Source organism: Papio anubis, chromosome 7, assembly GCF_008728515.1.
Source record: "Papio anubis isolate 15944 chromosome 7, Panubis1.0, whole genome shotgun sequence".
NCBI classification, from domain to species: Eukaryota; Metazoa; Chordata; class Mammalia; order Primates; family Cercopithecidae; genus Papio; species Papio anubis.
The window spans coordinates 62,732,861-62,804,949 of NC_044982.1; positions in this window are offsets into that span (position 1 = coordinate 62,732,861).

A 72,089-nucleotide genomic window follows, 5' to 3' on the forward strand; every position below is an offset into this window, starting at 1 on the left:
TTAAGACATGTCTATTCATGCCTTTTATTCACTTTTGATTGCACTATTTATATTTTCTTGCTGATTTGATTGAATTCCTTATAGATTCTGGATACTACTCCTTCATCATAGGCACAGTTTGTAAATATTTTCTACCATTCTATAGGTTGTCTGTTTACTCTGCTGATTATTTCTTTTGCTGTGCAGAAGCATTTTAGTTTAATTAGGTCCCCTTTATTTATTTTGTTTTTGTTGCATTTGCTTTTGGGTTCTTAATAATTATTTGATCTATCTGAGGTGATTTTTGTACAAAGTGAGAGATAGGGATCCAGTTTCATTCTTGTACATGTGGCTTGCCAGTTTTCCTAGCAGCATTTATTGAATAGGGTGTCTTTTCCCTAGTGTGTGTTTTTGTGTGCTTTGTTGAAGATCAGTTGGCTGTAAGCATTTGGCTTTATTTCTGGGATCTCTATTCTGTTCCATTGGTCTACATGACTATTTATTTTTTTCCATTTGAAAACACAGATTATTTCTTACTATGAAAGTACTATGATTACTTTCATAGTAATAATAGATGACACAAACAAATAGAAATAAATGTGTAGTTTTCCTTGCAGAGATCTTTTACCTCCTTGGTTAAGCATATTTCTAGGTAATTAATTTTTTTTTTTTTTTGCAGCTATTGTAAAGGGGATTGAGTTCTTGATTTGATTCTCAGCTTAGTTGTTGTTGACGTATAGCAGTGCTACTGATTTCTGTACATTCATTTTGTAAACTGGGACTTTACTGAATTAATTTATCAGATCTAGAAGCTCTTTGGATGAGTCTTTAGGGTTTTCCAGGTATACAATTGTATCATCAGTGAACAGCAGTAGTTTGACTTCCTCTTTTCCAATTTGAATGCCCTTTATTTTTTGCTCTTGAATGATTGCTCTGTCTAGGACTTCCAGTACTATGTTGAATAAATGTGGTGAAAGTAGACATCCTTGTCTTGTTCCAGTTATCATGGGGAATGCTTTCAAGTTCTCTCCAATCAGTATGATGGCTGTGTGTTTGTCATATATGGTTTTTATTATTTTGAAGTAAATCCCTTCTATGTCTAGTTTGTTGAGGGTTTTCATTATAAAGGGATTCTGGATTTAATCAAATGTTTTTTCTGCACCTAATTGAGATAATCATATATTTTTTAAAAATTATGGTTTATGTGATGTGTCACATTTACTGACCTGTGTATGTTAAATCATCCCAGCATCCCTGGGGTGAAACCCACTTGATAATGATGCATTATCCTTTTGATATGCTATTGGATTTGGTTAGGTAGTATTTTATTGAAGATTTTTGAATCTATGTTCATCAAGGTTATTGGTCTGTAGTTTCCTTTTTCTATTATGTCTTTTCCTGGTTTTGGTGTTAAGCTAATATTGGTTTCACAGGATAATTCAGAGAGGATTCCTTGTTTATATTTTGGAATAGTTTCAGTAGAATTGCTACCAATTCTTCTTTGAATGTCTGGTAGATTTCAGCTGTATATCCATCTGGCCCTGTACTTGTGTTTTGTAGGCATTTTAAAATTACTAATTCAATATTACTCTTTTTCACTGGTCTGTTTGGGGTTTCTATGTCTTCCTGATTTAATCTTGTAGAGTTGTATTTTTCCAGGAATTTATCCATTTCCTGTGGATTTTTCTAGATTCTGTGACCAGAGATACTCATAGTAGTCTCAAATAATCTTTTGTATTTCTGTGGAATTGGTTGTAATGTTTCCAGTTTTATTTCTAATTGAGCTTATTTGGCTCTTCTCTCTTCTTTCCTTGGTTAATATCACTAATGATCTGTAAATTTTGTTCATCTTTTCAAAGAACCAGATTTTTGTTTTATTTATCTTTTGTATTATTTTTGTTTCAATTATATTTAATTCTTTGATATTCATTTGCATTTTCTTCTGCTGGCTTTAGGTTTGGTTTGTTATTGTTTCTCCAGTTCTTTGAAGTATAACATCAGGTTGTCAATTTGTGCTCTTTCAGACTTCTTAATGTAGACATTTAACACTATGAACTTTCCTCTTAGCATTACTTTTTCTGTTTTCCACAGGTCTTGATAACTTGTGAAACTATTATCATTAATTTAAAAGTAGTTTTACATTTCCACCTTGATTTCATTGTTAACCCCAAAATTGTTCAACACCAGATAATTTAATTTTTATTTATTTGTGTAGTTTTGAGGGGTTCGCTTGAATTGATAACCAGTTTTATTCAGTTGTTGTCTGAAAGGTACTTGATATAATTTCAATTTTCTTAAATTTATTGAAACTTGTTTTGTGGCCTTTCATATTATCTATCTTGGAGACTGTTCCATGTGCTGATGAAATAAATGCATATTCTGCAGATGTTCTGTAAATATTCTGTAAATATCTGTTAAGTCCATTTGTTGTAGGGTATAGTTTAAGTCATTGTTTCTTTGTTGACTTTCTGTCTTGATGACCTGTTTCGTGCTGTCAGTAGACTATTATTTTATTGCTCTCTATTTCATTTCTTTGGTCTAGTAGAAATTGTTCTGTAAATCTAGGAGGTCAAGTGTTTGGTGCATATAATTTTAGGATTGTAATATCTTCTCGTTGGATTGATCCTTTTATCATTATATAATAGCCTTCTCTTTCTTTTTTTACTGTTGTTGCTTTAAAGTCTGTTTTGTCTGATGTAAGAATAGCTACTCCTGCTTGCTTTTGGTTTCCCTTCGTGCGCCTTTTTTCACCACTTTACCCAAGTTTATATGAATTCTTTGGTGAATTTCTTAAAGACAGAAGATATTCGGTTGGTGGTTTCATTAATTCCACCATTCTGTATCTCTTAAATGGAACATTTAGGCCATTTACATTCAATGTTAATATTGAGATGTGAGGTATATCATAATAGTTGTTACATAGATATTTTGTCTTTTTCATTATGTTATTGTTTTAGAGGTCCTTGTGCTTTCAAGAAGTTCTATTTTGTGCACTTCGACCTTTTGTTTCAAGATTTAGAACTCCTATTTGCATTTCTTGTAGTGCTGGTTTGATAGTGGCAAATTTCCTCAGTATTTGTTATTCTGAAATAGAACTTATTTCTCCTTCATTCATGAAGGATACATAGTTAGCTTTGTGAATACAAAATTTTTGACTGCCAGGTATTCTGTTTAAGGAGGCTAAAGATAGGGCCCCAATCTCTTCTAGCTTGTAATGTTTCTTCTGAGAAGTATGCTGTTAGTTTGATAGGAGCTTTTTTTATATAGATTACCTGATGCTTTTGTCTTACAGCTCTTAGAATTATTTCCTTCATGTTAACTTTAGGTAGCCTGATGTCTAGATGCCTTGGTGATAATATTTTTGCAATGAATTTTCCAGGAGTTCTTTCAGTTCCTTGTATTAGCATATCTAAATCTCTAGCAAGGGCAAGGGAATTTTCCTCAATTATTTACTTAAATAAGTTTTCCAAACTTTTAGCCTTCTTTTCTCCCTCAGTAACACCGATTATTTTTGAGTTTGGTTATTTTACATAATCACATATTTCTTGGAGATTTTGCTCATTTATTTTATTTTTTATTTATCTTTGTATGATTGGGTTAGTTCAAAAGACTTGTCTTATGCTCTGAAATTCTTTATTCTTCTTGTTCTAGTCTACTGTTCAAACTTTCCATTGAATTTCGTATTTACCTAAGTATGTCTTTCATTTCCAACAGTTCTGTTTTTTTTAATTTGTTTTCATATCTCTCTGAATTTTTTTTTTTTACTTATATCCTGAACTGGTTTTTAAAAAATATTTTTAACGTTGTTTTTCACCTTTCTCTGATATTTTCCTTGAGTAGCTTAGTAAGCTACCTCCTAAATTCTTTATCTGGTACTTCAAAGGTTTTGTCTTGGTTTGGAACTGGGGAACTTGTGTGATCTTTTGAAAGTGTTATAGAACCCTGTTTTGTCATATTACCCGAATTACTTTTCTGATTCCTTCTCATTTGCATAGACTATTTCTTCTGATTGCTCTTGAATTTAATTTTTATTTGGCTATTTTTGTTAATTTCTTTTTTTTCCTTTTTAAGGATGTGACTTTAATGTTTATACTTTTTATAGTCTAATTTGGTTTTGGTGCTTTTTGCTGTGAAAGCTCTATATGAGTTCCTTGGTTATAGAGAGTATCTGTATGATGGGTTTCTCAGATGCTGCGTTTAGTAGTTACCTACTTGGTATGTGGGCAATTTCACTATATCCTCTGGGGTTGGGTTGACAGAGGTCTCTTGAAGCTTATCCTATTCTTCTGTTGTATTCACATTTTATTTATTTAATTTTTGTCCAATATTTTATTTACTGAGTTGATAGTTTAGGCTTTAGGCTAAGAAGGGAGGTATCTCTGGGTCAGAACTTGTTGTAGTTAAAGCAGGTGGGTAGATGCAATACCCAATGGTGGGCAGAGGTCCAAACCTTGATAAAAGTGGCTGGGCAAGCTCCCAATTAGATGCACTGAGGTCTTACCAGGGTGAAGGATGAAAGCTACTTCAGCTCTTCTGCAAGGCCAGCAGGAAAGCTATCCATCTCCCAGCCTCACTCCTGTCCCAGTGTTTTGGCTATTCAGATCAGATAGGCACCTGTTTTTGTCTGTATGAATGTTGCCGTTCCAACTGGAAAGGAATTGTGAGTCTGCCTCCTGTGCAAGTCTGAACTCAGGGGGTGCTCCTCCTGCGGAAAAGCAATCTCCCTGAAGTGTTCCAGAAAAGATGCCTATAGGCTCACCCACACCGAGTTCTTGTGAGAGAAGCCCCAGTTGTGTCTGTATTGGTGGGTGAGGGGGCAAAGGAAGATTCCTTCTCAAGACTGTTCACAAGCATCAGGGCTGCCTCACTGATGGGGTAGAGGTGCAGACTTTTCCTGCTGAACCCAGCACTGCAGTTGTGTCTCTGCTAAAAGAAACTTACCACCAGCAGAAAGATCTGGGACACAAGACCTTCCATCCAGATGCTTTTGTCCTATGGGGTGTTCTCTTGATATAGTACTCTCCCCTTTCCCATAGGAGTAGGAGTTCCTGAGAGCCAGACTATAGTGGCTGCTATTGCTTTTCTGGTTTTAGCCACTCAGTGAGGTTGCCACACTCCAAGCTGATGCTGGGGAATGTCTGCAAGGGATCTGGTGATGTGACCTGTCCTCAAGCTTCCCAGCAGCAGGTACTAGCATCAGTTCTGATGGGAGTGGCAGGGGAGTAATATAGACTCTGGTAGATTCCTTGGTTGTAGATAGACTTAGTGTGCTAGCTTTCTTAAATGTTGGCTATAATAGTAGTGTACTTGTCATGTGGACAGACTCAGGACTTCTGGTTGGCCAGCATGTTGCTAGCAATGGTGATACCTGAGGTTACATATCAGTTTTCTCTTTTCTGGGCACAGTGTCATTCTACCTAGAGATTCTGTAATGAACTGTGTCAGTTGACCTCCAGCAAGGAGATGGTGCTTGCAAAAGAGCACCAGCTGCAGTAGCAGAAGTGGAATTTGAGCTTGCCCTGTGTTGCCCAGGGGAGGGGAGGTATTCTGGTTTCTCAGGCAATGAGTAGGGCCATAATGTTCCCCCAAATTTATGTATTTATTTTAAGTGATCAGAGCTGATGGAGAGACACAGGTGAAGGCTAGGTCAGAGCACAGGTAGGTCTGTGCTCTGACTCTCCATATGCAGTGTAAGCAGCAGCCCCTATGTGGGTCGGGGTGGGGTTCTCCAGTGTCTGAGGTAACGTTCCAGAGGGGAATATAACTGTCTCTACTGCACATGAGAATTCTCACGGGGAGTGGATAGTAGCAGGCAGCAGTAAGCCTCACCCAGCTCCCATGCAGTTAGCAAGGCTGGTCTCATTCCCACAGTGCTTTGCTAACAGCACAAGCCAAAGTTCTAGCAGTCTGAACTAATAACTCAGAGCTGCCCCAGGCCATAAGCTTTCCTCATGGAAATAGCAACTGTGATTTGTAGTCCACATCCTTCTCCATCTGCTCATAAGGCCGGGGCAGCTCCTGTGCTCATGTCTGCAGCATACATCCCACTCACGCCCTGGGTTCTTGCAAAACGAATTCATCCGCACTTGAGAATGTATTGCAAAATTCAGTTGGGAGCTTCTTTCCACCTCTGACCACTACCTGAGCTAGTTGACTAACTTCACCAAGGTTCCCTGTGAGATAAAATAAGGAATGGCTTCCCTTGGTTCATGCTGGAGATTGGGAATACCTGCAAGGCACTTCCTGCCATTGCCTCTACTTTTGTATTTCATGCCACTCCCTAAATCAGTTCCAGCTCGGGGTTGGGTTAATGACTTCCCCCATGGCCTGGATTTTCAGATTCCCCAGTGGGGATGTGTATCCTGGAGGAACTATCTCCTCTTCTCACTCTCTGGGGACTTACATTGTTTCACCTGTCTCACAGTGTAGTCTGCTGCCTTCTATTCTTTCAAGGGTTCTGTAGATTCTTTCAGTTTTCTTTTAAGTTCCTGTGTTGCTGCTTGGAGAAAAAGTTCCCAGTGTGAATTTCTACACACTATTTTGTTCTTCCAAGAGTGAGAAGCATGCTAACACTACCTCTAATCTGCCATATGGAAGAAAACAAAAACACCAACAAAACACTACTTTTATAGAACAAAGACAGATTGGATTTGGATATCTACAGGTATCATTCAAGGTTCAGCCAAGAAAGAGATGTCTCTCTAGCTACTTAGAGCAAGTGGATTAATATAGGGGAATGACAACTTAACATTTCCGTGTTAGAAAATCTGACAAGCTAAGGTAGGGATTTTGTAGGAATTGGAAAAGCAAGATTTGCATGGAGCCCTCCACTTTTCTCAGTTGCATATAATTCCAAAGTGGTCCTAGTAGAACCCTTAAAATTATGGGTACAATCTCTCATTGGCCATTAGCTGAAACCTATGTCCTTAACTCAGGTGCTTTAGAGAATAATGGCTTTTTCCATTTTCTCAATATTTTGTGATATCTCTCCTTGATTAGGATTAATTCCAATCCTACCAGCAAGAACTAATGGGTGATAAATCATGAGTATTTATATTCTTGTAGTAGGTGATACTAAATATCAACAAATAATATCTGGCAACCGAATAAAAGAGAGTGCTGACTCTGAAAACATTTGGAACATTTTGATGTTTCTAATTAAGTCTAATTAAATATCTAAGTAAAGGGACGAATTACTAAATAATTATTACAATAATCATCCTTTTAAAAAGGTTATTTTTCCAATGGGATTAGAATCACACTTATGAGGATTAAAGTAAACCAAGTTACCATTCTTTATAGTATTCATAAATTTGCTTATTAAAGGGTATAAACATAAAACATGTTTATATTTGCTGTCATTTTTTAAAAGTCTATGAACAGAGGTATTAAAAAATAGTAACAGTGATTACTTGCTTTGTATGAAGAATTGGAAGGATTAGGGACAGAGTAGTTGGAGGAAATCTATATGAGTGAAATTTTCACTACGCACTATGCATTTCTCATTGAAACAATAAATATTTTTTAAAAAATGATTACTTCAGCTTTTGTAATTTTTTTCTGATACAAACATTCACAAGTGCATGGCTGTAAAATAAATTATGAGAAATGAAATTGAGTCTGAGGCAGCATCAACAACATCTGGCAGGTTGTTCGAAATGCAAAATATTACCTGTACCTCAGATGCACTGAATCCAAATTTCCAGAGTTGAAACTCAGGAGTCTATATTTACCTAGTACTACAGGTAATACTTATGCATGCTGATTGAGAGAAACCACTTTCGTACATTGTGGGCAAATTCTTATTTGAGACTAATAATGAAACTTTGGAATTTTGTCAAGCTCGTAACTTAAAAAAAAGATAGTATCATAGTGCCATTTATCTTTTATTTGTACCATTGTTTCTGTATATCTAACAGTATAAACTTACTTGTACTTCATATAAACGGAATTGCACATTATGCATTTATATCTGACTTATTTTGTTCGACATAATGTTTGTGAGAATCATCTATATTGTTGTGTGTCATTGTAGATTATTGATTTTCATTTATCTAAGTCAGATATGCATTCATGTGAATATACCAACATCTATTTGTCAATTCAACTGATGAACGGTTTTAAGGTACTTTGAAGTTTGGTGGTGTTATAAATAATGTAGTTGAACACATCCTATTATGTGTATTTTGGTAAATATATGAATCCAGTTCTTTTGGGTCTATATTGTAGATTAAACTGTTGTTGAGTCATTCACTATGCATTCATCCAATTTTCATGCATATTGCCAAGTATTTTAAAAGTGTTTGTTCAAATTTACTCTCACATCAGCAGTGTATAAGGTTTAGTAATTGCTCTACATTCCTGACAACATTTGGTGTGTCAGCCTTTTTAATTTTAGCCATTCTTGTAGTGTGGACTGGTGTCTCATTGCAAGTTTAATTGCATTTGCCCTATGACTAATAAAGTTGAGCACCCTTTTTATGTTTAATTTTAATATTATATTTAATGAAGTGCTCTTTCTCCAGGGGAAGCCCATATCCAGTGGCTGGCTAATATGCAGTATACAAACACATAGCTTCATTATCTCAAATTAGGAACAATTCTGAGGGGATATATTTTAGCTCCATTTCTCTCCATAAGATTAAAGAAGACCTATATTGCAATCGTTTCCCAGTTCAATTTCTACTTCTGACCAATCCTGATTCTCTCAGTCTCTTGCAGTTGTCCTGAGAAACACTTCTCAAAAAACTCCCTGCATAAAATTTTTATCTCAGAGCTTCCCAGGAATTCAGACCCATTACCAGTTAATGCCTAAGAGTTTAAAAAAATTTTTAGATCTGTGAGCAGTATCATTATCAGCTGCCAATAAAGATCACTAGCACTCAGTAGTGCTATTGAAGTTATGGTAGCACCAAGAAAGTTGTAGCAGTGCAATTGTTAAAACTGTCACTGGGGTGGGCTAAATTAAATATTGATGGATGAAAATATATTGGCATAATTGTATCTTGTCATTTTTCTGTATAGTTTGGAAGTGAACATAAGTACTTTTGAATCAAGTGGTTGATGCTGGTTAATGCATTGGAGAAGGTCAGGGGAGGATCTGAGAGTGATTACTTACCAGATTAAGGAGTGTGAAAATTAGAGAGCCACCTTAGAATCATATTTAAAACACAAACACACAAAATAACTCTTCCTTCGTACAGCTAGAGGGCAAAAAGGCTAAGGATTTTGCTCAATATTTAATTATTAGGGTATCAGAAAACCATTGAATCATATACTCTCTAATCTGGTAAATTTCATGGGCAAGATCTTGTCTTGATTCAGAAATGTGGGCTCCTGAGACAAGCAATAGAGAAATATGTATCAATGCATCTAGTCACTTTTAACCTATGTATTTATCTGAATCCTCTGAGCCTGCAATATACCTCTCTTCTTATTTTTATAAATGATTCCTCCATGCTTAAAGATCACACAGAAATTTCATTCTTGCAAGAAAACATGTACTCCTCTAAAGAATTTTGTCTAAACTCCTAACTCCAAGCTCTAAAGCCCCTACCTAAAGCCAGGTCACAATACAATACAGCTATGAATGATGTCTACTTGTTAAGAGAAGGGAGGATTCCATGGTGTATATGTGCCACATTTTCTTAATCCAGTCTGTCACTAATGGACATTTGGGTTGATTCCAAGTCTTTGCTATTGTGAATAGTGCTGCAATAAACATACGTGTGCATGTGTCTTTATAGCAGCATAATTTATAATCCTTTGGGTATATACCCAGTAATGGGATGGCTGGGTCATATGGTACATCTAGTTCTAGATCCTTGAGGAGTCGCCATACTGTTTTCCATAGTCGTTGAACTAGTTTACAATCCCACCAACAGTGTAAAAGTGTTCCTGTTTCTCCACATCCTCTCCAGCACCTGTTGTTTCCTGACTTTTTAATGATTGCCATTCTAATTGGTGTGAGATGGTATCTCATTGCGGTTTTGATTTGCATTTCTCTGATGGCCAGTGATGATGAGCATTTTTTCATGTGTCTGTTGGCTGTATGAATGTCTTCTTTTGAGAAATGTCTGTTCATATCCTTTGCCCACTTTTTGATGGGGTTGTTTGTTTTTTTCTTGTAAATTTGTTTGAGTTCTTTGTAGGTTCTGGATATTAGCCCTTTGTCAGATGAGTAGATTGCAAAAATTTTCTCCCATTCTGTAGGTTGCCTATGCAGCCATAAAAAAGGATGAGTTTGTGTCCTTTGTAGGGATATGGATGCAGCTGGAAACCATCATTCTTAGCAAACTATCACAAGAACAGAAAACCAAACACCGCATGTTCTCACTCATAGGTGGGAACTGAACAATGAGATCACTTGGACTCGGGAAGGGGAACATCACACACCGGGGCCTATCATGGGGAGGGGGGAGGGGAGAGGGATTGCACTGGGAGTTATACCTGATGTAAATGACGAGTTGATGGGTGCTGACGAGTTGATGGTTGCAGCACACCAACATGGCACAAGTATACATATGTAACAAACCTGCACATTATGCACATGTACCCTAGAACTCAAAGTATGATAATAATAAAAAATAAAAAATAAAAAAAGAGAGAGAGAAGGGAGGAGCCATAAGTTTTGAAGTGCTTGGAGGACCAGCTAACATGTTCTGGAGGAAGCCAATAGATTATGCCTGGGACTTGATCCTGAAGGTTTTAAGTCAATGTAGGTGGAATATAAAGTTGGATCAAAGTACATTTATCAGTATAGAAATATGAACCTCTGTCACATGATATACTCACTCATACTTGATCTACTAGCAAAATTTTTCTTTCTGTTCCCATGACCTTACACTTTGTTGGCCTAGAAGTCTTAGTACCAAAAGGAAGAATGCTTTCACCAGGAGATAATACAATGATTCCTAACTGGCCATTTTGGATTCCTTATACATCTGAACCAATGGCAAAGAAGAGAGTTACTGTGCCAACTGGATAATTAATCTTAAATACCAAGGAGAAACTGAACTCTTACTTCATAATGAATATTTTTTAAAAAAGAGTCTGCTTTCAAATACAGGAGATTCCTTAGAGCATTTCTTAGTATTACTATGGCCTGTGATTAATGTCAATGAAAAAATCCAACAACCCAATCCAGGCATGACTGCTTATTGCTCATAACTTTCAGGAATACTAGTTTGTATTGTTCCACTGATAAAGAACCCCAGCAAGCTATGGTACTTGCTGAAGGCAAAGGGAATAAAGCATAGGTAGTAGAAGAAGGTTATTAAAAATACCAGGTATGACCACATGACCAGTTATAGAAATCAGAACTTTACTTGCCATGAGTACTCTCTATTTTGTTATGAATGTGTGTGTATTCATGTGTGCGTGTATGTGTGTGTGTCTGTGTGTGCGTATATATATATATATATATATATATATATATATGTATGTAGGCAAATATGTTTACTTTTTCTTCTATTTCCTTATGATATAACGTAAGTTGTATTGAATTAATATCAAAATATTTAAGTACTGTCAATTCTCTAATTCTGTCAATTTGACATCATAGTATGTAATTACGGGATACCAAGATGAAGTGTAAACGTCACTCAAGGACTTTTCTGAGGAAGTGTTAGTGTGTTTTTCATTGCATGAAGAATAGCTGTATAATGTTAGGCAGAATTATGACCTAATTATTGTCTTTATTTGGAGATTAAGTATGGTTGAAGGAGATGGTATACAGCACTAAATTAATAGTGTTTGGATTTTGATGGTTAATTTTATAATTTTGGATTGTCTAATTTATCCTACTTAAAAGAAAAAAAAACTTCTTTCCTGCCTTCACTTGGATTAATAAAATATTTCATTTGTTGTTCATTTATTGATTTCTTATACATGCTGTATGTTTGTACATTTTATTGGTTACTGCTCTGGTATGAATGTGTCCCCCGCAATTCATGTGTTGGAAACTGAATCCCCAATGCAACAGTGTTAGGAGGTGAGGCCTAAAGGGAGGTGTTAGGTCATGAGGGCTCTGCCCATATGAAGGGATTAATGCCATTTTAAGAAGAGCTTGTGAAAGTGGGTTTGCCTTCTGCTTTCCTCCCACCTGAGGACACAGAATTCATCTTGTCTCTTGCCCTTTCACTTTCTGCTATGTGAGGTCACAGCAAAAAGTTCCTCACATTTGCTGGAAGCTTGGATCTCCCAGCCTCCAGAAATGTAAAAATAAATTACTATTTATATAAATTACCCAGTTGTGGGTATTCTGCTATAGCAGCACAAAATGAACTAAGACAGTTAGCTTTTAACAACAGCCTTGGCGTATGACAGTCTAATGCAAATTAATAAATTTAGCACTTCCCTGAGAGTGCTAGAAGTTTAGAACTTTTTATCTCCTTTTATTCTGTCCCCAGTTGCATTAATCCTGTCACGGATTTTCTAACTGTGATTTCAGCTCCAGCATACATCATGCTATTATTTGTACAGTAAATAGAGATTGATATTTACCCACATATTTACATTTTCTAATTTTACCTACACTGCTGTCTTGTCATTTTTCTGGGATCATTTTTCTTTTGCCTTAACAACTTCGTTAGTTTCTATTTTAGTGCAGGCCTATTTGCAACAAATTGCTTACTTTATACAGCAGACATCTTTATTTCACCTTCATATTAGAAGATAAAAACGTATTTATATATCATCATTGTATTTTCACTGAGCATAGATTTCTAAGCTGGCAGTTATGTTCATTCAGCTCTGTTAAGATTAAAATATTCCTTCTGGATTTGATCTTTTTTTTTGGTGAGACAGCCTTCAACGGCTTTCATTCTCTGGATGACTTGACGTATTTTTTGACTTTCAGTTGTCTCACTGTGATATTCTTAGGTATGGCTTTCTTTGTTTTTATTTTTGGTGATGTTTGTAGTAATTTTTGCATCTATATCTTGATTTCTCCCTTCAGGTGTTTCAAAACCATTAGTCATTATCTCTTCAGGAATTGACTCGCTCTCACTCTTTTCCCTATTTTTCTGCAACTTCCATTGTGTCTATATGTAATTTTAAGATTTTGCTTTATTTGATTCTTTTCCTTTTTTTTTCATATTTTTATCTCTTTATTCTTTTCCTGCTGCAATCTGACAATGAGTTATATTACTTTTTGTTAATTTTTCTCTGAATCTAATTTGCTGTTAAATTCATATTCAGGGTTTTTTTTTAGTTCCATAGTTTCCATTTTGATATGTTACATTTCAATTCTCATATAAAATATTCTCATATACAATATAAAATCTTGACCTGGCATGGTGGCTCATGCCTGTAATCCCAGCACTTTGGGAGGCCGAGGCGGGCAGATTGCCTGAGGTCAGGAGTTCGAGACCAGCCTGGCCAACGTGGCAAAACCCCATCTCTACTAAAAATATAAAAAGTTAACTTGGTGTGGTGGTGGGTGCATATAATCCCAGCTACTTGGGAAGCTGAGGAAGGGAGAATCACTTGAACCTGGCAGGCGGAGGTTGCAGTGAGCCGAGATCGTGCCATTGCACTCCAGCCTGGGCAACAGAGCGAGACTCTGTCATAAACACACACACGCATGTGCGCGTGCACACACACACACACAATCTTGTAATCTCTTCTCTTCAATATATTAATCAAAATTATTTTACAGTCCATATCTGCAAACCTTATTATCTATCAATCTATCAGCTGCATTTATTTCTGTTGTTTTTGTTTTTGTTTTAATATTGCTGTATAGAAACTTTTTAGTTTGATGTATCCCACTTGTCTTTCTTCAATTTTGTAGGCTGTGGTATCCAACAAATTACTGCCCAGAATAATGTCATGCAGCTGACATTATTTCCCTACGTTTTCTTCTACTAGTTTTATAGTTTCAGGTCTTACATTTAAGTCTTTAATCCATTCTGAGTTGATTTTCATATGATGTGAGTTAAGGGTCTAATATATTTCTTCTTCAGGTGAAATATCCAGTTTTCCCAACACTACTTGTTGAAGAGAGTGTCCTTTCCTTTTGTGTGTTCTTGGGACCTTTATTGAAGCAATCTCATAACTAGGTATGAACCCAAAGGGAAATAAATTATTCTACCAAAAAGATACATGCACGCATATGTTTGTCGCAGCACTATTCACGATAGCAAAGACATGGAATCAGTCTAGGTGCCCATCAATGGTGGACTGGATAAATGAGATATGGTACACATGCACCATGAAATGCTACACAGCCATAAAAAGAAGAAAATCATGTCCTCTACAGCAACATGGATACGGCAGGAGGCAATTATCCTAAGCAAATTAACACAGGAACAGAAATCCAAATACTCCATGTTCTCACTTGTAAGTGGGAGCTAACATCAAATATACATGGACATAAAGATGGGACCAATAGACAATGGGAACTACCAGAATGGGTAAGAGAGGAGGAAAACATGGACTGAAAAGCTACGTACTGTGTACGTTGCTGACTCTCTGGGTGACAGCCTCAGCAGTACACAATATACTAATGTAGCAAGCATGTACATGTATCTCCTGAATCCCATATTTTAAAAAATTAAATAAACTGACTGCAAACTTATGACATTATTTCTGGACTCATTCAAGTAGATATTTAGTAATGTATAAATATTTTAAAGTTTTAGTGAATAAAACTAGGTATTTTAATGTACTAAGAATTATGCACTTACAAACTGATTAAAACAATCAACTAGCCAGACCGCTGTGAAATTTAAAAATACTTCAGCATAATAAATAAAGAATTTGTTATTCCTAAGTATTACCCTATTATCCTTAAATATAAAATTCAACATTAATGTTGATATATCTTATGTTATATCACTAATTTAAAATAATTAGAACTGTATTACCCATTGAGTGAAATATTTTTCTGTCATGGCATATCATGTTATTCTATGAATGATAGTTTATATATTTACAGTAGAAATTTAAACTTAAATTTAGCTATTAACTTTTATCATCTTTCCTTGGGGCTGAGTTTATGTTTAAGACTAAAAGATATATATTTTCTTCATTAATTACTACCTTAAATATTATGAAAACAGACTTTTCTGCAAACACAAGCTAATTGAACTTGAATTTAACATATGATTAAGCAAAATCTCAAAATCATATTTTATTTTGCTTATATCAAAGACTAAGCTACCTAATAATACATATTCTTTTTTATTTTCTAAGGAAATACAGTTGACTATGTTAGGTAGAGTGATTACTGTAAAGTCAGAGTGACTTTTCATAATAATTTACAACCCTAAGAATTTCTGTGAAATAATCGATTATTCTGGGGATTATCAGAGCATTCATTTCCAGTTTCAGATAAGATTTCAAGGACTACAAACTTATAATACCACTTGGGCACAGAATTTTGCATAGAAATAAAAAAATACACACGAGTTTGAAATAATAAAAATTGCTGAAAACTTTACATGAAAATTGAAAACATTTTAGTATTCTTCTTGAAAATATCTCAATTCCAAAACTGTATGGAGTAATAAAATTACTCAACTATGCTTAGAAGACATCATTCTGGAATTAAACTTCTATGTTCTACAAAATAAGACATTTTAAGCCCTGGTGCTCAGGTGACCCATCAAATTAAAGCGGAAGCAAAATTAGAAAGCAATTATGAAAATGTGAAATTAGTTCAATGATCTGCTTTTTATTCTCATAAAATATTAGTCAATGTAAATATTTTGTAACTAAATAGACTTCCAAATCTTCAGAGAAGGTATCAAATTATTAAATCTTTAGTTATGATGTGGTACGTGTGTGTGTGTGTGTGTGTGTGTGTATGTATGTGTGTACAAACATTTATATGAATATATGGGACTTGTGTTCAGTCCTACAGATGCTGTAGAGTGAAATCTAGCGGGTCTACATGGAAAGAGAACAAGGAATAGGGAAGTAAACAGAGAAGCTCTATTTTGAGTTAAGTTTACATAAGTATTTCCCAAACTGGGAGCCTCTAGATGAAACCTCAGTTTCTTAACTTAAACTCCACATGTATTCATCATGCTGTCTATGTGTTTGTATATGTGTATATGAGTGTGTGTGCATTATTTTTGTATATTTGTTATAACTGACCAAAATCTTCCAGAAGTAGTGATTCAGAGATCAGGAAGTAGATTCTTGAAGCTCCTGTTACTACTGGTACTGATGCATGTTTTTCGACAAACTCATAAAATTTATAACTGTGCATGGCAGGGCATTATTTTAAGTACTCAAACATGAGCATAAGTTTCTAGTTATGTTAAATAAAGTGTTCTGTTGAATCTTTGTAACAGCAGTGAACCTCTATTTGAGGTAACTGTAATTGCACTGCTTACCAGGAAAATACGAATTTTGATTGAATTGAGACCATCAATATAAAAATGCATGTTAAAATTATAAAAGATAACTATGAAAAAGGTAAAGGGGATCAATCAGATTGAACACAGGAAAGAAGAAAAAAAAGACAAACCTCGCAAGAATTAAAATAATACAAAATAGTATGATATAGTGAGTGAAAGAAACCACTAGAGATAAATTTTTAATATGCTAACTAAGATATTCTCAGTGTAGATACAACACATAATACACAATGTACAAAATGTAGCTGCATGCTCTTTACAAGCTTAATGCTGTTTATTTATAGTTAGAAAGAAAACTCCCACATCAGGCAACTTTGAATAACATGCATTCAAAATAGTTGTTGAAAATAGGATATGCTGTAATTTCTATTTCACATAATAAAGAGCAGAAAACTAGCAAAATATATAGGAATTGAACAATCACGTTTATAGAAATCTGACCACATATTCATATTTTATAAGCACATATGAAATATTAATATTTGATTATATACTAGACAGAAAGATGCAAGGCGCCCAAGTCTTTGAAAACCTGAACCACCACCAGTCTCTTTTAGTCTATTTTTTAATAATGATATGAACACTGTTGAGTTACAAACCATTGTTAATTGGATTTTCTAATATTTTCAGCCAATATTCATATAAATTCACAGTGCCTAGGCCAAAGATAACTACATGAACCAAAATGTTTATTGAAGAAATATTGCACTGCTTTTGCTTGCAGTCTGTACTGATAATGTTCCCATTAACTGATCATTCTCAGTTAAATTGAATCTAGGGAGTAGACTTGGCAGAAGGGAGTACAGTTCAGTAACGGTGCATCTTCTAAAGAATAATGAGATTACCATTTTGTTGCAGATTGTGTGATCTGAGAGCTTGAAATTTTTGACGGCTTGAGTTCTATCAGTTATATCTATATTTTGTTTATTAAGAGTTACTTGCTTACTGTGCATGCTTTCATTGAAACAGATTTCATTTTACTCTGGAGCTATGAAAAGGATAATCCTTTTATTATTATGTGAAAAAAGATTTCAGGTTTAAATAACTTTATATAAAATGACATACATTTTATTGCATTATATTGAATATTATAAAATATTTTGTTACTTATTTTTCTAAAGGTTTTAAAAAATGTGATATCCAATTTTATATTTTCAACTTTCTAAGTTTTGAAATTGTAAGAAAAACATTTAAAAAGTCGAGAAGACTCAGATTATTTGGTTGGCACTTTTTTGCCTGGCATTTGGTTGTCCTTTCTCTTTATTCCAATTTTAGAGCAGTTCTACCATATTTATTTTATTTTATTTTTCAAGTCATTAATACCTTGAAGATGCTAGCAGAGTTGTGTTGTAGAACTATTCCCACCATTTCCTTTGCATTGATTTAAAAATTAATCTGTTAGAGTCTTATATTCATTTTCCTTAAACTTATTTTTAAAGAAGAGTCTTTTATATGTTTCAAATTTAAGAGAACCTGTCCAGATTTTTAATTCTGATTTTCAAACAAAGCTCTTGTCAATAACTGGATATTTTTATTTTATTATTATTACTTATTATTTGAAACTGAGTCTCGCTTTGTTGCCCAGGCTGGAGGGCAATGGTGCCATCTCGGCTCACTGCAACCTTCACCTCCCGGGTTCAAGCGATTCACCTGCCTCAACCTACACATTAACTGGAACTACAGGCGTGCACCACCATGCCCAGCTAATATTTTTTGTAGTTTTAGTACAGATGGGTTTCACCATGTTGGCTAAGCTGGTCTCGAACCCCTGATCTCAGGTGATCCACTCGCCTCAGCCTCCCAAAGTGCTGGGATTATAGGCATGAGCCACACTGCCTGGCAATAACTGGGTACTTTTTATAATATAGTATGAAAACTCTGGGAATCAGATGTCCCCTTCTTTCCCAGGGTTTATCATTATTGCTGTTTTATTGCTGTGCTGTTTTCCAGGACTAATTTTCTAAAAATATTTTTCTTTTTTTTTTTTTTCATTTGTGGCCACTAACATCTCTTCTCTATTAGCTTAGTGGCCTGCTAATGCTTGGACAGAGATTTTTTTTTTTTAAGTCTTGCACCAATATTTCTCTCACTATTTCTTAAGGAGCTCTATTTGAATTGAGGCATTCTTTCAATGATCTGGAAGTTTACACCTCTACCTTAGCTTCCACTTCCGGCTTTCACAGAGCATGAATTACTGTCAGAAGCCAGAGATGAGGGTTTTCTCTCTTTTCTGTGTGTGGCCCCCATTAATATATCAGAGAGCTTTTCAAAGCTCCCAATGAATATCTCATTTTTCAGTTTTTCAAAATGTATTGGCCAATCATATGTTTGCTATACTTGATCTTACTGCCTCATACTACTACAGTAGTCAACAATTTCCCCTGATTTTTTAGATAATTTTTTTTATGGTAGGAATTTTATCACTGAGGGAAATCTGAGTCAGTTCAAATCAAACAAGGCTTTTTTCAGGAAATTGCCAGACAGGTCAAATAGTAGTAATTCTCTTGGGATCGTTCTTTAGGGAACACAAATTCTTTTTTCCCTCTCAAGTGTGCTAGGATGCTGGTTTTCTTAGTTGCCATAATTTGACGTTACTGATTATTAAGAATACCACAAAGATGCAGAGAGAGAGATGGGATGAAGGCACATTTAAACAGTACAAATATCCCTGTTCTTACTGAAACTCATCTTACTTTCTTATTTAACTTTATTTTTTAAATTGAAAAATAATTATTCTACATCTTCATGAAGTACATGGTAATGTTTCAATACCTATACACTGTAGCGAGCAGATCAGGATAATTAGCATATCTATCATCTCAAGCATGTATCAGTTATTTGTACTAGAAACCTTCAATGTCCTTCTAGCTATTTGAAACTATATAATATATTATTGTTAACTGTAGTCCTTTTACAGTTGTATAGACTAATTGAACGCATTCCTCCTATCTAGCTGTGATTTTGTAACTGTTAACAAATCTCTCCCTCTCTCTCTCTCCCTGTCCCAGCTCATATTGTTTACATGTTTGTCCACTCCAAATCTCATGTTGAAAAGCAATCCCCAATGCTGGAGGTGGGACCTGGTGGGAAGTCTTTGAGTCATGGTGGCAGATCTCTCATAAAAGTCTTGGTGCCAAGTCAAAGTAATGAATTTGCCCATTTTTCAAATAAAAAAAATGCTGTTGAAATTTTACAAGCTTCGGTTAATTTTCACAGTTATGAAAAATGTGATTTTTGACAATATTTGCCAGGAATCTTATTACATATATGTAGAGTCAATTTTGGAGGCTCTTATTCTATCACCCTGGAAATGCTTGTTTCTGGAATGTGTTTTTAAAGAAAGTCAAGTCTCTTCAAAACATTTCTACTTTTAAAGGACATTGGTAGCTTCAGATAACATTCTCTCTAGACCATCAGCTCTTAGGTTATTTTTAGATTAGTTTTAATGTGTCTTTTCATTTAGATATTAAAGATATACATGAATCCTACATAGAAAGATTTAGAGATACTGATGATACAAGTTGAATACATCAATATCTCATTATCTGAATTGGATAAATTATTCAATTAATCTATAAATATTTTGTTCTAATATATTTAAAGATACAATAATCTTCAGTAACTACATTTCTCTTAAAATCTCTTAAAAGATGATATTTTTGGTTTGAATTTTCACTTCTTTGTTCTTGTGAAAATAATATCTAAAAATTATGTAAACTATACACTGTGTATACCCTAAGGGAGTCCAGAGAAAAAAAGCTCTAACCTTGATAATTCATATAAGTATCTGGGAATATGCCTCTGCTTGTCTGCTTATTCTGGTTCCTGAATATTGGTGTCAGATTAAAGTCATTGTATTCTACCTTACATCATGAAAAGTGAGAAATATTCATAGGTAATGCTATTGATTCTCAGGAAGCTTTAAAAAACCGATATGGAACTAGCTCACTGCCCAAAGAATGTATATATCACATGCTTATGGTTAGTGAATTAATATTTTCATAGCTGTTAAGGAAATCTCAAAATGTACCTTCAGAATTTTTGTTTGAGGAAGAATTGAAACAATTTAAGAGCTGATAAACTTTAAATTGGTCACATAAAATCCTGTGCCAACACAATAGAAAATGCAAGTCAAAATATATGTAGAAAATAAGTAGATATAGAATAAGATATACAATAATTATTTATGTCATTTTATTGCCCGTTATTTAAGATAAATATATTAGATCTGAAAGCCATATCATATACTTACTCTAATGAAAGACAAATTGTTTATATTATCCCTGATTTTTAACAGCAAATATTCATTTGTGTAAAATAGTCTTACGATAAAACTTATTTTCCATTTTACCCTGAATTTTTACTTTCTATTTCCAGATTTTTTTGTCTTAGCTTTTAGAGTATTAAGGGGAAATTGAACAAGTAGTGAGTGGTTCAGCTATTCTCCTCCCAACAAAGTGACACAAGTAAAGTGATCATGTACATCTGACCTTTAAAACGTAATACTCCAGTGATTGCCAAAAGGCCAGCTCGATGTTTTAATGTGCTGCTGCACTTTCACATGTAATAATCAGGAGTTGACATTTATAAAACTGCTGATGCAGTCTGGTAACACCCTGATATCTGAGTTGTTATATAATTCTATCCTTACCTTGGTAATGGATATGTAAGTGTGTTAGAGGTTAACACTTGAGAATTTTGATCAAAAACTTTTATCACTTAGTTAACCAAGTATTTAAAAACATAAATATAATTTTATAGTTATTTGCTGTGAATACACAAATTTATACTCATTCAAAGTAACCATTTAAGTAAATCAGTAAGAAAAATATCACATAACCAAGGTTGAAGACAAATGTAAAATATTTTTTAATAGTTGACAACGCTGAACATGATTTTTCACTTTCCTTCTATATCACTAAATATAATGTTTACTTGGCAATAATTTTCCCCAAGAAGGCAAATGAGAGATCTCCACGGGCTGCAAAAACAAACAAACAAACGAAATACCTTACTGAAGTATTTTTAACATTTTATAAATTTCATCTAGAAAAATTATTTCTAATATGATCTTATGTTTTAAATAATTCAAAAAGAGGATAAGCAAATACTATTTTAACATAATAATTATTTTGTCTAAAATATCTAGATTTAGAACATTTTTATTCGTCAAATACATGTGCATAGTTTTAACCATCCTGGTGAATTTCTTCAGGCTCACAGTTACACAGAGTATAACTTTAGGAAATGCAACTTTATCTAGTATTTATATCTCCATTTAATGTGTTTTTCAAAATTAGAATATCTGTTTTCAATTATTTACATTATAAACATTATTTTTCTCATGTTTAATGCTTGAGACACTTATAATTAATAGGAATCATATTTTCAATTGGAACATTCTTCTGGAATTTAACTAGATAGATAGATAGATAGATAGATAGATAGATAGATAGATGGAGATAGAGATATAATTATATTGTTACTTTAAATGCATTTTCAAAAATATGCAAGATGACATTTTATTAAATTTAGAAATCAGTGAAATTTACTGATGATGTCATAGAAAATATTTGTGAACATTTATGTTTCCTTCACTCTCTGTACAACAAATTGACCAGTTCAGACATATTTCTGAAGAGACACCTACATAAATACAGTTACAAGTAAACATAGGCCCACCATCAATATCTCAAAACTGTCATTTGGACAGTTACCTACTACCACACACACATGCACATGCAGTACTCCAGAAAATTTTTTAAAAATGTTTTTTTCAGGATACATTGTTTTATGTTGACAAAACAGCTATCACTGGAAAATTCATATTTTGTCAAACATGATAGATATACTCTCACCTAATATGTTCTTTGCTGAAATAGCTAAATCTCTGGAAGAAAGTTTGACTAGAGTGGTTCATGCCGCTAGGGTATGCTTAAATTTAACCTGAGCTTCTTTTTGAAAGTTAGTGTGTGATGGTTAATACTGAGTGTCAACTTGATTGGATTGAAGGATGCAAAGTATTCTTCCTGGGTGTGTCTGTGAGGGTGTTGCCAAAGGAGATTAACATTTGAGTCAGTGGACTTGGAAAGGCAGACCCACCCTTAACCTGGGTGGGCACTATATTCTGGCTCTGCTGGCAGAGCCAGAATGTAAAGCAGGCGGAAAAAAAAAAAAACAAATAACATGAAAAGGCTAGACTGGCTTAGCCTACCAGCCTACATCTTTCTCCCATGCTGGAAGAAATCCCTCAAACATCAGAAAAGGACCCTCAAACATCAGACTCCAAGTTCTTCAGCTTTGAGACTCGAACTGAATTTCTTGCTGCTCAGCTTGCGCATGGCCTATTGTGGGACTCTGTGACTGTGTGAGTCAATTCTCCTTAATAAACTCCCATATATATGTGTGTGTGGTGTGTGTGTGTGTGTGTGTGTGTGTGTGTGTGTATCCCATTAGTTCTATCCCTCTAGAGAACACTGACTAATACAAAGTGCCAGGTAATAATTTTTACTGAACACCTGTTTTGTCCAAATTGTGCTGTATTTGTTGAGACAAATTGATAAAGAGAGAAAAGGATATTGAATAGATGTATGGAATGGCTTGTGTGTATTAGTGCCTTCTCACACTGCTATGAAGAAATACCTGAGCCTGGGTAATTTACAAACAAAAGAGGTTTAATTGACTCACAGTTTTGCATTGCTAGAGAGGCCTCAGGATACTTACAATCATGGCAGAAGGCACCTCTTCACAGGACAGTGCAAGAGAGAATGAGTGTCAGCAGGGCAAATCCGATACTTGTAAAACCATCAGATCTCATGGGAACTCACTCACTATCAGGAGAACAGCATGGGAGAAACCACCCCCATTATTCAATTATCTCCCACCGTGTCTCTTTCATGACAAATGGGGATTGTGGGGATTCCAATTCAAGATGAGACTTGGGTGGGGACACAGCCAAACCATATCAGCTTGTTTGCAATGTAATTTGTCCAAAGTTATTATTTGGTTAAAATATATTTATATGGAGATTACTCCTGTATATCTGGTAGAAAGAAATATTACATTTAGCAATCACAGGGTGATCAAAGATAATATATGTCCAGTTGATGTAAGAATTCAATGCTGTAAATGTTAAACTTGCCAACAGTAATCTGCTATATACAACGGGTGGGGTAAGTAATAGGGGAACAATGAATCTGAAAATGAAACAGGAAGAACCAATCTTGGAAAGTAATCTGAAAGCAAATTCAGTAACTTCAAAAGCAAAAGATTTTGAAAATAATAAACTTTGATTAAAAATCAATCCATCAAAATCATTTTAATTTCATCTAGCTATATTTTAGTTAAAATAACTGCTCTTTCAAGTATCATTTAGATGAGTATATATTAACAATTTTAGTAATTTTGATAACCTAACAGAAAGGTAACTCTTGACCAGAAAAACTTGTGGAAGGTTGTTTAGGAAACGGATATCATTCTGCGTGTTTCAATCCAATCAAGTTGACACTTAATATTAATCATCATATTTACTAAGACTGTTACCAGATATGAAGTCCTGACTGTGAGTTGTCCAGATTCTTAGTGCATTTAACAAAGAATTGAACTAAATGCATAAACAAAGCAACAGAAAACAAAAGCAATGTTTATTGAGGCGGAAGTATACTCCACAGAGCGAGAGTGGGCTCAAGCAAGCAGCCCAAGAGCCCTGAATATAGTATCCCTTGGGGTTTTATTGACTGAAAAAATTGGTAACACCTGTGGGTACCCTTCTGAGGCCTCTAATTGGTTACACCCTATGCAAATGAAGACTTGGCCCATGACCAGTCAGAGGCTGAAGTGGAGGCTTAGTTCATGGCCAATCAGAGGCTGATGTTTTCCTATCGGCTTAATTCCAAGAAGTCAGCTATAGGTTGGCCTTAGGCTCCCTGTCTGCAGATTCTATTCTCTTGCCTCATTTTCCCCTGAGAGACATGATCCCTGTAAATCTTTATAGGAAGCTGAGAGACTGACGGTCTTTTTTTTTTTTTTTTAATTAATTAATTTATTTTTATTTTACTTTAAGTTCTAGGAAACATGTGCAGAATGTGCAGGTTTGTTACATAGGTATATATGTTGTATGGTGGTTTGCTGCACCTGTCAACCTATCATCTATGTTTTCAGCCCCACATGCATTAGGTATTTGTCCTAATGGTGTTTCTTCTGTAACTGCTTCATGCTAATTGGGGCGCCGTCCCCAGTTGGGGACCATAGCACTCTTGTAGACTATGGAACTGTTGCCTGCTCTCTTTAGTGAAGACAGGGTGATGTCTGGATGGCTGTGCCTGACATAATTATCTGGAACTGGCTGGTAGCTCTGCTGCATGATCATTTGGAGCTTAATGGTCTTTAGATGAGAATAAATAAATCTGGTTAAAAGATTTTAAAAACTTGGTCCAAAAACTAATAGTTTTTTTTTTCACTAGCAATGGGCCAGCTAAGGGAAGGAACCATGAAGCCCAACTTAGTGTCCTTGTCCAGAAGCCTCATGACTCAGACAATCATTGTTGCATTTTGGAGTCCTGGTCAGCTAATTTTTGAGCTGCATCCCTTACTAATCCTGGTGGGTTGACATAAAAACAGCATCTTCCTCTAGGAAAATACATAAGCCACTGTTTTTTTTTTTGTTTGTTTGTTTTTGTTTTTGTTTCTGTTTTGTTTTGTTTTCAGCTAGGAGATCCATTCCTCTTCTATTTTGTAAAGCTACTGCTGCCAAGAAATCTACTTAATTTTGTAAGATGATGATATTAATACTTTGAGCATTGTCTTACAAGCTGTCTGAACGATCCTTAGACAAGCATTGTTAATATGATAGGGAAGTTGCAAGCCCGCTAACTCCCATTCCTACACCTGCTATTATTCCTAGCACTACCAAAAGGAAGTATTCCTTGTGTGGTTCATTTGTGTCTGATGGTTGCAGGTAAAGGTATGATAAGAGACTGGTTATTGGGAGCTATATTTATTTCAGGGGCTAAATAAATGAGAATACAGGTTTCTGTCCAATTGGCTGGTAAACATAAGTAGGAACTGGTCCCACTCAGGAAAAAGGCTCCTTGTTTTTCTAGACAAAAGTTGTTCTCTGTGGTGAACATATGGGTTAGCTTGTTGTTTCCGCTTTCCCTAGTTGTTAAGGTTCCTGCTAAACTAGCCCTGGTTAAAGGCTGAAAACATTTTTGGGAAGTGTCCTGAGCTGCCCCAGTAGTCTTGCTTTTCCAGTGGAGGCATTAAGCTTAGTGTCCACCAGCAACCACCCAGAGGTTTTTTTCGTACTGGGGAACCAAAAGGCAACTAGATGTCTCAGAATTAGTGCAGTCTTCCCGAGGAAAAATGTGAATACAGCCAGTGGGTCTACCTTGACAGTATTTAGTCTGTGTGTGCTTTAAAGTGCCCTCTACTAGGGGTCATTTTTATAAAAACTCTACAGGTTTCCTTAATGAAGTTGTTTGGGCGACTGCATAGCTTACATGATCATGTGAGTGGCTAATCTCCAGGGATTAGTTGTATTGAGGACTTTTCAAGGTTCCCAGGGCCTAACCAAAATTTTGGCTTGTTTTAATACAAAGCAGCCCCTGGAATTTTAATTCTGTGTGCATTGATATTAGGCCCCAAATGAGTTTTGAGGGGATGTAACCCCAGAAAGTTTGCTTTGGTAGTAATGAAGAAGGCTTACTTTGTGTTTTGTAACTTTTGTCATTTCCATAATTTTGAAGTCATACAAGTCATCCAGGTTCATTAATTTTAAGGGAGTTCCCCCCTTGTAGTTAGGGTGATAGGTCATTTTTTCAAGGGCCCAAGATCAGACTGGGATTGGATGGCGGTATAAACAGTTATTTGCCAAAGCTGGACTGATGGTATTTGACAGTCCATGTGTTAAATTTAAAAACTTCTTAATAAATACTCATCATTCATTAATTGCCGGTATATGCAGACTGTGGCAAATCATTATAGAGCCAAAAATACTTATCTGTTATTTTGTTATTTGAGCAGGAACTTCAGGGAGTGGATAACTATACTGTCAGGAATGATCATTATAAAAATGAATGAAAACATTTTGCTTAATTATCACAAAGGAAGTGATTCCATCCATTTGGAAGAGGGCAATTAAGCTGTAAAAAAATACAAAAATAGCTATTATTATCCAACTTACAGTAACTATGCAACAAAGACACCAAAGAGAGTTGGTAGGCATTTACTTATCTTTTGACTGTCATTTAAACAGGTACTCCAGGTCTTCCGCAGATTCACAGGCATAGCAGCTGGCAGGAGCTCTGGGTTTCAGGTCTGGAGCTTCAGGTAGTGCAGGCTTAACCCTGGAAAAAATGGATCCAACTATCTCATCCTAGTACTTTGAGGTGGAAGGCATAGTCAGCACCACTGAAAAGGGTCCCTTCCATTAGGGTAGTAGTTGTTGAGCAGGTGACCACTCTTTCTACATTTTAACAAGTACCTTATCTCCTGGCCTGATCTTTGGCTGCTTGTTATTTCCCAGTGTGGGGAGTCATTGAGTTCCAAACTCTTGCAAATTCTGCCAAAACTGTCCCAAGCTAACTAGATATTCTATTAGAGTGGCAATTTCTGGATCAATAATTAGATCATTAGTTAAAAATGGCCTCTCATATAACATTTCATAGGGGCTCCTATTACTTTTTGCTCTTGGGGGATTACAGATGCTTAAGAGGGCTATGGGCAGTAAACTGACCCAAGTCTCTGATGTTTCCTGACATAGCTTAGCTAACACTCATTTTAGAGTGTGAATAGTCCTATCTGCTTTCCCAGAGGATTGAGGTCTCTGTGCTAAATTTAAATAGTATTTGATTCCAAGAGCCTTAGTAATCCCTTGAGTCATCTGGGAGACTTAAGATGGGCCATTATCATTCTGGAGGCTTTGGGGTTACCCAAACTGAAGGATCATCTCCTTTAAGAGAACCTTCATAACTTAATTAGCATTCTCTGTTCTGGTAGGTTAAGCTTTAACCCAGCCAGTAAAGATGTCAATTAGTACTTACAAAAACTTGTGTCCTCTGCAAGCTGGCACATGAGTAAAGTCCAGTTGCCAGTCTTCTCCTGGGTAGGTTCCCCTTCTTTGAACTGATTCTATTAGATGGGGTACTTTGCTTCCTGGATTGTTGACTACACACACTGAGCAGGCTTGGAAGACCTGCTTAACTGCCAAAGCCAAGTTAGGCCCAATAAAGGGTCTGTTTACCATTGCCAGAGTTGCCTCTCTCACCTTATGGTAAGAGTTATGCAGGGTTTTTGTAACTTTTCATTGAGCTGTTTGAGGGAGATATAATTTTGATCCCATATGTCATCAGAATCCTTGTTTTTGACCTCCTTGCTCCTTTGTTAACTATTTTTTCCTGTGATGTGTATTCAGGTTCTATTAGGGAATCAAAGAAGGGAAGCAGTCCTAAGATTTGTTGAGACTACACACTGAAAGCTGCTGCTTTGGCTTCCTTATCAGCCTTTTTGTTCCCTTGTGCTATAGGGGTTAAGTCCTTTGATGCCGTCTACAATAGATCATGGCTACAGCCTCTGGCAACTGTATTGCTTCCAATAGCTGTAGAATTTCAGACCCATGCTTTATGAGGGAACATTTTCTAGTTAGTAGTCCCCTTACTTTCCAAACTGCAGCTTGAGTATGAGCCATGAGAAATGTATATTTGAAATTTGTATAGATATTTAGCTTCTTCCCTTTTCCCAATATCAGGGCCCAACTGAGAGCAATGATCTCAGCATTTTGTGATGATGTGCCTGGGGTAGTGGTTGGGTCTCAATGATGATGTTGTAATTTACTACCACATATCCAGCCAGGCATTCAGGCATTCTCCATTGGACACAAAGCTATTGCTGTCTGTAAACCAGTTATCCTCTGAATTTGGGAGGGGGTGATCTTTTAAATCAGGTCAGCTGACATATGTGTATGCGATGACCTGCCTGCAGGAGTGACCAATCATTGGACCTGTGGGCAGCAATGAAGCTGGATTCAAGGTGTTACAGGTTTTAAGGGTAACCTCTGGATTGCCTAGGAACATAGTCTGTTATTTGGTTAACCTTTCTTCCATCATTCAGATATGTCCTTTTATTTCCAGGACTGACCTTACCTGAAGTAGGGTTAACACTTTCAGTGGTTGACCCAGGGTGATTTTAGTGGCTTTCTCCACTAAGATAGCAGTGCCTGCTATTGCCTGCAGGCAGCTTGGCCTCCCTGAGGCCACTCTGTTCAATTTCTTTGAAAAGTAGATGGTTGGTATGGGTTCTGATCCCAATTTCTGGGTTAGTAGTCCCACAGCTATGCTCTTTTTTTCTGCTATATACAAGGAAAAAGGCTTAATGAAGTTTGGGATGCTAAGAGTGGGAGCTTAGGTAAGAGCCTGTTTTAACTTGGCAAAGTTTCCCCTCATTTCTAGGGTCCATATCATTGACTCATTTTCTGGCCCCCTTGTTGCTTTATAAAGGAGTTTTGCTATGACCCCAAATTTGGAACACATATTCTGCAAAGCCTGGCCATTCCCAAAAAGGAATGAAGCTGTTGCTTAGTACTGGGGGCTCCTAACCATATATATCTTGTACCATTCTGGGGATATTTGCCAGGTCATGGGGATCAAAATATACCCCAAATATTAAACCAATTGAAGGGTGATTTGAGCCTACTTTTTGAACACTTTGTATCCCCTGTGTGCGAGGAAATTCAAGATCTTTATAGTAACTTGATTAGATGCCTCCCAGGTTGGGCTACACACAAAAAGGTTATCTACATACTGGAGTATACTCCTGTTTTCCAATTGTAGATCCCTCAGATATCTTTCTAAGACTCAGGCCAGAAAAAAAAAAAAGGTGGGAAAGGTGGGGGAGCTATTTTGAAAGTCCGGAGAGAATACTGTCCATCCAGGTGTATTGTGGTTTTTCTCTGCTATTAGGATCTTCCCATTCAAAAGCAAAAAGGTATTGAGATTTTAGAAAAGAAAACATCTTTCAAGTTTTGGACTGAGAACTAGTCTATGCTCCCTGGCACTTGAGTTAAAAGAGTATAAGCATCTGTCACTAATGGATGGATTAGGATCACAGCCTCATTAATTGCCCTTAAACCTTATATCAAATGGTATTAGCCAGAAGACTTTACATGGGGTTATTATATTACAGGGAGAATTACAAGGTTTTAGAAGTCCATGGGCAAGCAATTTCTTAAGTACATATGCTAGGACCTTTTTTGCTTCCAGTTTAATGGGGTATTGTTAGCTGGGGTCTTTAAGCTGTATTTTGACTGGTACTGCTGTTTTAGCCCTTCCTGGTCTCCCAGGATACAATGCTAGCAAGTTGACCTGCTTGTTGACATGGTCCAGAACATTGCCTGTATCACAGACCATTAGAAGTCTTGCCAGGTGGTGCTTAAATTGTAGCAGTGCCCCTAGTTATCCTGTGCAGAGATCTTGGTACAAAGGGGACCTCTCCATTCTACATCAAGGTAGATTTCCAGGCCTTTGGAGTACCTGCTACCGTAGATTTGCAGTTTGAGCTGCCCAAACCGTCCTGTGAAGAAATCTTAGTGCAGGACAGTCCTCTTTACTACGTGCCCAAGCAGATGTCCTCACTCTCCTGGATTAGGAGTTTCGGTTGCCCCAATACCCATGCAGAGAGCTTGGAGCTAAAAGGGTTTCACAGCTTCAAACCTAGGCACACCTCTGAGTGCATAGTGGCCACTCATTGATTATCCTTTGGTGCTGGTGCTTGTACCTGCCATTTCAGGGACCTGTAGGTGGGCATGCTAGGTCCAGCCCCACCCATTATGGTCCCCACCCTTCCCGTGCTTAGCAGGGAGTTCAGATCACTGTAATTTACATAGGTCAGCATCAAAGAGCTTTGGTGCATAAAGGAATATCAAAGATATACCCAGCCACATGAGCTACAGATGGCTCTTACCTATAAGTACCATCTACTGGCTTGTTGGTTGAACAGTGCAGCCCAATATAAAACCTACCAAAAGAAGTGGATAGGGCTATAGAAGCAAAGACAAAAGACTTTACCCAGTATTCTCTATCAGATATGGAAGAAGGAAAAGGGAAAGAGAAAGAGCAAGAAAAGAACCCACAAACTATTATAGGGAAAAAGAGAAAAAGAAAAAAATTCTACTTGCACAAATGAATTTTGTTTTCAAAAATTTAGAAGTGTGTGCACCTCCAGATGAGGAGGAACCAGGGCAAAAATTCTAGCACCATAAAAAGTCTGAATGTGTGACACCATGAAAGGAACACACTAGCTCTCCAGCAATGGTCCCTAACCAAAATGGAAACTCAGAAATGACAGAGAAAGAATTCAAAGCAAGTATTGCAAGGAAGTTCAATGAAATTCATGACAAGGTTGAAAATTAACACAAATAAATTTCTTTGAAAAAATCTAGGAAATGAAGGAATGGATAAATATTGTAAAAAGAAATCAAGTAGAGCTTCTGGAATTTAAAAACTCACTTAAGAAACTTTAAAATAGAATGGAAAGTTTTCTCAATAGACTGGATCCAACAGAAGAAATAATTTTAGAGCTTGAAGACTGGTCTCTTAAACTAACCCAGTCAGAGAAAAATAAAAAAAAAAAAATAAATCTTAAAAAAAGAGATATAAGATCATGTAAATTGGTCGAATCTACAGCTTATTGACATTCCTGAGAGAGAAGTATAAAAAGTAAACAATCTGGAAAACGTATTTGAGGAAATAATCCAAGAAAACTTCACTGATCTTTCTAGAGAGGTAGATATCTAGATCTAAGAAATCCAGAGAACAGCTGTGAGATACTATTCAAAATGAATATCACCAATGCATATAGTCACCAGACTATCCAAGGTCAATGCTAAAGAAAATAATCTTAAAGACAGCTAGAGAAAGAGGTCAGATTACATACAAAGGGAACGCCATCAGACTAACAGCAGATTTCTCAACATAAACCTTTCAAACCACAAGAGATGGGTGGCCTATTTCTCCTTTAAGCATTCTTAAAGAAAAGAAATTTTGACCTAGAATTTGTCATCTCACCAAAATAAGCTTCATAAGCAAAGGAGAAATAAAAGGTTTTCCAGATAAATAAACACTAAGGGAATTTGCAGTCCAGGCTTTATAAGAGATTCCTAAGGGAGTTCAAGTACCACAAAAACACACAAGTACATAGTCCACAGAATTTTTAAAGCAACTATATAATAGAAACTACAAAAGAAAAGGCTAACAACTTCATGATAGGTTTAAAACCTCATATATTAATATTACTTTTGAATGTAAAAGGTCTAAATACCCTACTTAAAAGGAACAGAGTGGCAAGTGGGAAAAAAAGGACATGTCCATTTACAATTGTCAAGAGACTTATCTTACACATAGTGACAGAAAACCCATAGACTCAAAGTAAAGGGTTGGACAAAGATCTATTGTGAAAGCAGAAAATAAAAAAGATCAGGAGTTGCCCATCTTACATTTGAGAAAAGAGACTTTAAACCAACAACAGTACGAAAGGACTCAGAAGGGCATTACGTAATGATAAAGGGTTCAATTCAACAAGAAGACTTAACTATTCAAAATGTATATGCACCCAAATTTGAAGCACCCAGATTCTTAAAACAAGCACTTCTGGAACTACCAAAATACTTAGAAAGCCTCATAATAATAGTGAAGAACTTCAACATCTCATTGTGAGCATTAGACAGATCATAAAGTCAGAAAGCTAAGAAAGAAGTTTTGAACTTTACACAACACTTAACCAATTATATATAATAGACATCCACAGAATATTCCTCCTATCAAAGAATATACATTCTTCTCATCTGCACATGAAACATGCTCCAAGACTGATCACATGCTTGGTCATAAGGCAAACCCCAGTAAATTAAAAAAAATAAAAATCATACCAATCATATTTTCACACCACAGTGGAATAAAAATGAAAATCAATACCGAGAAGAACTCTGAAAACTACACAGTTACATTAAATTTAAACAACTTGTTCCCGAATGACTTTTGAGTAAACAATAAACCTGGGAATACATAAAAATATTTAAAATAGATAAAAACAGAGACAAAACAGCAAAATCTCTGGGAGCAGTAAAATCACTGTTAAGAGGAAAGTTCATACTGCCCAAAGCCTGCCTCAGAAAGTTAGAAAAATCTCAAATTAATGATCTAACATTACACATAGAGGACTGAATAAAACAAGAAGCAACTAACTCCACAGCAAGCAGAAAAAGAAATAGCTAAAATCAGAGCGGAACAAAATGAAATTGAACCACCCAAAATTCATACAAATAATCAATGAAACCAAAAATCATTTCCCTGTCAAAAATAAACCAGATCGTGGACCACTAGCTAGATTAACAATAAAAAAGAGAGTATATCCAAATAAATACAATCATAAATGATAAAGGTCGCATTACAACCTATCCCAGAGAAATACAAAGGGTCCTCAGAGACTATATTTTTAACACCTCTGCAAATACAGTATAGAAAATATAGAGAAAATGGATAAATTCCTAGAAACACAAAATCTCCAAAGATTGAATCAGGAAAAATCAAAACCCTAAAAACTGACCAATATCAATTAAAACTGAATCAGTAAAAAAAAAAAATAAAAAATAAAAAAATAAAAAAATCTGCCAACCAAAAAATCCCAGAACCAGATGGATTCATAGCTGAATTCTGCCAGATGTGCAAAGAAATTGATACCAATTTTACTGAAACTATTCCAGAAAAATGAGGAGGAAAGACTTCTCCCTAACTCATTCTATGAAGCTCGCTTCGCTGTGATACCAAAACATGACAAAGACATAACAAGAAAAGCAAACTTCAGGCAAATAACTGTGATGAACACAGATGCAAAAATCCTCCAGAAAATACTCCAAACTGAATCTGACAGCACATTAAAAAGTTAACTCACCATAATAAGGTAAGCTGCATTTCTGGGATAAAAGGTTGGTTCAACATACACAAGTCAATAAATGTGATGCACCACATAAACAGAATTAAAAACAAAAATTATATGACCATCTCAATAGACATGGAAAAAGCTTTTGATAGAATCCAACGTCCCTTCATGATACAAACCTTCAAGAAAGTAGGCTTTGAAGGAGCATACCTCAAAATAATAAGAGCCATGTATGACAAGCCCAGAGCCAACCTCATAATGATCAGGCAAAAACAGGAAGCATTCCGGTCAAAAACTAGAACAAGATGAAGTTTCTCCTTGCCACTCTTATTCAACATAGTGCTGCAAGTGATATCTGGAGCAATCAGGCACAAGCAAGAAGGCATCAAAACAAGTAAAGAAGAAGTCAAAGTATCTCTTTTCATGGAGGATATGATCTTATAACTAGAAAACCCCCAAGTCTCCAATGATAGGCTCCCTGGAACTGATAAATGACTTTAATAAAGTTTCAGGACAAAAAATCAATGTACAAAAATTAGTAGCATTTCTATATACCAATAACATTCAAGCTGAGAGACAAGTTGAGAATGCAACTCTTTTTAAAATAGCCACAAAAAGTAAAATACCTAGAAATACATCTATCAAAGGAGGTGAAACATGTCTATGAGACCTATAAAACACTGCTAAAAGAAATCATAGATGACAAAAAACAAATGGAAAAAACATTCCATGCAGATTGGTAGAATCAAAATAGTTAAAATGGCTATACTGCCCAAAGCAAATCACAAATTTAATACTATTCCTATCAAATTACCAGTCTCGCTTTCCACAGAGCTAGAAAAACTTATTCTAAAATTCATGTGGAAACAGATAAGAGCCCAAATACCCAAGACAATCCTAAACAAAAAAGAACAATGCTGGAGATATCGCATTACCTAACATCAAACTATACTATGAGACTACTGTAATCAAAACGGCACAGTATTGGTGCAAAAACAGACATATACACCAAGGGAACCAAATAGAGAACCCAGAAATAAAGCTGCATACCTACAGGCATCTGACCTTCAACAAGGTCAATACAAATAAGCAACAAGGAAAGAACACCTTATTTAACAAATGGTGTTTGAATAGCTGGCTAGCCGTATGTAGAAGAATGAAACTGGACCCCTACCGTTCACCATACACAAAAATTAACTCAAGATGGATAGAATACTTAAATGTAAGACAGCAAACCTCAAAACCTCAGAAGAAAACCTGTGAAATACTATTCTGAACATAAACCTTTGCAATGTATTTATTACTGAGTCCTCAAAATCAATTAAACAAAAACAAAGATGGACAAATGGGTCCTAATTAAACTAAAGAGCTTCTGCACCACAAAAGAAACTATAACAGAATAAACAGAAAACCTACAGAATGATAGAAGATCTTCACAAAATACACATCTGACAAAGGCCTAATACTTAGAAAATTAATTCAAAAGAAAAAGACACAAATAATTTAATTTAAAAACGGGCAAAGAATATGAACAGATACTTCTCAAAAGACATACAAGTGACCAACAAAAGTATGAAAAAGTGATCCACATCACTGATCATAAGAGATATGCCAATCAAAACCACGATGAGATATCATCTCACACTAGTTAGAATGGCTATTACGAAAAAGTTAAAAAACAGCAGATGCTGGTGAGGCTGTGGAAAAAAAGGGAATGCTTATACACTGTTGATGGTAATGTAAATTAGTTCAACCACTGTGGAAAGACATTTGGAGATTTCTCAAAGAACTTAAAACAGAACTGTCATTTGACCCAGCAATTCCATGACTTGGTATATATCCAAAAGAAAACACATTTTTCTACCGAAAAGACACATGCACTCACATGTCAATTGCAGCATTATTCACAATAGGAAAGACATGGAAACAAACTAAATGCCCATCAGTAGAGACTGGATAAAGAAAATTTGACACATATTCACCATTGAATACTACACAGGCATAAAAAGACAAAATCATGTTCTTTTCAACAACACAGATGCAGCTGAAAGCCATTATCCTGAGTGAATTAACTCAGAAACAGAAAAGCAAATACCACAAGTTCTTGCTTAGAAGTAAGAAGTAAGCATTGGGTACTCATGGACATAAAAATGGCAACTATAGAAGCTGGGCCCTAGTCGAGAAGGGGAGGAGTAAAGGTTGAAAACTATTGAGTACTAAGCTTAGTACGTGGGTGATGGGATTATTCATGCTCCAAATCTCAGTGTCATTTAATATACCCAGGTAACACACCTGTCTTGTACCCCCAAACCTAAAATAAAAGTAAAAAAAGATAACTTTAAACATAACACTCATGGTATGACTCAGTAATTCCTTTTCCAGAGATCTGCCCACATGATATTATTATAAAATCAATGTCTGTGTCTCCTCTACCAATCAAATGTTGATGCCTTAAGCCTTAATATGGTAGTATTTGAAACTGTGGCCTTGGGTTGTAATATTGAGGCCCGCATGATGGAATTATGGCCTCATAAGAAGGTAAAGAGACATCTCTATCTTTCTTTTTCAGAGTCTCTCTCTCTCTCTGCAAGCACACATGCAAGCACTGAAGAAAGGTCATATGAGGATATATCAAGAGGGTAGCTCTCGGCAAGCCAGATAGAGAGTGTTCATTAGAAGCCAACCATGCAGGCACTGATTTTGTAATTTCAACTTCTAGAACTGTGAGAATATACAGTACATTGCTATTTTTTAAGCACCTAGCTATGATATGTTTTTATGGCAGCCTCAGCAGACTAAGACATGAAAACCTATGTTCACACAAAACTGTACATGAATGTTTATAGAGGTCCTATTAATAGTTACTAAAAAATGGAATGAGTCACATGTCCCTCAACTGTGAAATGAATAAACAAAATATGGTACATCCAAATCTAAACAATGGAATATTACCCTTCTACAAAAAGGAATGGAATATTGCTACACGTGACAATATAGCTGAATCTGAGAAAGTATTCAGACTAAAAAAGCTACATAATATATGATTTTATTTACATGACATTCTTTTAGAGTCATATTTTAGGAAGAGATAACAGACAATAAATGCAGAGTCTAGAGCAAACTTATCCAACCCATGGCCCTGGGATGTATGAGGCCCAGGATGGTTTTGAATGCAGTCCAACACAAATTCATAAACTTTCTTAAAACATTATGAGTTTTTTTTTTAAGCTCATCAACTATTGTTAGTGTTAGTGTATTAAAGTGTGGATATTTCACACCAAAGCCCTCTGTAACCAAGTCCATTTCCATTATCACCATGCTGACCCATTACTTTCTCCCCAGGGTACTAGAGTCAGTAGAATTTCCAGTGTGGGATGAATAATTGGAATTCTGGGTATAAAGACATACCTTTAACACATTAAATTTCACCTCTTCAGAGAAGAACTACTAAGTATACTGAATAATCAGTTCAATCACTGAAGCCATGTGAATGGACGTATTTCTTTATTTTTGGTTTATAACAGGCTAGGTCCTAAAATGATTACAATGTTACAAGGAGTAATTTTCATTTCATTTTTGGTTCATAACAAATTAGTGCCTAAAATTATTGCAGTGTTTCTAGGAGAAATCTTATTAACACCACTGATCTGATCAAGCTTTGCAAGAAAATTTATGAAATATGTAAAATTAACAAAATTGAGTGGTGCCAACTTCTGATATGTTCTCCATAAATCTTGAAGTTTTTTTGACTTGATTCTGCACACTTGAAAGTTATGTTCTTTATTCGTACTAATTACATGCAATCAAAAGGACATGCAGTTTCTATGAATTAGGAGTTCATAGCATCTTCTACAGCACGGAATTCTGAATAGAACTCATCCAGGTGAGAAGTAGAACATTCTAAAGCAGCTTTCAGTTTCTTTAACTCAGAGTCTCCAACTCCAATTCAGAATTATTCTTCTTCCTGCCAGTCTCCAGGAGCAGCCTGGCCCAGGCTTCAAGTGTAATACCTCAAGTCTACTTTCAAAAGATTCCCAAAGACTGTTTTTTCCACTCACTTGTTTTGATTGGATCGCATTTCAAAGAGGGCCTTTTCTGAGACTGCTGATGTTTTTCTATGGTAATCTGCTTAAGTTTCTAATAAAGTGACAAGAGTTTGCCATTCAGCCCTTCTTTGGCCATACAAGTCTGCAGCAAACTGATCCTTGCACTATTGTACTTTATTTCCAGCTTCATTCATTTCTTTCTTTTGGTGTCTATTTTGGATATAAGCCTCTGACAGTCGACTCCTGAAGCTTTCTGAGTTTGGTTGCACTCAACTCTGACACAATCTTAGTCAAAAAGCAAAACAATGTAGCAAGCTGTTTCCTCTGTTTCCTGCTGTTAGAAATTTCTGCCTTGCTATGCCACATGGAGAGTCTACAATATTTTCTTCAACAATAACTTCATACCAAGAGAGTTCTAGAGTCATCTGGTTATCAGCATCTTCCTATGTCCAGCATCATCACCAAAACATAACTTTCAGGTTGAGCCAAAGCTTCTTGCATATTCTGAAAATTGATACCTATCCTATGGAGACTATTCCAAAAAATAGAGAAAGAGGGAATCCTCCCTAAATCATTATGTGATAACCAGTATCACCTTAATACCAAAACCAGGAAAGGACATAACAACAAGAAAAAGAAAACTACAGATCAGTATCCCTGATGAACATAAATCTAAAAATGCTCAACAAAATATTAACGCAATCCAACAGTATATAAAAAAGATCATCCACCATGATCTGGTGGGTTTCATAACAGGGATGAAGGAATGGTTTGATGCAAGTCAATAAATGTGATACGCCACATAAACAGAATTAAAGACAAAAATCATATGAGCATCTCAATAGACACACAAAAATCATTTGATGAAATCCAGCATCCTTTTATGATTAAAACCCTCATCAGCTTCGGCATAGAAGGGACATAACTTAAGGTAATAAAAGCCATCCATTAGAAACCCACAGTCAACATTATCTTCCATGGGGAAAAGTTGAAATCATTCCCCCTGAGAACTGAAGCAAGACAAGGATGCCCATTTTCACCACTTCTATTCAACATAATACTGACAGTCCTAGTCAGAGCAATCAGACAAGAGAAAGAAAATAAGGGGCATCCAAATTGGCAAAGAGGATGTCAAACTGTTGCTGTTCACCAATGATATAATTGTATTCCTAGAAAACCCTTAAGACTCATTCAGAAAGCTCCTAGATCTTATAAAAGAATTCAGTGAAGTTTCAAATCCTGAAAACTTTGGACTTTTTTGTTGGCATTTTTTTATTACTGTTACAATCTCACTATTTGTTATTAGTCTGTTCAGGATTTGAAACATTCGAAATCAAAGTACACAAATCAGTAGCACTGCTATGCACCAACAGCAACCAAATGACAACCAAATCAAGAAGTCAACTCCATTTACAACAGCTGCAAAAAAAAAAAAAAAGAAAGAAAAACTGAAAAATATACCTATCAAAGGAGGTGAAAGATCTAGAAAACACTGCTGAAAGAAATCATAGATGACACAAACAAATGGAAACACATCTCATGCTCATGGAAGGGTAGAATCAATATTGTGAAAATGACCATACTGACAAAAGCTCTCTATAAATTCAATGGAATTGCCATCAAAATGTCATCATAATTCTTCACAGAACAAGAAAAAAAATCCTAAAATTCATATGGAACGAAAAGAGGGCTCATGTAGCCAAAGCAAGACTAAGCAAAGAGGACAAATCTGGAGGCGTCACATTATTACCTGACTTCAAACTATACTACAAGGCTACAGTTACCAAAACAGCGTGGTACTGGTCTGAAATAGGTATGTAGACCAATGGAACAGAACAAGGAACACAGAAATAAAACCAAATACACTCAACAGATCTTCCACAAAGCAAACAAAAACATAAAGTGGGGAAAGGACACCCTATTTAATAAATAGTGCTGGGAGAATTGGCAAGCCACATGTAGAAGAATTAAATTGGATCCTCATTGCTCATCTTTCACAAAAATCAACTGAAGATAAAAACTTAAATCTAAAACCTCAAACCTAAAAATTCTAGAAAATAACATCAAAAAAACTCTTCTAGATACTGGGTTAGGCAAAGAGTTCATGACCAAGAACCCAAAAAGCAAATGCAAAAAAAAAAAAAAAAAAAAAAAAAAAAAAAAAATAAGCTAGAAAGTTTCTGCACAGAAAAAATAAATAATCAGCAGAGTAAATAGACAGCCCTCAGAGTGGGAAAAAATATTCGCAAACTATGCATCTGACAAAGGACTAAACCCAAAATCTAAAAGGAACTCAAACAAATCAGCAAGGTAAAATACAAATAATCTCCTCAAAAAGTGGGATGAGGACATAAATAGACAGTTCCCAAAAGAAGATGTATAAATGGCCAACAAACATATGAAGAAATGCTCAACATCATTATTCATTACTTGGGAAATGCAAACTAAAACCATAATACGATACCGACTTTCTGCAGCAAGAGTGGCCATAATTTAAAATTTAAAAAAATAGGTGTTTTCATGGATGTGGTGAAAAGGGAACACTTTTACACTGTCATTGGGAATGTAAATTACTGCAACCTCTATGAAAAACAGTATGGAGACCCCTAAAAGAACTAAAAGTAATGTAGGAAACTGTTTCCTGCTCTTAGAAATTTCTGCCGCTGCTAAGCCACATGGAGAGTGAACTAAAAGTAGTTCTACCATTTGATCCAGCAATCCCACTACTGAGTACCCAGTGGATAAGAAGTAATATAAAAAAGACACTTACACATGCATGTTTATAGCAGCACAATTTGCAAATGCAAAAATATGGAACCAGACTAAGTTCCCATCAACCAATGAATGGAAAAAGAAAATGTGGTGCATATAGATATAGATATAGATATAGATATAGATATAGATATAGATAGTGGAACACTACTCAGCCATAAAAAGAAAGGAAATAATGGCGTTTCCAGCAACGTGGATGGAATTGGAGATCATTATTCTAAGTGAAGTAGATCAGAAATGGAAAACCAAACACTGTATGTTCTCATTTATAATTGGGAGCTAAGTTATGAGGATGCAAAGCCATGAGAATGATATAATGGAATCTGGAGACTTGGGTGGGGGGAGGGTAGGAAGTGGGTGAGTGATAAAAGAGAACATATTGAGTTCAGTGTGCACTGCTTGGGTGATGGGTGCACCAAAACCTCAGAAATCACCACTAAAGAACTTATCCATGTAACCAAAACCCGCCTGTTTCCCAAAACCCATTGAAGTAAAAAAAACTTAAAAGATAAATAACAACAAAAATGCTAGGATATATAAGTTTCAAGGGGCCTGGTTATACTCTGTATGTCATAGCAGAGGTGGAGATCCCTAACATCTGGAAAAGGAAAACATCGTGCTGCATTGATATTAGATTGGGATTTGGTCAGAGTCAAGTGTAACTCACCTCAGAAATCTTTAGGACTCAATATTCAAAGGTTTCCATCAAAATAGACATCCTAAAAAAAGAGACGAAGGGACTGGATATGAAGTAGAACCATACAAAAATAAATTTGCTGCAGAATTGTGTAACTATATGACAGATCTATAACAGATCTTCACAAAGAACTCCCCTTTCCTTGGCTCTGCCACTGCTTGGTGGACCAATTGCTTCATGTGGTTTAACTACTTCATGGTGGCAGTGGTGCCAGAGCCTGCAGGGCTTGGGTCAGACAGAGCTGGGAACCTCCTGATGGCTCCCAAATTTTCACCAGTGCAGCAGCTCCCCAGGCCAGTGGTCTTGTTCTTCTTGCTGTGCCCCTGCAGCACTTCCAGTTGTGCCTCTCTATTTCCTTTTTTTCTGTTTTTGTTTCTGTCATTTCACTTTACATTCCTTCCTGCTTAAAATGTCCAGGTTTAATTTGTCAAAATGACCTTGCTAGTTGTGTGAAATTTATGAAAGCATGGTCTTTCTATCAGGTGGGATGTGGAAGTGAGGAAACATGGAATGTATGGGATACTATGTTGTTCTGAAACTAATTGCATAATTCAAATATAAATGACTAATATTCATACAGTTCATATCTTTGCAAGAGAAATTCTCCTTTTTAAGATTTATTGTTCTTTCTTGTGAGAAAAAAATTACTTTTATTGCCACTTTTGAAGGAAAATTTTGATTTTAACTTGGTTATCACCGAAGTGTGACCTCGAGAGGGATTTTTATCTGTAACAAAGGAAATGGTGACATTTAAACTGTCACAATAGAGATCTCCTCTCTGTTTTTCAAGTCCGTTCTGAAAACATTATCTACATGTTTTACACATATACTGTAAGAGGAAAGTATCAATATTAAAATAGAATTTAAGTGACTTTTTATCTCAAATTTAATTAATTTCTAAGAACTCTGTTCAATATTAACCAAAAGGTTTTTAGTTAATACTGTCTTAAGTAATTATTGTTACCAGCATGCTACTATTTTATGAATAAAGAAAAGAAAACATAAATGTTACTTTCAGTCCTTATGTAATATAGAGTTTGACTGGTGTGTTGAGGAGTAGGAAATATACTTTAGATAAATGAATTTGTATAGAAGACAATTATATGGATGCAAATTTGAGGAAAAAACTAGAGTTTGTTTAAAATTCATGAGTTCAGCATTCCTAAGGAATCAAGATTATCTGAAGGTAATTCATCTGTTAGAATTCTTGAAGAATGAGAAATGGACAGTAGATTGACAAAATCTGCATAATAAAGTAATAAATTATTAATTCACACACTAAAGAAAATATGCATTCTGGAAAATTTTCCTATGCAACATTTTTACTATTTTTCTTGCCAATTCTTTTAATGGTTGATTCACATTCCATATAGAAATAATATGTTGTTACTAAAAAATTGCTCAGTAGCCTATTTGTCACCTCTTACTTACATATCTATCATAGTTTCATAGAATATTTTCCCCCAATTAAATATTTTTTCTGAAAAAAAATTGTCATCAATTTTCATATAGGCAAATAAACTAAAAAAATATTTTTTTTAAGTAACAGGAAACTTTGATGGAATTCATCACAGAAAGAATGTATAACTATCTATTTACGTCAATTCCTCAGAGGAAAAAATGTATTACAATCGTGAGTTATATAAATAATTATTTGTGTTTTTCAAAAAGCATAATCAGTTCATGTCCAGTGAAGAAAAGAAAGAGAAACCCTTAATTTTAAAAAAAGCTATTGTTTGAGGACAAAGTACAGATGCTGGTGTTTGAATTTGATCAACTCTGTAATAGAACATGTATAAGAAAATTTCAAAGGCATGAGGAAATACTAAAGTATGCTTAACTTTTACAGAATCAAACAGGACTATGTAATTGAATTTCATCCTTAGGCTCCTGTAAAATGTGTTTTAACTAAACTCTGTTTTCATGCAGTCTGATCACCTTAAACAAAGGTTAGTATTAACAACTATCATTCCATAACTCATTGCTATGACTGTTATAACGTAAGGACATTTGTAATGTAAGCTAATCTTGCATTACTCAATATTTTCTCTGTTACAGGTTACTAAGTATCAAAATGCTTTTTAAGATTTTCTAAGAAATCTTAGTTTGTCTTTTATCTTGCGGATTCACTGAACTACATAATTGAACAACTCCTAGCTGCTAAAGCTTTTACTAAAAGTGCAGAACTTCAGTGCATGCACAATGTGCTCAAACCTCACTCAATCTTATTTTCTTTATGCCTCATCATTTTCTCAATTTAAATTCATTTTAACTTGAAATATTGTGTGTAATAAATCACCTATTTAGAATGAGGCAGGGAATAAATGAAAAAAATAGAATCAAAGAACGCTAGATTGATAGGGCTGGCAGTTTACATAACTGTAAAGGAAAATTACAGGAACTGCTTAAGCAGTTTGCATTGTTGACTCAGCTTTGGTGTGGATGCTTTCAGATGTTAGTTATTTTTACTTTAAGATACCTTGTGTAGAAGGTAGTTCAAATTTTGTTGCTACTTTTCCACCAAGGCCATGTGTATTATTTTTAATTAATTTTTCATTCCTTCTGTTAGTTTCAGTAGTTCTTCTATTAATATATCATAGGCTTCAAATACAACTCTGTATCCAGTATTTAAATAATCATTATTTACCATCTTTATCATCTTCAGGATGTTCATGATTATGATCTCCATTATATGAAACATCATCACCAAAGCAAATACAAAAATTAAATGTTGCTATGTACCAGTCACTGAATAGAGGATGTGCACATATTGTGTTTGCATTTATTTATTACAACAACAAGAGGGTTTTTATTTTGCTCCTTGAGAAAATGTGACTGAACAGTTATTCAAAGAATGTAAATAGTCATCTGATCCTAAAGCTGATATTGAGAATGCAAACCCTGATTGAGAGGGTGCAGAAGTCAGTTTTATGGCACTGTGTCTGTTTTATGGCACTCTGTCCATTTCACATATTGGATATACAGACATGTTCTTAAGAGAAAATCAATGTTCCATGGCTGTCATTCTTTGTTTTTCCAACTATATTATTTACACCTACCATTCCTCATTTTCCTTCCAGCCTATGTGCTCTTGATTAGCCAAAGTGTTTCAATATTTGTTTGACTTAGATGCAGATAAAATAGTTTCAAAATACAATAGTTGTAAATGAGTGTGAGCAAAGTAGTAGAAGAAAAATTTCTCATCTTACGGAAGTCACCTACATAAATTCTGTAGTTAATAACATAGCTAATGCTTTTGTTGGTGAGAATGTGAAACTTTTTTGGAATAGATAAGGATTTTTGTTTTCAATCTTTCTGTTCACTGTTCTCCTTGAGATGTTAGTAAGTCCAATAATGGAAAAAATTTAAAAAAAGTATACAATTTAAAGAAAAAGAAATAAGGCAGTTTTATTTTCAGTACAGTGTTCTACAGAAGAAAGCCTAAGGAATATACAACATGCAATTAGAAAGAATTTGTAACATTTACCAGTTATAGTATCACTATAGAATATTCAAATGTGTTTCCATATACTAGCAATAAACAACTACAAAATTAAACTTAAAATATCATTTACAAAAACACTGAAGAATATGAAAAATGTAGGGATAAATCTAACAGAAATATGTGTAAGACCTCTATCTACAGTAAGAACTATAAAACTTTGGTGATAAAAGCATTAAGATGTATATATAATATTTAAGTTATATACAGTATTTAAGATGTATACAATATTTATGGATTCAAAAACTCAATATTGTTAAAATTTCAATTGTTCCAAAGATGATAATTAGAATTATTAGAAATCATAAGATGTTTCAAATAATATTGTTTTAGAAGTTGACAAATTGATTCTAAAGCTCATGTGAAAGTTCAAAGGATATAAAATAGCCAGAACAATTTTGAAAAAATATTCTAAACATTATGAGAAATGATACAACCTTATTTCATCATCAGGATATAGTGTGGTATTGACATAATGATAGATTAATATATCAATTAAACCACAGTGTACAGAAATAGACATACATATACAGGGCTAACATATATTTTTTAAAAGCACCAAATTCATTTAATATGGAAAAAAAAACTTTTCTACAAATTATTCTAGAACCACACACAATTTGAGACTGATTTTAGATATTAACCTAAAGCTGAAGCTACAAATCTTCTACAACGAAACTAAGTATGATACCTTCACAATTTTGGAACAGTGAAGATTTCCTAAAGGGGACCCAGGAAGCATTAGCAATAAGCAGCTTTATTTGAAAAAAAAAAAAATCAAAACAAAAACAAGTTAACTAAGGAACATAAGTATGCAAAATGAATAAGCAAGCAACATAGTGGGAGAAAATAATTGTTATATACATGTTATTGAAAATATGTGTATCCAGAATAGATGAAGACTTTTCACAAATGAATAATATTAACCAAGAAAACTGGCATATTAGTTTAATAAAGATTTCATTAAGAATGTTAAGCATTTATCTAGTAAGTATATGAAGAAACAATCATCATTATTATCATGGGAATGCAAGTTTAAATGCAGTTCTTGTGGGGGAGGAGTCCAGCTGCTGTTCAAAACCCTATGTGTGATTTTTCAGGTCTGACCATAGGCAATTACAAAAGCTTTACCTGGCAGGCCTCTCTGGAAAACACTGCCCTCTCCACACTAGAACTGGTGCGCATCCAGTGCATTGCAGTCTCTGAAGAGAGTTACAGTTAAGGACTCAGGACTCTACTGACCTCCCTCCTGACCACTCAACCACCACCACTTGGCCATGCTGTTGCTTTTCTGCATTCCTAACTTATGCACCATGTATCTACATTTCAAAGACTATCCGAAGCCTTTGGCAAAGGCCTTCCTCAATCATTTTAAGTGAAGAAGGGAAGCAGGAAGAAATCTTGCCACTCTGACTTAGTACTCGGTTCTCTTTTATTCCTAGTTATTCCACCCTGTTTCTTCCCCTGGCCCCCAGGTCCATAAAACTAGAGGAACCTTTTGTACAGGCCTTCCTGTGAAATGAGAAGAACTGTTAATTGAAAGTAATAGCAAAATCCGCAATCACTTTGCACCAACTTAATACCTTTCCTCCTCACATCCTCCATGTATATGCTGATCCACCTGAGCCTGGACTGGTGTGCCATCCAATAGAGGGAAATAGGGAAAAGGGGTGTCGGTGCCTTTTCCAATTTAGCCTTTTGCTGATACTATTATAATAAGTAATTAAAGATTTAAGTATTACTTTTATCGTTGGCTTTTTGCTCTGACTATCCTGATATCAGAGGCATCCCAACCAAAGAGATAGCATCTTGAATAAAAGCCAGATAAAGCCAACCCTGCTGAGTTACATTCCCAGGATGTTAGGTATTCTTGGACACAAGATGTTTATGGTTGAAGGAAAGAGTTAATAATGCTAAGTAACAAAATAAAGACTCAGTACTTATCAAAAAGATTATGCCACTTATTCTTGCTTCAGGTAATATGTTAGGCTTAATTCTCATTAAGAAAGTTAGTTTTACTTATATGTTTAGTAAAACACTGATTTATCTAACAGTTAATTATTAGATACATCTGTTGCCCTGCACTGTGTAATCCTTGGTCATAGAGATGGGCAAGATCTCTCTTCATGGAGCTGATGGACTTCTGAAGAAGACAGTCATAAAAAGGGTCTATTAAGTGTACTGAGTTTTATGGAAAAAAAAGAGAAAATTTAACTGCAAGAATATTATTTTAAGCAAAAAAATGCTTCCTGAATGATTCTTCAATTTTGAATGAATAATTGAGAATTCACAGAATAATAAAAAGTATTATTTCGTGCTCTTAAGTGCTATACCAGAATAGTCTGTATTCCCCCTTTTAAATAATAGATCCCAAATGCAATAAAATCATAATTACTATAATTGCTATAACAATTATTTAAAATTTTAAAGATTATTTATTATGTAGGCAACATTATTTAAGTATTTATGTGAATAAACTATTTTTCTCAAAAATCATTCGGTCAGGTGGATGCTAGTGCTTACACCATTTACAATGCAATTCTAGTTTCTATCTATAAGTTACCAGAATTTTCATTCTTAAAAAAAGTATTCATTCTTAATAGTATGTAGATTATTAAAGTAGTATATAAATTAAGCATAAATTAATCATTTTAGGCAGATATGAAAAGATTTTAAGGAATAATTATCCCTTTGACCAACTTTTCAGAGAAACTTGGATTTCAAAAAAAAATTAGTAATACATGCAAATAGACCGCGACATAACAAAAACAAAAACATTGTTATAATGAACATTACGATTCTTTATCATAAATTTTATTTGTTAGAGTAGAAAACATAATTTAGATACAAATTGTTAGTGACATTGTCTTCTTTCTACCGTTTCTTACCAAGATGAAGACTTTCTCTAAGCACACACATGGTAATGACATTTTTTAGTTTCTTTATTCATTTAACAGTAGAATGACTTATCTGGTTATTAAAGCTCGGAAAAAATAACTGGGTTTACTCGACAGAGCTACCTCTTCATCTTTGCAATTTGTTTTCCAGTATTGGGAGTCCTGCCTTATTTTCTAGTGCCCATAACTGGGTGGGTAAGTCAGCTTACTTCTGGAGTTTAGTATGAGAACTGCTATGTCATTTAACCCAGGATATAGTATGAGCAATTTTGAATATGTTGATCTTCTTCTCCCATTTCTTTGTATTATTTTTATTTTTTTAAGAGCTTCTGTAAAAGACATGCTGTCCATTAGAACTTACTGGATAACTAATGTATATACTGTTTTTACATAATTATCTGTTTTGAGATCCATTTACTAAATAATGTAAGATTAAGTTTTTTGGCTGGGCGCGGTGACTCACACCTGTAATCCCAGCACTTTGGGAGGCTGAGGTGGGCAGATCACGAGGTCAGAAGATCAAGACCATCCTGGCTAACACGGTGAAATGCTGTCTCTACTAAAAATACAAAAAAAAAAAAAAAAAAAAAAGTAGCCGGGCATAGTGGCGGGCACCTGTAGTTCCAGCTACTCAGGAGGCTGAGGCAGGAGAATGGCATGAACCCAGGAGGCAGAGCTTGCAGTGAGCCGAGATCGCGACACTGCACTCCAGCCTGGGAAACAGAGTGCAACTCCATCTCAAAAAAAAAAAGAAAAAAAAGGTGAAGTTATTTGGGGTATTGCACCTCTGAAGCAGTTTAAGCCAATAAATCATCAAGGTTATCTTAGCATAGACCAACGTGTATTGCTATCATGCCACATTGCATATAAGAATGATAGTTTCAGTTGATTTTATGATATGATAAAAATAGTGAAAATAAAGTGAACATTTAAAATTTTAACCAAGGCATTTATGTTTGAGTGGACAACACATTTATAGCTAACCTCTCCAATCTAAGTATTTGTTTTGTCTTTATTGTTATTTTTATTTTATAAAATTTCTATATTGCAAATGATCAAGTAACCCAGTGTTTGAGGCCAGGTGTAAATGCAGAAAAAGTTGGGTGAATCTCAATGCCTTACGAATTACAGTAACAATTTGAAGCTTTCATAAGTAGGTTAGGGAAATAAATTATTCACTGACTAATGTTCACAGGAAACCCTTATAAATTAGATCCTGATTGAAGGGGTTTTTTCCTTCTAAAAAGGATTAAAAATCAGCTTTTATAAAAATTTCAATTAGCACTTCTACTTTATAATGTTAATTCCTATGTCATTTATGAAACCTTATTTGGGAATATTCTAATCTTACAATTGATCAAATCTTCTCTTAATACAAAGACCTCAATTAAGATTTATTAAACATTCTTTTGATAAGGCAAATTAAGAAATTTTTTTACATAAACAAATAGCATGTATTGATTTACTTTGCATAACACATCATTGCTTTAAACAGCAGGGGATGGTTATTTAAGAAGCTAAATTGCTCTGCAGGGTATAGACGGAGCAAAGCAATGAATGGCTTCAATCAAGCCAGCCACCTTCTTGTGAGATGTTTGTGTCTGTGGCATTACCAATACTATTATCTAAAATATGCTGCTAATTGTAATCCCTATTCAGAATCCAGGATAATTTAAATGACTTTCGACTGGTAAAGGCTTATAGCAGTGTTGAGACTCTGTAATTTAACTACACTAAGGCCTCTCTTTGTTAATATGAAAAGAACATGAAAAGATAGCTAACTATACACACACACACACACACACACACACACACACACACACACACTCGCACCCCTATGCACAGAAACATCAAACATTGTAATTCAGACGTATTTCTTACCATGTCTGGGAGACTTAAGGTCTCTCAGATACGGTAAATTCTTAGCCTTACTTATACATAGGGCCTTTGTATTAAGACTAAGGAAAGACAAAATTTAGAGGAAAGAATCCAGGCAAAAGAGAATTAATTCAATTGTGAACCCTTAGTCATTATAAAAAGCAATAATTTGTCATAGAGCATATTTTCTGTCACCAGTCATTACCAAGGTCAGGATCCTGAGTGTCCACCTGAGTCTTAGGGCAAGACAGTGCTATAAGAAACTCAGGAAGAACTGAAGTACAAACTGCCCTGCTGTTACAGGAAAGGGATCCTGATCCAGACCCTAAGGGAGGGTTCTTGGATCTCGCACAAGAAAGAATTCAGGGCAAGTCCACCATGCAAAGTGAAAGCAAGTTTATTAAGAAAGCAAAGAAACAAAAGAATGGCCACTCCATAAAGCAGCCCTGTGGGTTGCTGGTTGACCATTTTTATGGTTGTTTCTTGATGATATGCTAAACAAGGAGTGAATTATTCACGCCTTGCCTCTTTAGACCCTATAGGGTAACTTTTTGATGTTGCCATGGCATTTGTAAACAGTCATGACACTGGTGGGAGTGTAGCAGTGAGGACAACCAGAGGTCACTCTCATCGCCATTTTGGTTATGGTGGGTTTTGGCTGGCTTCTTTACTGCAAACTGTTTTCTCAGCAAGGTCTTTATGAACTGTATTTTGTACCAATCTCCTATCTCATCCTGTGAACCAGAATGCCTTAACCATCTGGGAATGCAGTCCAGTAGGTTTCAGCCTCATTTTACCCAGCTCCTTTTAAAGATGGAGTTGCTCTGGCTCACACACCTCTGACATTTCTCCCCTCCATTTTGTAAGAGAACCAGAGGGACTAAAATTAATCTTCTCTGACTTCTTCAGGCTGAATAGCAGCGATGATATTCCTGCCTAACTATGAGAGTCGCTTGCATTCAAGGTAGAGAGGAGCTCAGTCAGAAAGTAGCAGTATAGTAAGGTCCATTCATAACTCTTGAGTTTTGACAAAAGGGGATTATCTGGAAGATTAGTAAGTTTTTAATTTAAGAAAACATTCAGTAAGCTTGTCCTGTATTCCTACACAAAGAGTATAAAAGTGAAATATTCCATAAGAGTAAAGCAAAATAAGTAAAGTTATTCCAAGTAAACCAAATCTGAAGGCTTTTCATGAACTGGGCCACTGTTGGAACTAAGCTGATATTGGGTTGTTAGCTGATTGTAATGTGCCCAGAATTACAATACTGATCAACATTTTTACATAACTTATCCTCTTGTTTCTTCTGAGCAGCAGTAAGAGATCACTGGTTGGTTCACAGGAATAAGCAGGGTTATTCTAAATTGCAGAAACAAACTTAAAAACAACTAATGAGCCTAGAATTTAGTAACAAGTGTACCATAGTTGCCAAAACATAATATTTCTCTCCCCAGTTTCCTTTTTTTACTAAAAACAAATCATGGTAAGACTAACTTGCTTTATTATACTTGGCCTGATTATTTGTATAAAGTGCAGCAAGAATAATTATTTTTCACATAGGCTTTTTTTTTTTTTAAATTGGCTTTGATAGAATTCTGTTCCATAGAAGAAATCTTAAATAAGACTTTTTAAAGCCAAGTTCAGCCATGGATTTGTACCCTCAAATACCTATGAATTGAGTAAATTCCTCTCCTCTTGTGGGGTTCCAAGATAACTTGAGGCTGTTAGACCTGTCAGAAAGTGAAATTCTTAACTTACCACAGGTCAGAAACCCTGCACATGGACTGTTGCAGACAAGGTCTGAAGTCAATTTTCTGAGGGGCTTTTATTGACTTTATAAGTCAAGTTTGATTCCTTATAGGAAATCACACCATTTCAGTTAAAGTCTTGGTAAAATAACCAATTTCTCCAATCGTGTCCTGTTACAAAAGAAAACAGATTCTTATTGCACTTATGCAAATGACTATATTGCCATAAATTAAGAATGCTCACAAATAGTTTTCAAATTTTTGAGAAATCAAGTAGAGAGACACAAACATGCTCCAAATTTTATTCACAGGAGTGTATTTTACTCAATTTCTAAAATCTGTATATAGCTTAAAAGAAAAGTTTCATTGACTCTGAAAAACAAAACAAAGGATCAGCAGCATTTTAAGCAAAATTTAAAATATTACTTCAGTTTTCTAATGGTTCAGTTAATTCAGTTAACTCCTGTTGCATTTGTTTTTCATGAATATTACAGCTCTTCCTGAGAATTCTGAATGCTGTTTCCTCTATTCTAATGTTACAATTTCCATAGTTACTAGAAACGTGCATTTGAGAACACCTGCTAGAGTTATGTAGTTGACTATAAACCAATTTCTAAAGAGGATTAAAACAAGACAACAATCGTCTCTGGATGCTAAAAGGTTTTCAGACAGCCACTATTAAAGCACAATTGATAAGGAAATTTGGTTACTTCTGTGTCACACAAAATTTTACATAACAATTATAATTATTAATAATATACACTGAGTTATATCAGAATTATAGGAGTTTCCCATAACTTTGGAACATATACCAATAACACATTTATTCAAATATAGTCCAAAGAAAGCAAAACACACTCACATTTCACATTCAATAATACTTCCTGTATGATTTTTATACCAAATACGACAAATTTCACCTTTATCTTAGTGTACTATTGAGAGGTGAAGCCAGCTGGACTTCCTGGGTCGTGTGGGGACTTGGATAACCTTTCTGTCTAGCTAAAGCATTGTAAATGCACCAATCAGCACTCTTTAAAAATGCAGCAATCAATGTTCTGTGTCTAGCTAAAGGATTGTGAATGCACCAATCAGCACTCTGTAAAATGGACCAATCAGCAAGACATAGATGGGGCCAAATGAGGGAAGAAAAGCTGGCCACCCGAGCCAGCAGCCACAATCCACTTGGGTCCCCTTCCATGCTGTGGAAACTTTGTTCATTTGCTCTTCACAATAAATCTTGCTGATGCTCACTCTTTGGGTCCACACTACCATTAAGAGCTGTAACACTCACTGCAAAGGTCTGTGGCTTCACTCCTGAAGTCAGAAAGACCACGAACCCTCTGGGAGAAACAAACAACTCTGGATGTTCCACCTTTAAGAGCTATAACACTCACTGTGAAGGTCTGTGGCTTCGCTCCTGAAGTCAACGAGACCATGAAGCCACCTGAAGGATGAAACTCTGGACACATCTGAACATCTGAAGGAACAAACTCTGGACACATTAAGATTTGAAACATTCACCACGAGGGTGTGCAGCTTCATCTTGAAGTCGGTGAGACCAAGAACCCACCAGAAGGAACCAATTCTGGACACATTTTGGCGACCCAGATGGGGCACATTTTGGGGACCACAAAGGGACAATCACCAAGCGGTGAGTGCCATCATACCCCTTTCGCTTGCTATTCTGTCCTATTTTTCCTTAGAATTTGGGAGCTAAATACTGGGCACCTATCGGCCAGTTAAAAGTGACTATTGTGGCCATCAGACTAAAGACATGGGTGTCAGACTTTATGGGAAAGGGCTCTGTAACAACCCCCGATTCTTTGGAGTTGGGAGCGTTGGTTTGCCTGGAACCAGCTTCTGCTTTTCCTGTACTTCTGGGCTGAGCTGAGGGTCGACAGAGAGGAAAGCCATTCAGCTCCAGGGTCCCGACAGCAAGTTCATTGACCCTGCAGCCATGAGCAGAACTCTCAAAGTCATGTCACCTAAGCGAGACTTGCCCATCTATCCTATCTATCCTGATCCTTGCCTCCTGGGTCCTAATGCCTGTCAGACAAACTTCCTCTCACCTCTCTTCTCCGAGGCCAGTCCTGCTTCTGAAAAACACTTCCTGTTTCTGGTGCTTTTCAGTTTCTCCTATAAGAATGATTTCTAGTATAAACTACAGGACTTTATTCCCTTCTTTGGGCACCCAGGCTCACCAATCAGAAAGACATAATTTTTGCCCAAAGCCCAATTGTGGTGGGGGTACTATCTGGAATTTTAGGATACCTCCTCAGACTAGCATGCCTAATAAAAGTTATTATTGAAGCTAGGATTTGGGGAGCTTGAGAAATGATATCCTTCCTATTCAAGTGAGGACAAAAGATGTCACTCTTCCAACCCTGGAGATCCCTTCCCTTCCACAGGGTATGGCCCTCCACTTCATTTTTGGGGCATGACATATTTATAGGACAGGGGTAAAGTCCCAGTCTCCCTAACAGGAGAATGCTTAGGACTCTAACAGGTTTTTGAGAATGTGTCAGATGTTAATGGACCTTGAGTCTAGCCAAAGGATTGTAAATGCACCAATCAGCACTCTGTAAAAACACACCAATCAGTGCTCTGTGTCTAGCTAGATGATTGTAAATGTGCCAGTCAGCACTCTGTAAAACACACCAATCAGTGCTCTGTGTCTAGCTAAAGGATTGTAAATGCACCAATCAGCACTCTGTAAAATGGACCAGTCAGTGCCCTGTAAAATGGACCAGTCAGCAGGATGTGGGCAGGGCCAAATAAGGGAGCAAAAGCTGGTCACCTGAGCCAGCAGCAGCAACCTGCTCAGGTCCCCTTCCATGCTATGGAAGCTTTGTTCTTTCGCTCTTCACACTAAGTCTTGCTGCTGCTCACTCTTTGGGTCCGCACTACCTTTAATAGCTGTAACACTCACTGCTAAGGTCTGTGGCTTCACTCCTGAAGTTAGCAAGACCATGAACCCAACAGGAGGAATAAACAACTCCAGACACGCCACCTTTAAGAACTGTAACTCTCACTGTGAAGGTCTATGGCTTCACTCCTGAAGTCAGCAAGACCACGAACCCACCAGAAGAAATAAACTCCAGACACATCTGAACATCTGAAGGAACAAACTCTGGACACACCATCTTTAAGAACTGTAACACTCACCGCGAGGGTCCGTGGCTTCATTCTTGAAGTCAGTGAGACCAAGGACCAACCGGAAGGAACCAATTCCGGACGCACTATTAATGTTAAACCCATTTTTTAGGAAAACGTTATAGACATATTTACCCAATTTAAATGTTTAACCGTAAGGTGAGATTCTTGTAAATATTTTAAAACTCTTTAATTTTTCTGTGTGTGAAAGAGCAGATTAGTGGTCTAAGGAAAACCTATTGTGTTTTTATTCCAATGTTTAATTTACAGAAAAATGTAATAATACCCCTTTAACTTTAGCCAATATGTTCACACACAGAATCTCTTACAATTAAATTTTATAAACCTTTTACAACTTGTTTAAACCTTTAGTTTTCTTTTTCTTACTTAAAACAATTCTTTAACATTAGTCAGAAAAAAATTCCACATTTTCATGACTTCTTATAATCTTTCACCAAAATACTTTTACTTTTTTTACATACCTTATGTATAAAATTGTTTAGCAGTTTCAATTACATGTTATAATGTTAACTCTTAGCAACTTTTAATTTTGGTGAAAACCTTGGTAAGTTCAATATTTTAATTATGTACTAGGGTGGTGCCTAGCCTAGGACACACCAAGCAGAAATGCAGATAAGAGCTGACTCTCCAGCATAGCTGGGGTAGTGTCTAACTCCAAATGTCCCTAGGCCTTACCCAGCTGTAAAGCAGGCAAGTTGTACAGTAACGGTCATAGTGGCGTATTATGAAGCATTTAGGAGGTTTAACAACCTTTTAATTGTACAACATTTATTGTATAAATCACCTTTCATAAACCTTTTTATGACTCACACAGACTATCTGAGACACTCTTGGACATTCTGACTTTTCCTAAACATCCCTCCTTTTAAACAACCAGTCATTTTACTTTGGAACAATAATTTACCATATAAGATCTTTTCTTATATAAAATCCCTTTCTTTAAAAAATTCTTTGTATAGGTAGGGGGCATGACTAATTCTGCATGTCTCCAGGCCTTATCTAGAATCTAATGCCTTTAAGGTGGGTAAATTGAACAATTGTTAAAAGGTAAAGAAGCGTTTTATGAACTTGAAGCATTTAGCAAACTCAATATCTGACCTTTGTAATTTTTACTAAATATTTTTGTTTTATCAATAATTTTAAAGCTGTTTTTATTTCCCAAAGATTACTAAAGTTACATGAACTAAAAGGCATTACAGCTTTTATTTTGCTTTCAAAATATTTTATTTAACCACTTATTTTTGTTTAAGTCAATTAATTAAAGCTCTTTTATATAAACATTACACAGAACACATATATGGCTACAGGGAAAGACCGAAGAGGATTACTACATTAGTTGTTAAGTTTTTTCGTTTGCCAGTTTTTAAGTTTCTTAATTAGATTACTGACTTTAGGATTGAGCCTTGGAAGAACAGGGCCAGGAAAGGGGTCTCTGGTGCCTCCTGTTTTTTTTCCCAAAAGTCCAGGCTGTTAGAGCTTGAATATTCACTATTAATTAAACTGATTTTAACCATAGCATTCTTTAATAAAGTGCTTTTAGAATTTCTTATGCCAAATGGCTGATATTTTTGGCTTTAAACTTTACCAAAGGTAACCTTCTAAGTGCTTAGAGAAAGAAAAATTTAACACAGTCTATGAAGGAGAAGAGCATAGACAAGGGCACACAGATATTAAACCAGAAAAGACTTACTTTCTAGGTGGGGAAATGAACCCAGACCTCAATATGAAAGGGTAAAACCTTAGCTGCTGAGCTGCAGCATGGGGTAGTTTCCAATTCCTTTCCCAGAAGAAGCCTAGAGTAGTTAATTTTGACCTTGCTAAGTCTTTTAACTATTTCATATGATTTTTAGAGCTATGACATGAACCCTAAAATTTCTGTGCCCTCGAAGGTGGAGACCAAAAGAAAGTACCACCACATCATTAAAAGGTCAGGCTTCCAAGGACATAAAACAAGGTGGCGATTTCATTCAGTTTTTCGGTTCATTTCAGGGACCTGCAGCCAAGCTTGTTATTGACCAGCTCGCTGGGTTGTTTTGAAAAGTGGGCTTACAGGTGTTCTAAGCCCGTGTGTCATCCTAAGGTACCCCATGACACAGAAAAATGAATTCATAGCACAAAATATACTAGTTTAAGACTAGCCTTAGAATTCTTTTTCACATTCATCAAAACTTTACAGAGGAGATGAACACTGATTTTTCCCCCCATTAATTCAACCATTTCCGTAGAGAGAGATAATCAAGAAATCTGACTGGTAAGAAATTCTTACCCTTTTGCCAGCATGCCAGGATTCTGGGTTCTCGTTCTCTGACGGGCCCTAATGATCTGGCTTGTAGCACCATCACTCTGGGGGCCAAGACACATCATAAAGGAAAAAATAAAATAAAATTCATGCTGGCCAGAACAAAATACATGTGATAAAACATAGACATTTAGCCACTCTACTTAGCACCCAATATCAAACTGGCAAGGCCTAAATTTGCCCCCAGATGGGCCCAATCATCTTTAACCCAACCTCTGACTTAGAGTTTCAACACGTGGTCTCTGGGCAATATGGTTGCTCTAAGTGACAGAAAAGGTAGGAAAGTAAAAGCCGCGAAGGAAAGTATTGCCTGTGACAGGGTGGGGGAGGTGAAGAGATTAGGGAGGCCAGAGAAAAGAACCACTCATTGCAACTGACAATGAAAAGTTCAGGTGGCCACTTGTCAATAGTAAAGGGATTTTTTCCAGCAGTCCAATTAGCTCTCACATTTCCCCTTTTAGGGAGGAAAGAGCTCCCCATGTCCCACGATCTGTACATGCCTAACCCTGTCACCCACAACCATCAGCAAAGAGTGCAAGGCAAATTAATCCAAAGAGAATAGCAGTTAGCATCCTGTAGTGTGAAACCTGTTCTTAGCCAAGAGGGACTTTACTGAGAGGGGCCTCTAACCCTCAATGTTAGAAGGGACGCTGATCCTCCTAATTTGGCCTCTAACCGAAGGTTGGTCAAGCGCCCTTGCCTTTTATTAACAGGGGCCTCTAATCCACTCTGTGTTAGGAGAGACTCTAAGTCCCTGAAATTGGGCCTCTAACACAATCCTATTATTTACCTAGGTACCCCACCACTTACCCAAAGTCATCCAATCAGTGCTGCAGTCTATTTCCTTTGGGTCGGGGTGTCTTCTTTGTATTGACCCTTTTGTGGTTTGCAAGAAAGATGTTACTGGACCCCACCACTTACCCAAAGTTAGCCTTTGGGTCAGGGTTTCTGCAGTGTAGTCCCTTCCTGGTCACCGAAAGATGTTACAGGAAAGAGATTCCGATCTAGACCCCAAGAGAGGGTTCTTGGATCTCGCACAAGAAAGAATTCAGGGCGAGTCCATAGTACAAAGTGAAAGCAAGTTTATTTAGAAAGTAAAGAAAAGAATGACTACTCCATAGACAGAGCAACCCTGAGAGCTACTGGTTGCTCATTTTTATGGTTATTTCTTGATGATATGCTAACAAAGGGGTGGATTATTCATGCCTCCCCTTTTTAGACCATATAGGGTAGGTTCCTGATGTTGCCATGGCATTTGTAAACTGTCATGGTGCTGGTGGGAGTGTAGCAGTGAGGACGACCAGAGGTCACTCTCGTCACCAATTTATTTTTAGTGGGTTTTGGCCCACACCTTTATTGCAACTTGGCTTATCAGCAATGTCTCTATGACCTGTATTTTGTGCTGACCTCCTATCTCATCCTGTGACTTAGAATACCTTAACCATCTGGGAATGCAGCCCAGTGAGTTTCAGCATCATTTTACCCAGCTTCTATTTCTGATGGAGTTGCTCTGCTTTACATGCCTTGACACTACTGTGGGACTCCTCCAGGGAATCTGAAACCAAAAGTAAAGGGTGTTCTTCTCATCCCTTTATGCTGCCTTGGAGTGTAAGCAACATCCCATGTGGGAACTGTGCTGCATAGCAGAGCAGGAGAATGAATGATTGTGCAGATCAGAGGAGAGAGTGGAGGAGACCAAGTGGTCCTCGAAAGCCCAGCAGAGTCAGGCAGCACTGAGGTACCCAGTGAAGAAGCAACTCTAATTTCGTTTTACGCTGCAGAGCTGCAACCACACTTTGTAGGATAAATGCAATAATAGCAATAACAAAGGTTCACTCAAGTTGGGCACATACACAAACACTTGTAAAGCACCCTCCACAAATCTCAGACATGCTATCAGAGTACATCTTAGGTGCCAAGATTCTGCATTCCGTAGGTGGACACTCAAGACAGTGAAAATTTCCATCATTATTTTCCAAGGAGGTAAGGCCCAAAGAACTTTGAGATATGCATATTAAAACCATGTAGTTTATGAACAGCTAATAAAAATGAAGAAACATAAATCAGAAAGCAGGTAAAGATTTTTATTTCTTATAATTAGTACTGTAGTATGTCTTCATAAGACTTTATATGTGTAAATTATTTATTTGTGAGGGAAGAATTAACTCATGTTCATGTGTGGCCCCTATTTATGTTCTCTTTTATATTTCCCTTTTGTAATTATGTATTTCTTTCAGTTTCATGAGACTACCTGCAGTGATATGAACACACATGTGACCCAACATACTTTGAAATGAGAAAAACCTATATGATTTCAGATTTTACCAATTTGAATTATCATATTATCACTGTATATACCTCTTTCCCATCCAACTCACTTCTGATGGCTAATTCTGCAGAGATCTAATAAATATAGCCAGTTATCACCTTTTAATCTTTCCCTGACTTAGTTAAATCTTCTATAAATGTTTCTAAAAATAATTAATTCACTTGATATTTCTGAGTGTTAAATAAAACTATGTACATAGAGTGCTTTTGTGTGTGTGTGTGTGTGTGTGTGTATATATGTGTGTGTATATATGTGTGTGTGTGTGTGTGTATATATATATATATTTGTTTAAACCTAATTCACATTCTGGAATTTGTCTTGACGGAGGCTTAATGGAAGAAAATCTAGGTTAAAAGCTCAGTATCTTAGGATTAAATTTTTCCTCATTCAATTCTCAATTTCATCTTTTACCTTATTCTCATTAAGTGGATATTTGTTTCTTACGATTTCTGTGTCTAATCCCAAAAATCAAGGTTTAAAGTTTCTGCTTTTCCTCACATGACTTTGATTACTGTAAAGAGCATATCAGTCATCTATTCAGTCACAATATCTACACACAAACTTTCACATAATCCTACAGCAATCAAAATAAATTTAGTAATATTACTTTTAATTCAGTTTCACAGAAGAGAAAATCGAATACAGAAAGTAACTTGTTTGTGGTCAATAGACTGTGAGTGACAGTATTTGATTGTTAACTCTGGCTCTCTGGCTCCAGAGCCCTTACTCATCACCACTGTGCAATGTTGCTTCTCATAAAATGCTTAGCATAGTCCTCGGCACTTTAAGAAACCCTAAATGAATATAATTACCCTTTTCCCCACTCATTGTTTAGATGTCAAGTTTCTACAGTCTTTCTGGGTTGATAACCTACATTTGACTTGCCAGTGCTCCTTGCTGCTTGATGACCTTACCTGAATTGACTTCTACTCTTTCCTTAATGCCAGAATCCTCACCAATATTACTATATTATTTTTTTGAGACAGGGTGTCACCCCATTGCTCAAGCTGGAGTGCAGTTGTGCGTTCTCGCCTCACTGCAACCTCAGTCTCCCAGGCTCAAGTGATTCTCCCACCTCAGCCCCCCAAGTAGCTGGAATTACAGGTGAGTACCATCATGTCTGGCTAAGTTTTATATTTTTTGGTAGAGATAGGGTTTCACCATGTTGGCCAGGCTGGTCTCAAACTCCTGATCTCAAGTGATCCACCAGCGTCAAGCCTCCTGAAGTGCGGGGATTAAAGGCATGAGCCACTGCACATGGCCCCAAATTTGTTTTTTCTTAAACACCTGTCCAACCACTAGAGATTTGCCTCTAATTTGTATCTTTTACATATATGCCAGGAGCTAGTTATGTCTTTCCATGTCATCATAACTGGCCTTTCTGTTACTGAAAAGATCACGAGGTCAGGAGATCGAGACCATCCTGGCTAACACGGTGAAACCCCGTCTCTACTAAAAAATCCAAAAAAAAACACAAAAAAACAAAACAACAACAACAAAAAAGCCAGCCAAGGCAGGTGGTGGGCAGCCTGTAGTCCCGGCTACTCAGGAGGCTGAGGCAGGAGAATGGCCGAACCAGGCCAGACTTGCAGTGAGCTGAGATCGGCCACAGCACTCCCAGCCTGGGGTGACAGAAGCTGAGACTCCGTCTCAAAAAAAAAAAAAAAAAAGAAAATGTTTTCTTTATCTATCCAAAGTTGTTATTTTATCTGTGCTTAGGATCACAATCACTCTTGCCTTTATCGGACTCAGTTTTTGGGATTGTTTGTTGGCAGACAATCTTCACTGCTCAGTGACTGCCTCAGTTCTGGAGATCCACCTTACTCAAAAGCACAGCCCTTTCCCGCCAGCTCATATCAAATAACTCATCTGTTCAGATGGCTTTATAGATTCTATTTACAAATAGATTTCTTAAAAATCTATTTATAATATCTGAAGGCTATAAAATCTTATTCTGTAGAAAAGTCATTATAGATACACAGCTTCCTGTGAAGTTTCTGAAGGCTTTCCTCTGGTCTGCATCACAGCTGATATCTCCCTCTGGCCAATTCATCCTCCTTCCACAGGTATCTGTCCCATTGATACCAGGGGCAGTGTACTTGGGAAACCCACTTCGCAACCCAATCAATTCAATATCTTATGCTTTTCCTGGAACTTTGAGCTCTCCCTTTATATAGATTCCTTCTATTGGTATTTACATATATTCAATCAATTCTTTATTCCAGTGATAACAATGATGGAAAAACCTCTCTTAATACCACATCATCCTAACCTCTCCCCTAATTACTCATTTTTTATTTCACTCCTCATTGCCTCCTTAGTGCTTTGCTATTTGTTCATAAACATGTTGTTACACTAAAACTGCACTTGTAAAGGTTCACAATATCACCTTTCTTGTAAATTCTATATACATTCTTCCTTTCATACTACGTTTGAACTAGTCTTCTAAGTGAAACTTTGCTCCCTGAAAACCATTCTTATTTTTAACTTCAAGAAACCACTTATCTTGATTTCTGTCCTAACTCTAGAGCTATTGCTTTTCTATATTTTTGTAGGTTCTTGTGACTCTCTCCACTGTTAAATGTTGCTGCACCTTATTATCTCATCCTCTGCTTGCCTAAATTCTTATACTTTATATTGTTTTTGCATAATATGTTAATCTAATTATAAAAACTTCAAAATATTGATACTAGATTTCATAGGAGACATTTCCTGCTGAAGGTAAAAGTATAATAAACCAGCTTAAACTTTGTGAGGAATTCAAGAATAGAGAGAATTTGGGAAATCATTATTCAAAGATATAACAGCAGAGAATTTTCTAGAAATGACAAAAGACAACAGACCTAAGAACATCTTAAGTGCTCAGCAGGATACACACACACACACACACACACACACACACTTATATGTAAATATACTATGTTGAAACATAAAACTAAAAAGAGAAGGAATCTTAAAAGATACAAAACAGAAATTGTAAATTACCTGAAAAAGAAAACACTTACATTGAGAGTATAATACACTTTAGCAATATACATGGATGATGTTAATGTTATATTTAAATTGACAGGGAACAAAGGGGAAAACACTTTCAACCTAAATTTCTATTACTGAAGAAGGAGGAATAAATAACTTTTAAAATGTCAGACAAACAAAGCATTAGAATTTAGCCATAAAGGGAAATTTCTTGAAGAACTAAAAGTAGATCTACTAATTCATTCCAGCAATCCTACTACTGGGTATCCATCCAAAGGAAAAGGAGTCATTACATAAAAAACACAATTGCAGGTTTATTTGTACTATAACACAATCCACAATTGCAAATAAATAAAACCAACCTAAGTGCTAATCAACTGATGAAGGAATAAAGAAAATGCTGTCTACATACACTATGAAATACTACTTAGCCATAAAAAAGAATGAAATAATGTCTTTTGCAACAACTCAGATGGAGCTGGAGGCCATTGTTCAAAGTAGAGTAACTCAAGAATGAAAAACCAAATACTGTGTGTTCCCACTTGTTTATGCATATGCAAAAGGCATACAAGCCTCAGAAGGAAGGAGGGTGGGGGGGGGGTGAGGGATAAAAACCTACATATTGAGTACAATATAAACTACTTGAGTGACTGGTGCACTAAAATCTCACACTTCGCCACTACACAATTCATTCATGTAATAAAAAAAAACCTGTACTCCCAAAACTATTGAAATATATTTATGTATGTGTGTCTGTGTGTATATACACACATTTCTAAATATATTTATATATTTCATATATATGTATATATTATGTGTGTATATATTATATATAAAATATATATACATATATAGAAAAATATATATACATATACACACGTATATGTATAGATACAGTACATGTATATATATGTATATGTGTATATACACACACATATATAGACATATAATATATATTGAGAGAAATGTGTGTGTGTATAAGAATGTAGCCATACCAAACACTTCCTAACAGAATTTTAGAAAAACAGTTTTTAGGAAGAACGAAGTTAGAATTAAAAAGTGGAATATAAAGAACAATAGCATATAAATAACATAATAAACATACAAGTCTCTATAAGGATTAACTTTTAAAATATTTGAATAGTTTTCGTGAAAAAATATGCTTATTGTACTGTGGGACCTGCTCTGTAAGGAATAGTTTTGCTGTCGAAGTAGTGAAGTATGAACTTCTTCCATGTTAAAGATGGAGCAGGTTCTGAATTGAGCTGGTGAGAAACATTATTATAAATAGCTTCTGTCCATGTCTGAAGCATTGTTTTTATCATCAGTCAAATGACTGATTGCAATTTTACAAATATATATAAATTAAACACAGAATCTGCCCAAGAAAGTGACAGACTCTATTAGGCGCTTGTTTGTTTTAGTGCAATTTGTGATTGATTGAACTTTGACAAAAAGTTTTGTTTAATTTTGGAACCACTATGAATTAATTTAGCAACGGTTATGAATAACAACAAAAGACTGAGCCTACTTCAGGCTTCAGTTGCTAAGCTAAGAGATTTTCAACTACGGTAATGTCTTCAAATTAGTATTCCAAAAAATATATTCACTCAAATAGCCATTGTGTCTGCTAATTTTTGGTAATTATTTGGAGTTTTTAAAAAATATAAGTAAATTATTTGTGGTCCTATATTTTGTTATCAGAAATTTAAGGCTGGGTGCGGTGCTCATGCCTGTAATCCCAGCACTTTGGGAGGCCAAGGTTGGTGGAGCACGAGGTCAGGAGATCGAGACCATCCTGGCTAACACGGTGAAACCCTGTCTCTACTAAAAACACAAAAAATTAGGCAGGCATGGTGGCACGCACCTGTAGTCCCAGCTCCTGGGGAGGCTGAGGCAGGAGAATCACTTGAACCTGGGAGGCAGATGTTGCAGTGAGCTGAGATTGAGCCACTGCACTCCAGCTTGGGCAAAAGAGCAAAACTCCATCTCAAAAAAAAAAAAAAAAAAAGAAAAAAAAAAAAGAAAAGAAAAGAAATTTAAGATTCCATCAAAATCTGTTTGCTAGAAGTGGAAGCAAACTTTCTTCTAATATTGAGAAGTTTTAGGAACTCCAACTGTTGAATTTTTATCTTTATAGATAATTCACATGGTAAATAAACATACATTTGTTAAAATATTTGTGAAGGAAGCCTATTTCTTCACTTAAATATTGGAGGCTATGCTTGTCAACATAGAATTCTATGATTTTCAACACAAAAGATTTAATGAACCAACTTGAATTATTAACTCATTTTGAGCCCGTATTTTAGTTTTCATGGATTAAATCTATATGAAAGAACTGTTTAGATTTTCTCAAAATTAGAAAACCAATTAAATATTTTTTTCCTTTATGTGTTTAAATTTCTACAAGGTACAATAAGATTAACACTAAATGACTAACTTTATTTTTATATATTTTGTAATTTAAAGCCAACTATTTAGGAATCTTCCTCAGAGGAGAAAATGACTTTATCTCCCAAGAAGACAAACCCTCCACCAAATTACTAATTTTGAAGGCCAATTCAGATTTTGAATATTCTAAGAAATAAAAATATTTAAATATACTTTGTATCTATTTTCATACTGTCAAACTTGAAATAGATACTAGAATTATTTTTATTTCTTTTTTCCCTCAATTAAAAGCCTTGGGCATCAACTTTATGAATTTCATGGAGATGAGTAATTACCAAAATCTTTCTAATGTTTCCCCAAGATTATTGATTGGATTGAGAGCATCAGGTAAATATAAGATGGGATCAAATTTTTAGGATATTGTATTGGAAGATATATGGGAGGAAGATTGAAATAAGAATGCAAATGAGATTTTGTTAACTCATACATGTATTTCTCAGCTAGAATATTCTGTTAAATTAGAGCAAGAAATTAAAGCTAAATACCCTCAAAAAATTCAAATAAAATTACCATATCATCTAGCAATTCCACTTATTTGTAAATATACCCAAAATAATTGAAAGTAAAGACTCAAACAGAAATATGTACATCAACATTTATAGCAGCATTGTTTATAATAGCCAAAAGGTGGAAATAACCCAAAAGTCTGCCAGGATATGAAGAGATAAACAAAATGTGGTTTAATATTTAATACATACAAAAGAATATTTTTCAGCCTTAAAACAAAGGACATTCTTCTACATTTTACAGTATGAATTAATCTTGAAGACATTATGCCAGGTAAAATAAGACACGTGACAGATATTGTATGATTGTATGTACATAAAGTACCTGGAATAGTCAAATTCATAGACATGGAAGATAGAGTAGCGGTCTCCAGTGGGTGGGGAAAGGAAGGAATGGGGAGTTATTATTTAATACATACAGAGTTCCAGTTTGGGATGATGAATGAATACTAGAGATAGATAATGGTGATGATTGCACAACAATGTAAGTATACTTAATGCCACTGAACTGTATACTTAAAAATGATTAAATGGTAAATTTTGCATTATTTATGTTTTTGACAATATGAAAGAAACTTTATAGTACTATCCACATTCTGATTTTTATAGTTGTTATAATTATTCATTTAGAAATATCAGGGATCATATTGGATAATGTTACATTGAAGGTATAAATTTTATAACTGTCTTAAATGCTACTATTTAATAGGCAAGGTGCAGTAGCTTACACCTGTAATACCAACACTTTGGGAGGCCCAGGCAGGAGGATCAGTTGAGCTCAGTTGGTCGAGGCTGTAGTGAGCTTTCTGTGGCACTGCACTCCAGCTTGGGTGACAGAGACCCTGTTTCAAATAAATGAATATATAAATAAATACATAAATAATAGGAATAAAAGTACATTAGCTGAGTAGTATATGCATTGAAGTGAGTCTACATTATCAAATAGACAAGGAGGATTTATATAAAGAACTATGTTCACATCAAATAAAGAAAAAATCATTATCGTAAGGGGCCTTAACCACAGTTTTTATGACTAGACTTTCCTTGACAAAATGCCTTTGACAAGTACATAATTTTTAAAAATATACTTATCTTCTAAAACCACAGAACTAATTATGATATACTGGATTATCTTATTAAGCTATTTGTATTTTTAACCTGTTATGCCACATTTAATGAAAGAACTTTTAGTCATAATGGAGTATACAGGGTTGTATGAAGGCTGCTGCTTTTCTTTTTAAACCTGCAGTTATATATTTCTACAGATGCTGATTTACAAACATTGCCAGAGTTGGAAGGATATAGTGTATGTTTGCTGAGATCCAGCAGAAATACACTTTATTTTTGTAGAAAAATTTATGGGCCTTTTATTCAAGTTTATCTGAGGAATGAAGAGGATTAGTTCCACTAACTGTAGAACAGTATACAGTAGGGTGTTAACCTTGGGATGTTGTAAGAGATGGCACAAAATCATTGCAAAGGGTGATAATGTCATCAAATGTTGGAAATGTCTTTTGGAAATGCTTTACAGATGAACTACATCTCCTAAAGGACTTAGACATTTTAACTGTATTTAAGCACATAGGAATGGTCAATAGTTATTTACAGAATCTAGTAAATTCAAATAGGTTTAGAGATGTTGTAGGGAATCTAGATTGGAAATGATATTGTGTAGCCATTTCCTGGAAAAACAGTTGAAAAGGGTACAGACAGTAATAGGCTATCTTCCAGTGCACAGATTTCTTTGTGAGGAACTGACTTTCATTCTTTACAATTCTATAAATTACCTGTCAGAAAAATGTAATTGGGTCAACTTGTTTCTTTAGTAGAAATCTTATGTAGACCACCATTCACTGCCTTTGGAAGGTGTCTACATTTCTAGAATGACACATCAGAAAGCTCTTTACTAGTTTGTACACATAAAAGTTTATCCTCCTCTTTTCTTGCTCTCTTCCTCCCACTCCCCATGCCTTTATATATGCATATGGTATCAAACTTACTACTCTAAATATCAGACTTTCTTCCAAAACCTTACATCATTTCACATATTAATTCCTTCTTTATCTGGGATGTGGGTAGATATTTTTACTTAGGAAGGTATTAGAAGGTAAAAGTACTAGTTATTACTACTTTCTCAGGCATTTGGCAAACAAATTAGCTATTTTAATTTTACCTTACCATAAGAAAAGCATAAATACCATAAATAAATACACTTGGAAATTGTTATCAATTTAAGGACTAAGTGAGATGGGGTTATTGCAACATTATTTCTTTATTGTCACTTTTATGATGAAAGCCCTTACTACACAGAAAATGTTTCATCAATTTTTATGTTTTAAAAATGTAGGTTAGACAAGTGATTCATTTTTTGTGTTTTACAGATGTCTCCTTACTAGCCATAACATTTAAAACTAAGCTATTCAATGTTCAAAATGTAGTTCAGATGATTCAACATTTCGATAGTCCTTTAAATAAAAAGAATCGGCCTGGCACGGTGGCTCAAGCCTGTAATCCCAGCACTTTGGGAGACCGAGGCAGGTGGATCACGAGGTCAGGAGATCGAGACCATCCTGCCTAACACAGTGAAACCCCGTCTCTACCAAAAATACAAAAAAACTAGCCAGGCGAGGTGGCACCGGCGCCTGTAGTCCCAGCTACTCAGGAGGCTGAGGCAGAAGAATGGCGTGAACCCGGGAGGCGGAGCTTGCAGTGAGCCGAGATTTCGCCACTGCACTCCAGCCTGGGTGACACAGCAAGACTCCGTCTCAAAAAAAAAAAAAAAAAAAAAAAAAAAAAAAAAGTATCCATCTTAGTTTATAATAAATGCTGTAAACAAAAATAAACATGACTAGTTGGGATAAAAATACAGTTATTTGTTTCAGTTAGAAGTTAGAAAATTTTCATAAATTGTCACAAGCCACATTAACATTTTTTACTGAAAAGACTTGTAGGTCTGCTTCCAAACCAAACTTAACATAAACACCAACCTAATCTTGTTCACTTCCAAGGGCAAAAGAAGATACTCAGTCATGTATTCTTTCTTTAACTCAACATGTAATTATAGGCAACTGCGAGGTCAAAAGTGGCATTAAGAAACATTAAGGACACTAGGGGTGGTGGAATTCCTAGGTTTCCTACAAAAGTATACATAGAAAAAGTTATTTAGGAAGTAACTAGCTATGCAATCTGTGATAATCCTTTAAACTGTAAACTTCAGATATATCAAGTTTCAAATACATTTGCCACGTATTTATTTTTATCACTCTTTGCTCACCTTTTCAAATTAAAGTTATTTCTTCTCAATAAAATAGAGTAAGAATTTAAAGTCATAATCTTGTTTATTCTAAAGGAAGCAACAATTGCATTTGCTATGAAGGATGGAAAAACTATTTTATTTACTTTATTCAGTTTATTTTTTAAAAAGCTTTTTTAAATGTCAGAATAATTCAAGTATGCATTAGAAATTATCTTAAGTACAATATTTATTTAAGCTGATCATTTAATCAAAGCATATTCTCACTTAGGTGTATAATAATGCAATTTTTTGTCAAAATATGTGAGATGGTTCAACTTTAAATTATCATACTATAAATCGTGTCCCATTAGAAGGGAAAAGAAAGACTAATTTTTAAATTATTTTTATTGTTTAAAAATACAATTTTTACTTTGAACTTCTGTTAGCATTGTCACATAGAAAGATAAAGTATATACTCATACCTTTTCCTGAAATGTCTATTCTATTCCATTTATTCATTTTTTCTATTCTTGTGTCTAGTCTAGACCTTTTATTATTATAGGCTTCTAATATCTAGAAGTGTTTAAGTTTTATTACATTGAGTATTTCCAACAACTTCAAGGCTTTTGCATTTCTAAACAAATGTTAAAATCAGCCAGTCACTTTCTATTTTAAAAATCTGCAAAATGTTTATTTGTCAGAATGCCAATTTAGGGAGAATTGGCTTCTTTCTATTATTGATTTTTCTAAATCATGATCATTGTATAACCTTCAACTGTCTTTGCGATTCTTTAATTTCTCTTAGTAATGATCAGTAGTTTTTGAAGAAATGGTCTCACAAGTCTTAAAATAGATTTATCCTTGGTTACTTGAATTTTTAACTTCATCAAATATATGTATACAGCATGCATCATAAATGTAGAGCTCTCTGAATTTTGATGCTGTGAATATACTCCTAAGCATACACAACAAGCCTTCAGATAAAGAATCATAATGGTAACAAATAATTGCAATGGGAGCCGGTGGCAAGAGGTATTGACAGCTGAAAGAAGAAATTAGTGTGGGTGAGGAGATGATGCAGCACTGTATCCAGGGCAGGTACAGTAGCTACATGGGAAGAACATAGTTTTGTAAACCCTTTCAAGTTAAAAGCTGGTGCTGAGAAGAGCCAAGGTGCTTCCTCCATGGCCCCTCAATCTGCTGGGCTCTGTACATCTCCACCACTATGACCCCTGTTTAGACACAAGACTTCCAGGGTTTCCAAATCTGAAGGCTCTTGAATGCACCCCCTGCAGACTTCACAAGTCCATAAAATAAATACTATTCTAACCTCTAACAGCACAATCTCTTTTTTTTCCCCCCCATAGAGATGAAAGTATACAAAATTCACTATTTTACTTTGGCATATATTGCTCCTACTAATGATTCTGAGATTAATTCATATTTTTTCAGTAATGACAAATGGTTTATTCAAGCTGTTATATCAACATTATTGTTAAATAAGAGCATAAAAAGCTTATTTTATTACAGGGACCTATATTGACAACTACTTCCTCAAACAGGAAATTATGATTTCAAATTACTATGTAAAAATATTTGTAACTGGATGACTGTAATGCACATGGAGTCTAATTATGGATGAACAATCATCATCATAAGAAATTGTATAGAGTGAGCAGTGAAAAGAGTTAGATAAAACCAAGAACTTATCAACATGTATCTTTCAAAATAAAATGAAGCAACAGGAACCTGAGACATCTGCACATTCACTGACAGCTGGCCAGATTTTAGCATAGTTTCTTAGATTAGCATAATGAAGTCAATTGGATTTAAGTAATAGCTCCCTTTAGAACTTAAGTCATTGATAAATGAGGCATCTATATCCAACTTATGCATTTTAATTATAATGATACATTATTAAATTTACCAAATTTTAGATTTCGGATTATATGACAACTGTAAGATGTACAAAATAATCAAAATCAAAACCCTTTCCCCCAGTTTGAGAGCTCTTTTTTAGCTCTCAAAATCTTTACACTGAAGATAAGCTAGGGAAGAACCAATGCAGAATCATTTTGTTATGTAGAATGTTAAAATGCTGCTAGATTTATAGATATTCCATGATTTCTACAATGTGAAAAACTGTATCATTTATACCATTTGCCATGTGCTTATGCAATTCCAAAAAAAATTTAAGGATATAAGGTGTTGCAAAAGCCAATGCTGAGAATCCTCCTTCTAGACACTTTAACCCATTACTAGACTATTTTTGTGCTACTGTAGGTTATTAAATTGTAGTCAAATTAAAGTGTGACTATTGGAAACATCTCTCTCTTTCTTTTTTTATCTCTCTCTCTACACACACACAGACACACACACACAGAGAGAGAGAGAGAAAGAGAGAGAGAGAGAGAGAATGAGAGAGATTTACCTATAGTCTTATTTTCCCATAGAAATGGAACATATGAAAAAAGCAAAATGATCAGGAGTCTTCCTGCCTTTACCTTTATTTTTAACACTTCATTAAAGAGATTTCTATTTCTGAGAACACAATGCATGATTTTACAACCTAAACCAGTGAATGGATTTTCATTTCAAATATCTTTACTTTATATGTTTCTTAAATAAGATCTCAACACTGAGTGATATATCTGCATTTGTAATGTTTTAAGCAGTGCACAACCAGCTTATATTTTGTAGCCATTTTTATTTTCATATTCATTTGTAGTGGGCATTTATTTCTGGAGCTGGCTTTATTTCAAATCACTCTCTTTGTGGTTTATTTGTCTCTTTCCCTTGAGACATTTCCTTAATGGAGACTTGAGAAGTCAATAAGAAAACTGCAGAGGTCATTGAATTTAATAGTCAATCACCTGTTGGAGCTTGATCACTATAACTTTCTCACCCCAATATTCTTCTCTCAAAAGGAGACTATCTGTGGCATTTATCTTCTGTCGAGAGACACTCAGGAATTTATCTGATTCACTTTTTCTCACCTACATTGTATTGCTCTTCTAAGATCAATGTTGGCTGAAATGATTTTTCCTTCAAAAAATACTAGGCAGTTCAACTATTTGTCCCTTTTACTCGCTAAATAAATCAGATGGCTTGGAATCTTCTGGTCTTTATTTTACCATGTTCTGTTACTTTGTGTTAAAAATTACATTTTGGGATATAATTTGCAGCATATTTGAAAATGACATTCATGCTTTCTGTTAGCATTGTGTCAAATAAATGATACAATTATTTTTACACACAGTTTAGCTTAACTACTTAAGAACCATATTTAATTAATTATTTACTTACTGATAATCAAGAATATTTTTCACAGGTATTTAGTTTACCAAGTTATCAGATATTCAACAAATTTTTAGATAGGAAAGAAGGAAGGCTTTTATATTTCAGAAATACAGAAACTTCTGAACAATTGTTAGTAATTCTGGAGGATTAGTAATCTGTTATCAGAAGAATCTTAAAAGAATGAGCAGGAAGGAGATAGAGACACAAAAAACCCTCCAAAAAATCAATGAATCCAGGAGTTGGTTTTTTGAAAAGATCAACAAAATTGATAGACTGCTAGCAAGACTAATAAAGAAGAAAAGAGAGAAGAATCAAATAGATGCAATAAAAAATGGTAAAAGGGATATCATCACCGAGCCGACAGAAATACAAACTACCATCAGAGAATACTATAAACACCTCTACGCAAATAAACTAGAAAATCTAGAAGAAATGGATAATTTCCTGGACACTTACACTCTCCCAAGACTAAACCAGGAAGAAGTGGAATTCCTGAAGAGACCAATAGCGGGCTCTGAAATTGAGGCAATAATTAATAGCCTACCAACCAAAAAAAGTCCAGGACCAGAGGGATCCACAGCTGAATTCTACCAGAGGTACAAGGAGGAGCTGGTACCATTCCTTCTGAAACTATTCCAATCAATAGAAAAAGAGGGAATCCTCCCTAACTCATTTTATGAGGCCAACATCATCCTGATACCAAAGCCTGGCAGAGACACAACAAAAAAAGAGAATTTTGGACCAATATCCCTGATGAACATCGATGCAAAAATCCTCAATAAAATACTGGCAAACCGAATCCAGCAGCACATCAAAAAGCTTATCCACTATGATCAATTGGGCTTCATCCCTGGGATGCAAGGCTGGTTCAACATACACAAATCAATAAACGTAATCCAGCATATAAACAGAACCAAAGACAAAAACCACATGATTATCTCAATAGATGCAGAAAAGGCCTTTGACAAAATTCAACAGCCCTTCATGCTAAAAACGC